This window comes from Diadema setosum, chromosome 7 (genome assembly GCF_964275005.1).
Source record: "Diadema setosum chromosome 7, eeDiaSeto1, whole genome shotgun sequence".
In the NCBI taxonomy this organism is placed as follows: Eukaryota; Metazoa; Echinodermata; class Echinoidea; order Diadematoida; family Diadematidae; genus Diadema; species Diadema setosum.
The window spans coordinates 21950251-22016093 of NC_092691.1; the positions used below are offsets into that span (position 1 = coordinate 21950251).

Sequence of the window (65843 nt, forward strand, 5' to 3'; positions counted from 1 at the left end):
CTTGAAATTCCAGTATCACTTTGGTATCAAGGGAATTCTGGTGAGCTAGGTATACAAAAGTCACTTCTACTGTGATGATTTTGTAGATATTAAATGTATTTGAAAATGTTAATAGATAGTGAAAAGGAACTGAAGTCTTGCCTTTCACTATCACATAACAATATGGTGTTAACAAACAATGTCACCTCCGAAACACAAGAAAAAGCAACCTACATGGAAAGCTGTGATTGGTAAATCTTCACAACTAAATTGCTTAAATTGGAAATCAAGTTTCTAAGATGAAAGCATCTATATGTTTACTTAACTAAAGCAGGAGAATTGATCTTGATTACAATATTATATATACAACAGATGGGTGTATTTTGTGCATTCTCTTTGTTAAAAAAGTGAAAAAATGTAAATTTGCACTAAAACGTACAGTATAGTAATAAAAATAAGAGTGAGAGTGTGTTAGTTGATTTCTCCACTTTGAGACTGATGTTACTAAAATAAATGAAACCATTGGTGTACATGATATGGTTTCTCTTCAATAGAAATGAGCAAAAACTCTTGTTAATAGTGTTTTGTCACCTCCGAAACAGTAATTCTTAGTTTTTATCAGATCTTTTATTAATCTCTAGAAAATTCTCACTTCCTGTTGCCATATTACTATTTTCATCTAAAAGAGATTCCTGTCAATTGGACAGAATCAAACAAAATTGCTTTGTCTTCGAGAAATTATCAAATATAATACGCTTGTTGTTTCGGAGGTGACGATTGTTTCGGAGGTGACAAGTGTTAACGGAAAATTGTAAATTGCTCCGAAATGAAAACAGGAGGCTACATTTCTACTACCTTCCTTCTGAGATAATGTGAGGGGATATTGTTACATTTTTGTAAATGTTATGTATAACTGATGTCAAGAATAAAAAAATCAAATACATACATCTGTTGTCTCGGAGGTGACAGAAAAGTTAACGGAAAAGTTGCATAAATTTATAAACACTCACCAAAAAATGATAAGCTATTTGAATCAAATAATCTTTGGATCGAAGTTAAGTCAGACTGATTACTATTCTGTTTTGATGGAAATTAGCAAAGTTGAATTTTATAATTGTGAGCAAGAGCTAACTCAAAAGAGGGGTTAACTGTTAACGGAAAATGTCACCTCCGAAACATAAAGTTTGGACAATTTCAGTCTTTAAAGAAGACAAAGCAGAACCTGGTAAACATAATAGTTCTTAAGTTTGGATACCTGTCTATCACCACAACAACAAAAATAATGAAAAGGAATAAACAATTTAATATGCTAGGTCTGACAAAAAAACCATGTCAGAGTGCATACACCAAAGGTGTTGGATTTCAAGCATGTAAATGCATGCCACATCTGAAAGAAAAAGAGAGGAAAGTTCATTAAGGTACCCAAGGTAGACACTGTGGGTGGTAAGTTTATGAGAAAAAATAATGCATATCTGTCTGTGTATAAGAAAGTTATACACCAATTAGTGCCAAAACCGTGTTTTACACCACTGATTGTAAAAATGGCCATATACGTTTGGAACATATATATATTTGCGTTATATGATATTATGATGTTTTCTATATTGCGGTGAGGGTGGAGTATTTTTGGCATATCCCACAGGGTTGCCGTTTAATGCGCACCCTCTTCACTGTATAGATCTTGTAAAGTTAAGTCTCTTCTATCATTTCCATTACTTCCCATCGATGAAAATTGTATTTGCTGTATTGCAGGGACTACTTTTACAACCATTCACGCTAGAACAATTACGGTATTTGCGTTGCTAATATATGTGTTCTGTAACAAGAGGGCGTAAGCTCAGGTGTAAATTTGGACACTTCCCAAAGGATTAATTTTGAATGTTCACCCTTTTGACAATATAGTTATTGTAGAGCAATGTCTCCTCTATTAAGTTGTATTTCTTGGAAACAAAAGTGCCTTTGCTGTACGGCACGATGGCATTTTGAAGACATACACGTTTGGAACATATTTATATTCGCATTATATGATTTTATATGTCTTATATACAGTATTGCCGTGAGGGTGGAATATTTTTTGGCACATACCACAGGGTTGCCATTTAATGTGCACCCTCTTCACTGCATAGATCTTGTAAAGTTAAGCCTCTTCTATCATTTCCATGACTTTGCATTGTTAAAAAGTGTATTTGCTATACTGCCAAAACTGCTTTTAAAACCATCCACGCTAGAACAACGGTGTTTACGTCGCTAATATCTATATTTTGTCTTAAGGGGGCTTGAGCGTAGGTGTACCTTTGGACAATTCCCATGGGGTTGTCTTTTAATGTTCACCCTCTTCTCGATATGGATATTGTAGAGCAATGTCTCCTCTATTAACTACAACATATTTTTGAAAACAAAAGTGCCCTTGATTTACGGCACGATCGAAGTTTGAAAACAGGTACGTTTGGAACATGTAGTGTATTCGCGTTAATAATATTCAATGTTTTCTATATTGCCATGAGGGTGGTGTACTTTGGGGGCACATCCCACAGGATTGGCATTTAATGTGCATCCTCCCACTAAATAGATATTTTGAAGCAATGCTTCTCCTATCATTTCCACGACATTCATTGATATAAAAGTGTGTAGCTGTATTGCTGCAACTACTTCCAAACCATGCACGAAAGAACGTCGGTATTTGCGTTCATAGTATCCGTGTGATGTAATTACGGGTCTTGAGCGGCGGTGTAATTTTGGACATTTTCCAAGGGATTGCTTTTGAATGTTCACCCTTTTGACAATGTAGTTAATGTAGAGCATTTTTCTTTTTGTAATTATATTGCATTTCTTACAAACAAAAGGGCAATTGCTGTACAACCGTAACGATCGGGACAATGTGAAGGCATTGAAAATTGAAACATATTTGTGCTATATGCTATAGTGCATATTGCCCTGGGGTTCGATGATTTTGAACACGTCCCACTCGGTCGCCGTTGAATGTGCACCCCTTTGACCATTATGATGATTGTAAAGCAGTGTCTCTACCATTTAAAAATCATGAAAAGTAAAGTGTCTTTATTTCCACTCGGCAAAACGACTTTACATGGCATGCATGTACAAGTGAGTTTGCTTTGGCATATAATGCATGTTTTGTTAATCTGTTTCGGGACCACGACGGTCAGGGTAGGGGTAATCTGGGCACTTCCCAAGGGCTTGACGATAGATATTGTAAAGCAACGTCTCCTATATCATCTTAATTGCATTTTAAGAAAATAAAAGCGTATGTGCTACACAGGCGGGAGAGCTTTTCAGAGGTATGTAACCATGGAACATTTTTCTCGGTTGTATACTGCATGTTTTTCATCGCCTTTAGGATGCATGGAGTTACTTTGAGCACCTCTCCCAGGGTGGTCTCTGCAAGTGAACCCTTTGGAATGCATAGATATTGTAGATCAATGTTGTTATTTTATCTCTACTCCGGCAATTTTTATAGAAAAAAAAAAGTGTCTTGATATGGCAGGAATCCAATTCAATCCAATTCAATTTCATTTTTATTTCATTTTTAACAAGAACAGATAGACATCACTTTCTTTGTAACAGAAAATGAGGTGCATAAAACTATGTTGAATGAAAAGAATTTACAATGATTATAGCACCATACAATAATTATACATAAACATAAAACTCAAGTGATAGTCATAAAACTCAAGGAACGACTTTTTTTCTGAGACATGCACTTTTGGAACGACTGTAATTGCGTTGATATTTGCGTTACAAAGGGTCATGTATAGAGGCAGTTAGTGCGGGTACTTCCTATATGATCCCTTCGAATGATAACCACTTTAACTATATGTCAGTGTATTAAAGTCAAAATTGCAGAGCAATATATCGTCTGTTGACTCCATTGAATTTCATTAAACAGGAGTTTCTTTGCTAGAGGACCAGAAGGACTGTTCAAAGGCATGTACCCATAGAACATAATTATGCATTTTTGCAGACATAGGTTTCAACATTTTCGGTGTTCCAATCTGAAACCTAGAAGCATTGTTTTCATGGAAACACTGTATTTTTATCATTATGGGAACTAATTTGCATACTATGCGAATGAGGCCCAGATTATGTACATGGAAATGTTTGCATCGCACTTACTGACATCGTAAACATAGATTTCAACACTTTTGGTCTTCCGGTCTCAATCCTAGAAGCATTGTTTTCATGGAAACACTTTATTTTCATCATTAGGCCTATGGGAGCTAATTTGCATATTATGCAAATGAGGCCCAGACTATGTACATGGTGAATGTTTGAATCGCACTAACTGACATTGTAAACATAGGTTTCAACACTTTCGGTGTTCCAATCTAAAACCTAGAAGTATAGTTTTCATGGAAACACTGTATTTTTTATCGTAATGGAGCTAATTTGCATATTATGGAAATTTAGCCACTTTGCCCCACTGGATTTCTTGGGACTTTGAGTAAGGTGTTTAGGAGCCCATAACAAGTAGCACTGCAGTGGAATTTCCTACTGCAATTAGTAGTGGGTGAAATCCTATTTTGACTGGACTAATGTGATCTATGACAAAATGTGTATCCAGTTTCTGTTAACAGTGCTTCATTTCTTTCAGAAGTACAGTATTTGTTGTAGTAGTCCATCGAGTATAATGAGCTTGCTTTGATATCGTACAGAGGTCCATGCAAGACCCGTTTCACCAACATTGATTTCAGTGACATCAGTGTCAATTAGTGTTTTCAGTTTCACTTAGCATGTCCTCGTGACTGAAACATACCAATCAGAAAGGTGAGATAGCGAGATTGAAACCAGTGAAGTGAAACTGAAACCAATGAGAAGTTTGGTGAAACACCCTACAGGACTGCAAGAAAGGAACAGCCATAAACTAACCATTTTTATTGGAAGTGGGGGCTGAGGTGGAGGAGGGTCTCATCTTATGAGAAATTGACTTAATCTATGTTCTATGCCTAATTGGCTTGAACGAAATGTCAGCTTGTCTTATGATTGTGCCAAATACAAAACGAAAAACAACAAAAAATCCAGCTACTGAGATGGAATATACATAATACACCACTAATAATGAAAATTGTGATATCTGGACAGCTGTGTTATAATGGCTACAGGCAAGTTTGAGTGTAACCATGGTAGCTATGGTCTCTCACAGGTTAGATCTCAACTCCAGTCAATTAAATTTACATACTTATATAAATTTAAAATGGTGTTTATCGTTGAGAGGGTGTTGCATTTTTTGTTTGAGAAAAAAAAAATTGTTTTCAGCATAAAGTTGCCATAGAAATGACCTAATTTTGGCTCAGATTTTTTGAAAAAGAGGTCACAAATGGGCCCAATTTTGCTTGAAGAAAGGCAGGAAATGAGAAATACATACACTGGCAACTTATCTCATGATTAATGTCAGCTGTATAATGAACACTTGAGATATCCTAAAATTCCCATTCATTTTTTCTGGTTTGGGGGTGGCCATATTGATGACGTCATTTGGGCATGTTCCGACGCAGAAATTCTGGGTAAATTTTACTGGTAAGTTTGTTAAGACATATACTTTCAAAAAATTACAAAATTTGTTTGTTCTACGATAGTTGCCAGTTGACCCCCAAATTCAGCCTCAATCTGCTGGCCTAAAAGTTGCGAGGGCATATGGCGATTCGAGCAGAAAACTGAATAACTGAAAGATGACTAGAATGCCTTCAAACAGAAAGTTGCAAAATACATGCATAAGTTTTGAAATTTAAACCCTAAAATAACAAACAAACAAAAATCTTAATGGTCTTATGACCCCTGTTTCCACCATATAAAATTTATACATATAAAAAAAATACAAAAGGATTTTCAGCCCCAGAATATATTTTAAATCATAAGATATCACTACTCTCCTTATCCTGACACTCGAGGTGTGAGTACACCGTACATGTATATACAACTGTATCTCATCATTTAATAAACACACAGAATTCCTGAAACGTCAAAGGCTCAACCATGTTTGTCATCTTAAACAAGTCAAATAATTCCAGAAAAAATAGTGATAGTTACCTTTGTACAATGGAATCTCATGACAAAAAAAAAAGAAGAAAAAAAAGACAACAAAAAGACAACAAAAATTTCTTATAAGATCACACTACTGAACCCAGGAATCTGCAATTCTCAGTATTCATTATCTGATACAATGAGAAGCCCAAGATTTGAAATGCCCACAAATGTTCAAAAACACTGCTTTTGTGCCGTGACAAAAATGTTCATTTTTCTGAAGAAATTAAATACTTATTCTCCTTGAACATAACAAAAAACAAACAAACAAACAAACAAACCTTGACTTCTTGCAAACAATGAGCAACAATTGTATTAAACTTGAAAAATTTGTACTGAAAAAAAAATCCTGACTTTTTATCATCATTTGAATTGTGTCCAAATAGAATGTGTGATAAATACCTGTTGTGTTTATCAAGAAAAAAAAATCCTTCAAGAAATAACAGTACTAGGTGCTCACTGGTCAACCTAGCATAAATGCTAATACGTGTTAATACAAGTATGATACCGGTATTGATCATTTTCTAAAATGATGAAAGCACACATATCCTAATCACAATGAACTGTCTTAATGACTGATTTAAATAGCAAGGTATATGAACCAATACAAGAACAATCAACATGGCGAGCGATGTGATAACCAACTTTCCAGAGAATATACCATAGTGTTAAAGATTATGCTGTGGTGATCTTTCCGTCTGGATTTCTAAAGCACAGCTTGTCAGGAAAAATAAAAAAGGGGCGCTTGCCCTCCTCCTTGAGCCGCTTGAATGCACCAGCCTTGGATTTTCGAAGTTGAAGAACATGTTGTGAGAGATCCTCTGCAAGTAAGTGCAACGAAAACTTTGTGATCCAGGTACAGCGATCTTGTAGCTTTCAGCTTGTTGATACAAGCCTTGTGGGCCCTTTCCTTTGCAGTAAAGGAACCAAAACCTATGTGGATCCTTCTTGGGTGATGTGGAGCATTCTCCTGTCCCTGAGGCCGAAATGATGGTGTTCGGTGACATCGCTGGATATCATTGATGTCTTCTTCGGGGACGTCTGCGAAGCGCAGGAAATCTTGCATAAGTTTCTTGCAGTCCTCCTTGTTGCCGGACTCCTGAATCCCAAAGACAACAAGATTATTCTGTCGTGAACGATTTTCAAGATCATCCAGTTTTCTCTCCAGCTTTCCATTGTCTGTCTGAAGCACCTGCACAGTATCTCTCAGGTTAGCGATATCAAAAGAGAGGCTCTTGATCTTCTCATCAAGCTCTGTGACTTTAGATGTGAGGTCGCCAAATTTTTTGTCAAGCAGTGACTCAATGTGAACATCCAGCCTATTTTCAAATTCAGTGAAAAACTGCACAAACCATTGTGGAAGTTGAGAGCTCGATAGGCCGGTGGCTGTTACAGCAGCGTAGCATGGCTTGCCCGTGGAAGATAAAAGCTCTCGTCTAGCAGGGGGGTCACGCGCTGGAACATCCCCGGCGGCTTCGGGAGACTCACGAGGAGGAGCTGTTGTGTCCGCATGATCATTGATCAACTTTGGTTTCTTTGCGTACGGCGAATTTTTCTCCATGATTGTGACCACAGTTGCATACGAAATCCACAATGAGTTTCACAAAAGTTACAGAAAAGTAAGAGGAAGAAAATTTACCACTTAAAAGTCACTCCTGGTCATATTCGTCACCGATAAAAGAAATCTGCTCTCACCGTGAAGTACTCACGTCCACATGCGAAGGGCGGCCATTTTTTCCACTATGAAGTGAGAATTGCCAAACATGACTTTGAAAGGAAACTTGCCCAGAACATAAACAAAGACTCCAAAAGTTTTTTATGCTTAAATGTGAAATCCAAGCAAAAGGTGAAAGATACCATTGGCCCTCTGAAAATGACTCTGGTGATACTATCCCACCTGGACAGGAAACTGCTAACACCCGTAATACGTTTTTTGCATTGGTGTTTACAGTGGAAGGAGATGAAACACCTAAACCTGAACAAATTTACAAAGGATCTGAGAATGAAAAATTAGTAGACTTAGTTGTTACAGAAGACAATGCGAAGAAAAAACTAGTGGAGCTTGATCCATCAAAATTGGCAGGACCTGATGGTATCCTAAAATCTCTAGCAGATGAACTGAGCAAACCAATTGCCTGGATCTGCAACAAGTCTCTTGCAGAAAAGAAGTACCTGTGGTACCTGAAGACTGGAGGGTCATTAAATCATACCCATCTTCAAGAAAGGATCAAAGGTCAGATCCTGGAAACAACAGACTTACTTCTGTGATTGGCAAAGTCTTTGAAAGCAATGTATAGTGGATATGATTCCTGTCTACCTCTCAAGAGGCAGGTCCTGAGTTCAAATCCCACACGAGTATGTGGGACCATGATTTTTCATCATGGGTATTACCTGGTATTTAGACACTGATTAATAGACAGTAGGTGTTTATTTTCATTGATGAAGGGCAATTCGTCAGTCAGTGGCAACTAATTACATGAAAAAAAAGTCTTGACACAAGAATGATTAATTTGCATAGATATGCAACTTGGCAATCAGTTGCAAAAACAACAAAAACAAAAGTCTTGATGCAAGAATCATTAATTTGTATACAGTGTACATGGCTGAATTTGTGTTCAAGATCGTGTGAGCACCAAAGGCAAGTTCACAGGACTCTCCTCAATGTATCTAACTTTCTTTTGCATTTTTTTTTTTATTTCATTGATTGCAGGTTAATGGATTCATAACATGCCTATTTGAATGGAAGAAACACAAATGAAATTTGATGCGCTTCCGGGGGAAGTTCCGGACTCTGCTGTCAGCCTGGACGACGATGTCCCCATTGCTGTAGGACAACCTCCTCAGGGGCATATCCATTCTGTGCCCTTGTGCGATGCTACAGATGCAAAAGATTCCAGAAATCGTCCCGATGTAGATGGCAATCAGTATTTGGAAGCCACGCAAGACTGCCACCATGAAGTACTTCCTTCATATTTGCCAGTAGGAGGTAGTGGTGATTCAGTTGATGTCAGTCCCGAAGAAAAGCTGTCTTCTCTTGAATCATCTCCCAGAAAGGTTGAAGGGATGGAAGCCAGACTTGCCTGCGTCAACTCCAGCGATGAAGAAGAGCTCGTAGTGGGTCACAAAAGAAATGGAGACGTGTCTCCCGCGAAGAGGTGGAATAAGACGAACAACAATGTTGAGCAGACAGGCATTAAGAGAAATGCTGCAACTGAGACCTCTACCATCTGCTCCGATGAGACAATTGAACATGGGCATCCTGTACAGTGCTCGGCAGGTCATCCTGATAATGTGAGTGATAGTGTTGCATCTCTTGATAACTACAATAGTCTTCCTCATAAACCAAACTTGAAAGAAAGCAGAGAGCATCCTGTTGATATGACAATGAATGTGGGGAGTGAGGCTGGCAATAAGAGTAGAACAATCTTACCAAAAGAGTCAGAAAGATGCAAAGACACAATCAATACTGCAGTGCCAGTAGCAAGCAGGAAATCCTCCCTTCGCTCAAGAAGGGGTCAGTGCGATAGAGCAGTGGTTGATGTTGATGGAAGTGCAGAAAAGAAATTGGGGGACACGTTTTCCCTCAGCTTTGCAGATAAGGAAAATGTTGAGGCACCTACAACAAAAATGACAGGGTCAAATTCTTTGCAACTCATACAGGATTTTAGTCAAAACAAAGAGCAGGATGCTTCAAAGCAAGGAGAAAAATCACCAAAACTTGTAGGAAACTCTAAAGCCTCGGAAGAGACGAACAAAGTGCCTGATTCTCCATCACACAATGGCAAGCCAAGCTTAGGTGAGCCAATGAGAGGTGGAAGTGAAAATTTGCAGTTAGAACAATCAAGGGCAGAATCTCCTGTATTACAGTGTCCCTCATTAACACACTTGCATCCTTTTGACTGCAAACAGGAGGGATTATCTGCAGGAAGTGAGTCTGAAAGGAATGCAATCTCACAGCAAAGAGAAAAGGCTGCTGGCAAGAGTGGCAGAAAGGGCAACCGTCAGCCCAAGAGAAAGGAGAATACTGCTGCTCTGGCAGCCAGCCCTGATGTTGCTTGCAACACATCACCCGACACTGGCACTGGAAGAGATCAAGTGCAGCAGGACCAAAGGGATTGTCAAATTGCTCACTCCGCGGGATGCGACAGGGGGCTGGAGCAAAAGATGAAGCGGAAAACGTGGCCTTACAGCGAGAGAAGAAAGAGGAAGCAATCAGTGACGACCAAAGTTGAGGCTAGGGCAAAGGAGGAGGAAGAAGAGAAGGAAGATGAGGATGAGGATCATCAGCCTCTTACAAAACCAACAGGATTTCCATCAGAGACTACATTAGGTAAACACATGCAATACACAATTTTGTTTGTTTTGGCAAATATCTCCGTGTTCGGATTCAGCATTTCTTCATACAGTTATCACTATGACTTTAGTGATTTTATACGGACAATTCATAATTAGGTCAAGACTCATTTCACCAATTAACCCGTTGAGGATGAGTAGTGAGTATACTTGGGCAAGTATCTGTGGGAAATATGTGTTGTACCAAAATCAGTCTGTCCTCAACGGGTTAATAAGTGGCATATTTTTGTCAATTCTCATTTCACCAATTTGTAAGTCAATGTAGTTTGAAACCCTAGAGGTCAATTATTTTGCTTGTGTGTTGGGAGTGATGTACACTATTATATTTGTGCAGAAACTGCAGTTTTTGAGACACAGACACTGGCATGCATATGATATCCTTGTAACTACTCCAGTATTACGCCAGTGCTTCAGACACCTCCATTAAATTACAAGTTCACCATAATATAGTAAGATGTAAAACAAATTATTAACATTTTGCTATTAACATTCTGCTCCTGCAGCCAGCTCAGAAGTTGCTTGCAACACATCACCCAACGCTGGCACTGGAAGAGATCAAGTGCAGCAGGACCAAAGGGATTGTCAAATTGCTCACTCCACGGGATGCGACAGGGGGCTGGTGCAAAAGATGAAGCGGAAAACGCGGCCTTACAGCGAGAGAAGAAAGAGGAAGCGATCAGTGACGACCAAAGTTGAGGCTAGGGCAAAGGAGGAGGAAGAAGAGAAGGAAGATGAGGATGAGGATCATCAGCCTCTTACAAAACCAACAGGATTTCCATCAGAGACTACATTAGGTAAACACATGCAATACACAATTCTGTTTGTTTTGACAAATATCTCCGTGTTAGGATTCAGCATTTCTTCATACAGTTGTCACTATGACTTTTGTGATTTAATACTGACAATTCATAATTAGGTCAAGACTCATTTCACCAATTAACCCGTTGAGGAAGAGTCATGAGTATACTCGGGCAAATGTCTATTGGAAATATAATAAATGTTGTACCAGAATCAGTCCCTCCTCAATGGGTTAATAAGTGGCATAATTTTGTCAATTCTCATTTTGCCAATTTGTAAGTCAATGTACTTTTAAATCCAAGTGGTCAATCATTTGGCGTGATGTACACTAACATTTGTGCAGAAACTGCCGTTTTTGAGACACAGACACTGGCATACATGATATCCTTGTTGCTAAACATTGTTTACACAAGTGCTCCAGACACTTCCATTAAAGGACAAGTTAACCGTGATATTGGTACAAAAATGATTCACATTTCATATGCATTCCTTTAGCACTATTGGCATTTCTTCCATCCTACACTGTATCTCCCTTTTTTTCTACATCACCTTATTATATATCAAAGCTTTTATTGAATTTCTTTCGCAGGAAATGCATCACCAGCACTGAATAGAAGATTTAGTAGGTAAGCAAAACAATGTTATAGACCTATTTGCTGATAGAATCATATTAAATAAAGGCGACTCCCGTTATATCAAAGTCCTGGGACCAGCAGTTTTCTTTCGTTGTATCAAAATTTTGTTACATACCAAATGGTAAAATATTGATATCAACGATAATTTTTGGACCTGAATCTTTACTATGTTGTAATGAGAATTTTGATTTATTTTAACCATTTTTGTTATAATGGGAGTGCATTGTACTTGTGTTTATAAAGCAAAAACTGTTCCTTATCAACAGGAAGCTTGCACGTAACTTGCCCATGTGACAACAACTGATGTTCTGGAAAAGTATCAAAAAGATGTTCTATTGAACAGATTCATTGAATACAATTGTAACATGTTACTGAGGCCCTATAAGCTATCCTTGGATTTTACCACATCAGTAACCTGACCTACAAATATACTGTTTTGTAAAATACATCAGTTGTATTTCATTGCCTAAGCTCTTTTCTTTTTTTTATCTCCTCCCCCCCCCAAAAAAAAAAAAAAGAAGAAAAAAACCAAAACCACACACACACACAGACAATGAATACAGTCAGGATGTGACGGATACTAGATTTGATTTGATATATTTATTCTCTGTGTGGCACATTATTACAGTTCCCCCCCCCCCCCCGGCAATGCCATCAAACATATGGTACTGCACACTATGGCTATTTTTTCCAATTTCAACAGTGTTCATTACACATACATCTGTGACATATACTGGTGTAACTACATGTGTTATAAATAACCACATATTGCTTATAAATGATGAGATTAGAGTATGATGACTGGAATTTCATGTGTGGGCTATTAAGAAAGAAAATATGAGACTTTGAATACCAATATTGTGTAAAGTGACATTCACAGTGTGATCATATAGCAAGTCATAAATCAATTGCTCCTAGTAGCATTTATCATCATCAGCAATTACCTTAAAATGCAAGGGTCTACGTTCATGTATGTGCATGTACTTTATGCCTCCCAGAATATTGGGCTGCCTGGTATCATGACTAGGGAATGACTTAGATTGAAGTGAAGCAAATTATTATTATTATTATTTTTTTTTTTTGTCTGATCTGTAGCTTTTGTGACGATGATGATGACGATGACGAGGAGCTAGTTGATCCTGTCCTAACGCCAAATTCAAAAACCAGAGGTGAGCATATGAATTAAGGGGAAATCCAGTCCAAATAAAAGTTAGTCTGATAAGAAAGAGTAAAGTACTACGAGTTCAACTGTACAATTTTGATCGAAATTGGATGAATAATAAGGAAGTTATATAACATTTTGAAATTTCGCTATTTTCGGGGGAAACAGTTCTTGAACAGCTAATATGCAAATGGCAAAGTGAGCATGTCCTCCCGTTACAACTTATGTACCATATAGTTTGTACATAAAATTTTAAGATTTCTAGTTTTTTCACTCAAATGCAATTTTGCCCGAGGCTTAAATCCTCGAATATCTAACTGATCACTATTCTGCAGTTTTTCAACTGGGAATAACATCATGTTTGAGACTTCAATGACAGAAACACTGAATTTTCATCATTTTGTTTGTATATGATCAGTGGAAAATTGTGAGGGTATGACATGGTTTGTTCAATCATTGGCATATTATTCATACCCACTGTACGAGAACTGTTTTGCAGAAATTAGCAAAAACATCAAAATGTCATAACTTACTTATTTTTCATCCAATTTAAGTCAGATTTTTACTGCTGTTTTTTTACTCGTAAGATTTTACTCTTTTTTTTTTTATCAGACTAACTTATATTTGGACTCGATTTCCCCTTTAAAGCATTTCATGCTTGCATTAGTAATGATGATGCAGATACGTGATGATAATAATGTTGTCTATATGGCATTCACTTGTGTGCATAGCACCTCTCCACCACATCGTTGTGTTGCATTTAATTGTGGTGTGCAGAATCAAACTCACACACACACAATTTCTTATGTGTACCAGTGCTCTGCTGTCAATGAACATTCCACCCTTGCTACAACTTTGTGGTACACACAAATTTAGCATTCTGCTTCCTTTTAGGTCCCTTTTCAGCTCCTGGGTAGGCAGGAGCATCATAGATGAAGGGTCTTAGAAATCAGTTACTAGTACTGTAGCAGGGCCTGAACCTGTGGCCACCTTGTGAAAAGGGAAGTGTGTGCCCCCATAGAGAATGACATACTGTATATCCAAGATGATGACAGTGGTTTACCTTATGATGATGATGATGAGTGTTGTGGTGGTGATGATAATATGTGGAAGTTCTTACAAGGATTATGCAAACTTAAGTTTTTATGCCTCCGCCCCAGAAGGGGGTTGGAGGCAATTCTGTATACGCCATATATTTAGCGAGTCTAAATTTTCGTGAATCGAGACTTCCTGATAATTTCGCGAGTGATTAAAAATCGTGATTGTGGAGTCCTGCACTGAACAGAGAAATGTGGATACGCATACGTCACATTCATATCGGGATCAGAGTCAATATTTTTGCGTGTTTTTAATTTTGCAAATAGCAGCTGACTTGTGAAATTTGCGAAAACAAAAACCTTGCGAAATATGTGCCGCATACAGTATTTCAAATTACTATCCTAATAAAAGCATTCTAGATCTGTTCATGGCACCTTGTTTGATGATTTTGTAATTGTAGAGCTCAATCCTGGCTAGCTGTTGGACAGCAGACACATGTGGTTCCTAAAGGGACAAACAGTATACAACTTTGCCAGTCGTTATGTGCAAACTGGTTTTACACATTGTTCCAACTTGACTTCATTGTGTTGCATAACAAGAAAAAAAGTGATACTCTTCCATATATTTCTAAGGATTTAATCAATTAATCAAGTAATCAATTGCAAACAGAAAATGTTTAGCTCCTTAGCACTCCTCTAAACCACTTTCAAGCCTTTTGAACAAGCTACATGGGAGCAGCCCTGAAGATTGTTTATATCCCAGTAGATACTCTAAATGACTAGACTTTGAAAGGAGTCATACTGTGATACTTGAGATCATAATTTTCTTTACTTTCTCTCAAAATAACAGACCTTCTTCCTGACATTGCCGTGGAAGATGTTGTGTGGGCTTTGAATCCAGGTGACCAAAGATACTGGCCTGCAGTGGTAAGCTGTAGTTTATAATTAATGTCTGGTTTAATTTCTGTAAGTGCCAGAAAATATCAGAATGCCCATGGGCCATGGAACTGTTTGGTGTTTGGTGTTTGGTGTTTGGTTTGCATTCCAAAAGATAAGATACTGTAAAACGAGGAATTTTCGTGTGCATTTCAATTTTGCGAATTTCGCGAGCGCCAAGATTCGCGAAATTGAAATGCACATGAAAGTTCTTGTCTACACTATATGCATTGAATGCAAGTGGCAATTTATGAAAATTTCATGCCGCAAAAAAGGCTGTCGGGTCCAATTCGCAAAAATTTCATGCTACGAATACTGTAAAAGTGGATATTTTCGCGTGACTAATTTTTCGCGCTTGGCCTGGTCGGAAGAGTTTCGCGTGTTTTTAATTCCGCGGAATCAAGACATCACACACAGGCACATATGGCAAGCAAAAATATTCGCGTGCTTTTATTTTCGCGCTAGTTTCTGGTTGCGCGAAATGCGCGAAAATTTGAACACCGCGAAAATTTCCACTTTTACAGTATATCATGTTTTACAGTATCCTTTAACAATCAAACATCTTTAGGGACAGAATTTCATTACATCATTTTAAGTTGCTATTCTTGACAAGCAATTGAAAAGAAAATTAAACAAACATGTAATCAAGGTAGCAAATCTTCTTTGAATAGGCTTGCTGTATGGTGAACAAAGAGTGACATTAAACACTGTAGGAGCCGTAATTGCTGCTTTCAAAAGCCTCTTGCCCCAAACAAAACTTCACGAATACATTCTGAGTCTGTGAATCTCCTTTCCATGTGCATAGCAAAATAAAATTGTTCAGGGCAGAGCCCAAGACTAAATGACTAATGGAACAACTGAAGAAAATGTAAATGAACCCCAGGGAAACTTGTTTTGCATGAAATTATCATAATTTCCCAAAATGTCCTGTTTATCTTCAAATTGCACCAATCTGCTGATTTAGTTTCCTGTTACATTCCAAATTTATTTTCTCACTCTGCCTTTCTTAAAGACTCATTTGATTAATCTTTAAACATTTGGAATTAGTTATATAAAGATATCCTGATTTGACAGAAACGTAGAGACTTTGCCTCAGAAAACTGTTTTAACCCATTGAATACGAGTCCCGAGTATACTCGGGCAGGTGTCTATGGGAAATGCGCTCTGTAGCAAAATCAGCCCGTCTTCAATGGGTTAAGTAGGTGTAAGTACCTTAAAGTAGGGTTTATTTTACATGAAGAAGTCATAAAGGATGTGTCTTGTGTCTGCCGAGAAATGTTTCACAATATGTTTTATACTTCTATTTATTGAAGGTGTCAAAGATTCCTGACAGTGACTCCAAGGTACAGATGTATCAGGTGGTCAGGGCTACTGACGACATGCTGCAAGATGAAGGGTGAGGGAGTTCAGCATAAATTTTATGCGAGTGTCTGTCTCTGTTTGCACATACAGTGCACACACTTGTCAGTTTGTTTGTTGAGATGAAGACTGCTCTGCTCCAGTATGTTGTTTATGGTTTTATTTGTTGTTGTTGTTAACGCCATCTATCAGCAGTGGTTATAGAACCGACTTGAGCTCGGTAATACAAAACTCGTGCTACTGAATGCCTTGAGTCTTTGGTTATTTTTTTTTTTTTTTCATTTAATGGCGCTTGTATGGAAGGAATTCCAGATGAGTGTTTGATCCTAGCATGTATATGTGAGCATATTAATGGTGATAAATTGTCTTAAAAAAAAGAAAATCAACAAAACAAAAACTTGTACTGGAGAAATGAAAATGAGAAAATGAGAGTGAAAAGTTGAAATAGAAATGTACTCAGTAAATGCTCAAATTTCAGGTTTTACTTGAAATCTCTTACTTGGAATATTTATTTGCTATAGATTACTAATGAGTGCATGATATATGATGCTGCATAACCATAACTTGATGATTTTTAATGCATAGAATGTCTGATTGTGATTTTGGGCATAATGATTATATTAGGTATTGAGCAAATGCTTTTACATAAGTCTTAAACTTGTGTATCATACATTTACAGGATTTGGAAGTGGAACTACTTTTTGCACAGTCGTCAGTTTTTTATTTGATAATGTAGATGATTGGTGGTAAACTTTTCTTTGGGGGGGGGGGGGGAGGAGTAAATTATTGTTATTATTCATCTATACATTTTTCCTTTTTTTTTAAAACTGCACTTACTGAAATTGGGCAGGATGCCATATGTATATTAATGCACACACTTGTTCATCTTTTTCAGGTTCTTATGCAGAGCAAGGAATGTTCGACCATATAACTGCAGAGAAAAAGCGAAATTCAAGGTAATATTTGTGAGGGATAGATGAGACATCTGGCTGTCTTGGACTCAATACCTCTGTCAAGACTTTCTGTTCAATGAAACAAAACAAGTAAATCATGAAGCAAAATAGATCGAATTAAAGGGATCATGTAGTTTTGGTTGAGACTTTATTTCATGTTTCTAACATTTTTTTGGTGAGATAGTGAGAAACCGCCAATAAAGTATGAAAGAGCATGTAATGTCAAGAGGAATTCAACATTTATTTGATGAAAATTGGTTTTGAAATGGCTGAGATATCCAAACCAGAGCAATCCTAATAAAATGTGGGACCCATCTTTTATTACGATCACTTTATTTTACTTTGTTTTTGGATGTGTCATTTATTCTAAAACTGATTTTCATCAAATAAACTTTGCATTTCTCTCAAAATGGTATGCTCTATGCTGTTTTCTTGGTATCTCGCAAAAAGTTGAAAGCCAAATTCTCATCTCCACCAATACTATACCGCACCTTTAAAGCAAAACATATATTTCAATGCAGCAACCATGGCAACAGCCGCAGTCATCTACTGTGGATTTGTATGTCATGATTATTAAATCACATGGTTTCTATTTAAAGTTATGGCCATGTTATTTCTTCAAAGGTAAATTTGCTTGCAGTATATTGATAGGGTCTACCAAGAAACTTGGCGATTTTGCCAGGATGATAGACATAAGTTATTTCTTAGTATTTTGAGATCAAAGTGTAGAGTAGTTTTGATCGTAGTAAACATCTTTAATTTCTGAATCCCCCTCCCCATTCAGTAGTACATAGGTAGTACCTTTATGCTTGATTATTGCTTGTACTCTAGCTGTTGTGTTTCCCACAAGCTGCATGCGATTTAGACCCCATTTACAGTGCGGGGCCGGCCGCGGCCGAGCCCAGCCTCAATTGCGAGGCCGGGCCCCGCAATTTTGTCCGTTTACACTGCCGGGCTCGGCCGCGCTTTTGATTCAAACCTTTCAATATTTTGTCGTAGTGGCGCTCTGCTTGTAAACAAATGCAATTTGGTATTGTCTGGTTTTCAGACCCTTTGCCAAATGAATTCCGTGGCGACGAAGTCGCCGTTCGGGCAAAGGCCTTTGCCGAAGGAAAGAATCCTTTGCAGGACAAAACCACCTTAAACTATACTAGTTTTCAACGTTGAGGGGGTTAATATCCTGAATAGCGAAAGATACAGGCAGAGGGTTTGGTAGCCAGACTAAAATTGGCCGCGCAATTGGCCGCGCATTTGGCCCAGTTTGCGTTTACACCAAGAAAAGGCCGGGCTCGGCCGCGGCTCGGCCGCGGCTCGGCCGCGGCCGAGACCACCTCCAGAGCGAGGCCAAATGCGAGGCCAATTTTGGCCTCGCATTTGGCCTTTTGCGCGTTTACACTGAAGCGGGGCTGGGCACAGCCGCGGCCGAGCCTCGCACTGTAAACGGGGTCATGCTCTTGCTCGGAAGATCAGTGGATATTGCTATGGCCTGATTTGTGGATAGCATAACTCTTTTATATGCCATGGTGGGAACCCCCTGTGTGCCACATTATTCTGAGACACCAACGTTGTCATGCTCTTGAGAAAACATTCTGCTTTTCAAATCAATGATACTTCTATAGATTTCTGTTAAGCTGGACATAAAGTGAGTAAAATTGTAGAGAAAATGTCAGGCTTATACTTTTATGTAAATTGTATGACAAACCTATTATTGAAGTTCTTTCAAATTACTAGTAGCTACATTACTGCAAAGGCATGACTTTTGCACACAAAACAGTGACAGAAACTTAGAATTAACAAGCAAATCCAGTACAGAACACCGCTTGTGAGTAGATCACAACATAAAATGCAAGCTATATGTGAGAGGAATGAGAGCGCGAGAGACGTTTTCATTGTACTGCGGCATTTGGCAATTTATCAATCGGTTTGGGTGGGTTTGTGTGTTTCAGCAGAATATGCGAAGTTGGCATGCCTCCAACTGAGTCGGACGTGCGAATGTGGCACATGAAGAGTTAATCAAATATAGAATATTACATAGCAACCATGATTGGATATGCTTTCAGATTGATATTTGCAATATGTGTGTATGTACTTGCGTGTATGTAAGCATTAATGTATTGTGTTCAATGATTTTTATGCCTCCGCCACGAAGTGGTGCCGGAGGCATTATGTTTTCGGGTTGTCCGTCCGTCCGTACGTACGTCCGTACGTCCGTCCGCTTTCGTTTACGCGATAACTGGAGTAATATTTACTGGAATTTTACCAAACTTGGTCCAAGTATGAAGTATGATGGGGCAACAATTTGATAAGATTTTGGGTGAAATCAGCTTAAGGTCAAAGGTCAAAGGTCAAAGGTCAAGGTCAAATCATGAAATTGTATCCGTTTACGCGATAACTCAAGACTGTATGGAGCAAATTTCACCAAACTTTGTTGGAGGATGATGTATGACGGGACAATTACTTGATTAGTTTTTCAGTGAAATCGGACAGAGGTCAAAGGTCAAAGATCAAGGTCAAATCCTAAAATTTATCTGTTTATGTGATAACTCAAAAGTGGATGAAGCAGCTTTCACCAAACTTGGTCCAAGGATGATGTATGATGGGACAATTAGTTGAGTAGATTCTAGTGACATTGACAAGAGGTCAAAGGTCAAAAGGTCAAGGTCAAATGCTAAAAATGTTGCTATTTCCCCCATATCTATGCAATGCCCGCAGTTATTTTCTTGAAACTTAGTGTAGACATGTACTACTGCGTAAGGATTCTCCAGAGAGAGTTTCATGTCATAAGGTCAAAGGTCAAAAGGTCAAAGGTTAGGTGAAAATGTTGCAATATCACTTTTCTCGCAAATGGTTCAATGTATCTTCATGGAACATGGTGCATATGCATGTACTGACTGGCAGGGATTATCTAGGGAATTTAGGGGTCATGGGTCAATAGTCAGGGTTTCAAAGGTCAAGGTCAACTCCTCAAAATGTTACTACTGTATTTCCCTCATACATGTATACTAGTATATGCAATGATTGCATTATTATTTTTAAAAGTGTTTAATATATGTACATGTATTACTTGATGGAGATTCTCTTGGAAATTTCCAGCCAGAAGGTCAAAGGTCAAAGGTTAAGGTCAAAGGTCAGGTTTAGATGAAAAAAAAAATTGTACTGTAATTACACTCTTTCTTCATACCTTGAAAATTATACTCAATGCATAAACTTATAACAAGATCGGTCAGAAGTCAAGTAAAAATTTTCAATTCCCCAAATATGTGTACCTGCACTCTTTAATAGACAATTATAGCAAACCCAGTTCGTGGAAAGTGAACATTCAAGATATTTCTGACAAACCTGTTATTTCGATATTTTGCCAGTTATGTGAAACTGTCATCACACATTGTCAAGACATTGTACTATACACCTATTGGGAGAATCATGCATTATGGCGGAGGCATCAGTTGCCGTAGCGACATTTCTAGTTTTTATTTTTTTTTCAGGAGCAAGGAGAGAAAGATGTGGAATTCAGGAAAGCAATGGAGCTAGCTGATAACTTCCTCTTAAAACTAGGTGAGCATACTTTCTTTTATTTATGTGTTGTGTGTATATGTTTACATTTTATCTACAGCATTCTGTTCAGGTGGTAAAGATCAAGAAACACTGAATACTTTTGTGCGAGAGGTAGAAAGTGCATGTTTGTAGGCTTACATGTATATTCCCTGATCTGTCGATCTCTGATCTTCTAAGGCATCCATATAATTGCATTTTTCCAGCTGATCTGCAACTTAATATGAAAATTTTTTATAGCAGTAATTCTACTTCTTTATTTGTGACTGCACACTATGGCAGAGCTGCCTCAACTTCCTGATTCTGCAGAAGGCTGCCTGAAAATTAATATGTCTCTTCATGTCCAGATAAGTGAATAATCAATATTAAAAGATCACTCTGACTCTGGACGTATACTTGTCAAGTGAGATGGCTGTAACACACATGTTTCTGCCTGATTGCTTTTTATAATCTCCCTGATGATGATGTGTGAATGTTGGCAGCCCTGTTTCACCCCCCCCCCCCCCAAAAAAAAAAAAAAGTAGCCAGACATTGATTTTTTTTTATTAGTTAATGGCAGATTCTGAAAGAGCAGACTGTAAGCTTTAGAATGACCTGTAACCCAATACAAATGGACTTTCTTAACCCATGCTAATAATGGAAAGAAGGTACACCCGCTAGTAAGTGTTTAGCCTATTGAGAAAAAAGATTTTAAAGTTCAGGATCTATCCAAGAGTGATCTGGCCAGATTGCGCTCAATGCAGAGAATGGGACAAAGAACTGACAATGAACAGGATGTAAAATTGCATAGCAACCACTCTGAAGGGATTATCAGATTACCGGTAGGTTGAAATTGCGCACACTCATTCAGTGCATTTTATTCATGACTGATTCAAACTGTCAAGGCAAGAAGCTGAAAAAGTGTACTAGATAAACGACAAAAACAACAATTTCTTATTTTTTTATGGTCTCAGATTTTAAGAGTATATAAAGGAAGAATTGCTCTTTCAGAAAAAAAAAACAAAAAAAAAACCTTGAGATTCTCAAGGTCCATCTCTGGTAGTTTATATATTGCAATGTTAAAAGCCTAACTTGTTTGTGCAGGTAATTTCATACATGATCTGTTTCAAATGTAGACACTTCCGTGTCTTGTGTTTTACTGAATGTGCAGCCCATGATGAGCAGAAAAAAAAAAAAAAAAAACCCTTCATGGCCAGATATTTGGGTGCAATATTTACTGAGATCACCAAGTTGACTCAATGACAATATAAATGTTAGATCTTTTGAGGGAAAGGTTTGTGGTAATGACTAAATCCAACTGCTTGTTCACTCGGTCATGTTCATATCATTCAATGAGTGTAGGTTCATATTCTTGTTTCATTTCATTCCCTATCTGTTCTAGGTCTTGGTAAAGTGAGCTCGCGTAAGGACTTCTTCCAGCAGAAATATGGTATGAATCATACAAAATTATCGCTCTAGTCATCCAAGAAATGCCAGTAAACACTGTAAACAATGGCATGATTCATGTCAAATACTGAAACCCTGATGATACCAGCTGAATGTTCCATGTGTACATCCAACTGACCTCCAAGATTCGTAGATTTAAAAACAACAAGCTGTATTCACAAAGGTGGTTTACATCAAATCCTTGGTTTTAGTATAGTCTATGGACTGTGTGTCAGTTTACCTTCATTATTGAATGTCTGTTGGCATATTATGGTGTGTCACACACATTTATGCATTGCCAATCAGAATTTCCACGATCCATGGACTAGATTTAAATTCTCTTTGTGAATTCTGGCCTCTAGCTTCAAATGCTGTACTTATACCAGGTGACAAGTATGCAGTATTGAAATCTTTTCACAGGGTGAACTGAATCCTGAATTTGAGAAATATGGGAGGAACTTTGTGAAAGTAAACAAGTGTTTCACACTATCTCCGTGTAGGTGATCAATAGTGCAAGGGGGGAGGGGTCAACTTGTGAAAGGCCTTTTTTGTCCATTTAATGCATGATTCTCCTTTGTATCATGTTTCCTGAATGAGAACTTCAATTCTCATTTTGTGGGAGGTAGATATTATACAACTTAAGCAAAATAATTTGATGGACAAATAAATTTCTATCATTTAATTTTTTTTTTTTTATACTGTACTATTTAGTTAGGTTTCTGTACCAGTCAGTTTGTAGTGGTGCACTTTATCCTTTACACTGTTTGTGTATGATTTCAATATTACATGCATAGACATAGTATACACAAATCCACATTAAAGGTACTAGCCCACATTTGCAAACCCACGAAAATCAAAACTGCATAAAACAGGTCCAATATGACTTCAAGTACAAGTTATAACAGTAACATACCTCACCTGTTGCTCTTTGTCTATACCATTCGATAAAAGAGAGAAAATCATCGTTTTAAAATCAATTTTCAAACCGGGTCAACCCGACCCAAAATCGAATTACGAGCGCGGGCTATAGCTACGTACATTGTACATGTAACACGTACGTGGACCAGAGCTAGCGAGCGTTATACGCATGCATACGGATTACGGTGCATTTTCATTTATTTTTATGAAAGTAATGGACTAATTGGAACGAAATTTTGCACAGGTGTTACTGCAATCATACCCAAACTCCATGCTAACTATGAGACCAATTGCTGCAGGTTTACAAATGTGGGCAAATACCTTTAACACATGATTGCAACAACCCGTAGATACATGCAAGCTATATTGCCATGTCAAAATCCAGTCTGCCCATGTTATTTAAAATTTGTATTGCCTAATGTATTTAGGCATGCTGATGATTCAAAATTTTATTTTGTTTGTCCCTATCAGGCGTAAACCATAAAACCTGTAGATACTTACTTGGTCCAGTTACATGTTTGTATGTAAATGTGAAATGTAAAACAATTTAATCTGTGAAAATCATGACATTCTGCTAAACTGTCTTTTATTAGATTTATCCTCCCCCCCCCCCCAAAAAAAAAAAAAAAAAAGAAAAAGAAAAAATAGATGTCAATAAAGGTAAAATCGCCATGTGTCGGTAGTGGGCATCTCATTTTGTTTGAGGTGTTACACATGCACTAGCTATATATACAATACTCTGAATGGGTCAGATGCCGAAGAGTGGCATTAGAGTTGTTCATGATTACGAATGTGGATTCACAAGATGTCTCATGTTTTTGTGCCTCCTCCACAAAAATTTTGCTTCTGAAATTAATGTTTGCTGATCAGATACTGAGTAGATAGAAAAATGGATATTGGAGATCCAATACTACAGTGTAGTATACAAATTGTGAATGGTCACGAGTGCGATGGTACAAGATTTTGCACAAGGTGAAAGATAGAGGCGCTCTATTCAACAAGGCGAAGTCGAGTTGAATAGTGTACCTCATCTTTCACTGAGTGCGAAATCTTGTTCCATTGCACGAGTAAAGACCATACACTATTTGCTTTACAATACCTTAAACGTCAACAGTTGTGGTCCACACAGATTCTTGAATTTAGCACAGAAATGGCCACCATTTTCCGTGAATGAGTAGCCAAATAGTCACAGTCAACAGATTGGTTGAAGTTGTTTACAAAAATGAGTAACAAAAGTACACGCTTGTAAGCACACTTGTAATTGTTGAGTGCGTGTGGCAAACCTTTGTTTATTGTGACATCAGAGCCATGCAATGGAACAAAAACTTTGAGTCAGTTGTGAGTTTAACATGGGATTCACTGGAAATGGGTGTTGTCAGCCAGGTACTTTCCATTTTTGCTCAAACAAAATTGCATGGCTGACAGCCATAGCGTGCGATGGAACTTTTTAACTGAATGTAACGTGATAGGCAGTCGACCAAACCGAGAGCCACATTCTTTTTAGGTTTTGTATAATTCTTGTTAATTCACACAAACCTGTGCAGCCTTCCTGGACTCACCGCCACACTCCCCAACCTCACCTGCTCTGATTGTGGGCCACTGCACCCCAGAGCTGTGCACTACTTCGCAGGATAATGCCAGGACTAATGTTGCAGACACAGGAGAGATTGAAGGGGAAGAGGAAGAGGAGGAAGAGGAGGAGGAGGAGGAAGGGGAGGAGATGAGAGATATCACATGGGAAGAACAAGAATTAGATAGCCCCACATTAGCAAGAAGAGAGAAAATGTAAGTATGCCCATGTGGGAATAAGTGCCTTTAATAGCAGATTGGTGCAAAGACATTGTGTGTCCAGCCATAACAAAATGCTCTGATACAAGTCTAAAACATTTGAGCTAGAAGACTGGTGTGAAGATATACTGTAAAAATAGGAAATATTTGCAGCGTTATAATTTTCGAGCATTTCACGCAACCAGAAACTAGCACAAAATAAAAACGCATGAATGCTTTTGCTCACCATGTGATGTCTTGATTCTGTGGCATAAAAAACAGTGGAAACTCTTATCGGGCTGAGCATGAAAAATTACTCATGCAAAAATATCCACTTTTACAGTAGTTTGTGTTCTGCCATGACAAAAGGAGCTGCAAGTGTGATATATTTGAGCCAAGGAAATGATACTTAAAGTCAGATTGTCAAAATTGGAGAAATTGAATGGTTTGGTACAATTTCTTGACAAATGAGCAATGGAGAGGCATTTTTCTGGGGCTAGGTTTCTTTTAGTGTATCAACAAGTCTGAAATAATTCTGAAGGTTTAGATTGAGCGATTGTAATAGACACTGCCCCTTGCGATTAGGGAGCAGTTTCATTGGTCGATCAGTCAGTTGCTGCTTTAAACAGAAGTGGAAAGCTTTATCAGTTGCATAAAAACATCTCAACAGAAGCATTTCATGAATATGAGTAATTACTCGGTACCCGCTGCATGCTATAAGGATTAGAAGCAACACATGCTGTCGTGCGGAAGCTCAGTGGTCTAGTGGAGATGACGCCTGTCTGGAGATCAGGAAGTCGTAGGTTTGAATCCTACATGAGTATGTACAACCATGATTTCTTTTATCATGGCTACTACTGAAACATTTATCAATTCAGTGCTTCAGTGCTTATTTATGTCGATGTAGGGCAATTTGTCAATCAGTGGCATAAAAACATCTTGACGGAAGAATTTCATTAATTTGAATAAAGCTTGCACAATGCCCAATGATAGATGGTGAGAATGTGCATGTGTACATGCTGTTGTGTCCCTGTGTAGGGCTCGATATATATAAGCGATTTTCCTGGTGGCCCGGGACCACAGAAATAGATGTCCGGCTAGCACTTTTACAGAAAAACATGTTTTGGTGGCCCGATCAGGCCACTAAATTTCATTATCGGGCCACCAAAAGTAAAAAGTTACTGTCGAGCCTGCTGTGGTTTGTCTGTGTTGTTTTTGTCATGTTGCTACTGAGCAACTACTTGTCATTAATTGTGTTCATAATAATGGGAAAACTGAAGATGGTGTTTTCAAAATGCTGATTCCAAATATCACCCTACATGTTTTCCTTCAACCCTCAGTATCTCTGCATTATTTGGGATTTTTTTCGAATTGCATTTTGCGACAAAGTAGAACAAAAGTATGGGAAAATGATATCTTGTCATTATTAGAGGTTTTAGCTCCTTTTGTTGTAGCAGTCACATTTTCCTTTCATCATAATAATTTGCTTGGTTTATAAACTTGATGATGTTTTTACTTTAAGCTTTATATGCTGTTCAGCATCTTGCTTGCAATGTGACAGTATGCAACATGTGATGCATACTATCTTTTGCCTGCCAGTTTTATATATACATGTGTATCCTCCCCTTCTGTCTGTCTCGCTCTCTCTGTTTCTACCTCTTCATCTAATGCTATATTTGTCTTTATCACTCTCTACTCTGCACAATTCATCATTTCATAAGATGATGAAGTATTGTGCTCGCAAATTTGGTATGGCATTATTTCTTGTCAACCTATCATATCCAGGTACTGGTAGTTTTTTTGAGTGTGTGATTATGATGGTCAGTGTATATTCCATCAATATACAGGAAGAAGAAATGGGCAAGGAAAGAAGATCTTGTCATCCAACATATCAAGAGTGAGAAGACAAAGGTGAGGCAGAAAATTACTCTATATTGTATGCCATATATTTCGCAGGGTTTTCATTGTCGCAAATTTCAGGAGTCGGGTGCTATTTGCAACATGCACACATACATTTCTCTGTTCTTTACAGTACTCGACAATCATGAATTTAACCACTTGCGAAGTTGTCAGGAAGTTACAATTCATGAAAGATTGGACTCGTCTAGATTATGGCACATACTGTACAGTGTGGTATAACTGTCAATATTAAACAGGTTCTAAACTCTACAATGTGTAGAGTCGGTGCACATTCACGTCACATAATTGTGTAATTAATGTTGTGCAACATGCACACCAACAGTGGACTCCCATTATAATTAAGTCCTCGGGACCAGCAGTTTTCTTTCGTTACATCAAAATTTCGTTATAACTGAACAAATAAACAATAAAAAACATAGAGGGGATGATGTTGAGACCTGAATTGTTACTTCGTTATAACCGGAATTTCGTAATAACCGTGTTGGTGTTCATCATAACGGGAGTGCACTGTATATGGTTGTTTTGCAAGATGCTCACATGTTGATTGTTGGAGCACTTGATGCTTTGTATTCTGCAGTGAAAGAATTGATCGCAGCATGTTGCATTTGTTCGACATTGTTAATATGTCCTTCATGCTAGCCAGCTGTAGAACAAACAAGAATGAGCAATGCTCACTGAGCAGCAGTCTGTTGATGTCAACAGTGACTGACATCATTTTTTTTTTTTTTTTTTAAATGATGCTACCCTCATATACCTGTAAGCAATCTTAAAGAAAAGGACTATAATCTTGGAGTAGGTTGATGTACGATGTCATTTATACACATGCATTATTGTATGTCCCCCAAAAAATTACAATCAGATTTTCGCATTAATCACACCCAATATGATGAAACTGTGTAAATGCTACTTCAGAGTCTTAAAATATAACATCTTAGTTCTGTTTTGCAGAAAACCCCATTCAATTTGGTTAAGCGGTCACAGAGAAATGTGGATTGTTGTAAAGCATGTCATGAGTCTAATTCTTCCAAGTTTAGCTCTTCGATGCTCTTGTGTGTGAATGCAGTGGATAGAACTTGGAGGGAAGAGATTTCTGACATCTTGTACAAAACTCCTCATTTCTCTTTGACCACTGAAGCAAATAGAATGGGGTTTTCTGTAAGATGTGGGCAATGAGTTATAGTTTCATACCCTGAATTTATATTTAGATTGATTCACTATTTTTAAAGATATCATTGCGGAGGTACCTGTTGTAATTTTTTTTTGGGGGGGACATACGGTACGTTGGCATCTAGCATAGAAGTTTGGATGTGGACTGGTAAAGACTTTTTTTTTTCCTTTTTTTTTTCTTACCCATGGTTCTGCAGGAACGCGTGATAAAGATAAGTTGTGGCGACATCCGAAGTGAACGACACCAGCTCTACATCAGTAACAAGCCCAAGGAGAGGGCACAGCTGAAGCGGTCATCCCTGGGAGCTCTCCATACGGATGAGAAAGTAAGCCCCTTCTGGAGCAAAATCTTGTCATTGCTGGCTGGGGTTGATGTGCTCTGCATAAGGCTGCGTTCACATAGAAGTATTCGGTATTCGGTATTCGCTATTCGGGCCCCGAATACACCATCACCCGCACCGTCAACTCACCATCCCATGCAGTGAGGATTTCTTCCTCCTACATCCTAGCAAATCTTATTAACAATTTCTAAACTGCATCAGAATGTCAGTCTACATGCTTATTTTTGCTAAAGGGCAAATCCAGACCAAAATTGTCATTATTTCATAAACGAGAGACGGTATACGCTGCAAGAAAATCGAACAAGTTCGATTCCCACTTTGCTATACTTTTCGCAGCTATTCGGTACTTTCGATTAGTGCCCTCCTATGTGAACCGGTGTGAGGAAATCCTATCGTTCGATTCAAGCTATTCGCGTGCCCTCGAAAAACGAGCCCGAATACCCAAATAGTATACTTCTATGTGAACGCAGCCTTACACATGGCACTAGATTGCAAAGAGTCACATGACAGTCACGTGACCATGGGAAAAATTCTTGTATGGTGTCTTCCTAAATGTACGTAAAGGAAACCAAAGCCCTTGTACAAATGTAAATTTAGTGAAAGCTGCAATATTAGTAAAACACATCAGTGAAAGTTTGAAGAAAATCAGACAATTAAGTTAAAAGGTATGAATTTTCAAAGTCTCGGTGCTGTCGTCGCTGGACAAGGAAACTGCTACACTTCATGATGTCATTATGGACAACAATATAAAGCAGATACAAAGAAAATTCAACATATTTTCACTTTTCCAGCATAATGAAAGAGCACTTGACTTATACCTCTTTCAGAAAGTAGGAGGAATGATATTACCTTTAAACATACCATGTATGTCATTAACAAGTCCGTGGTCATAATGCGAAAAAATACGATGGGGCCTGCGTAAAAGCAAGCTTGTACAGCCGCAGGTCCCGTGATAAATCAGATTAGAGGAACTATGAAATACAGATATTTTTTTAGACCATACTTTAACTGGGGGAACCAATTAAACAAACAAAAAATCCGATCATATAAGTGTTACTAAATAAAATACAGAAAGGCCACATGTTGCAACAATATTATAATCTACTACAAGTAAGGACATTGAGAGAACAACTTCTCAGATTGTGTAGATTCGTGTGGATGTGAAGATATAGATAATGGCGTAACAGTATGGCATAAGTATGTAAGTAGAATACTTAAAATACGTATGTATAGCAACATCTTCCCAAAGAAAGGTAACATTAATTTCCAGAATATCCAGAAACAGAACAGTGTAGTCCTCCAGGAAGTAAATTCAATTCAAGTGCAAATCGTCTTCCATCCATATTATCCCTCACAGCTCAATAAACTAATGGACTATCTGATGGAAATCCTTAAGGACAGCAAATTTGGAACAAATCGGTTCTACTTAATGGATGTTGCCTTTCCAGAGGTAAGCATATATATCTGAATATATGTGCTTTATTATATGGGTCGGCTATGAATTGGATTCCAAAATACCTCTTGGCAGTTATCACAATTAAGAATTTATTCACTGTCTTTGCTATTGTTTGTTTGTTAATTCACAAGAGAGCAGTGATCACTTGTTATGGTTATATGCACATCTGGCCCTGATGTAAAACAGCCGAGAAGAATGCCTTTATATGCAAGCTGTGTAGATTGTTAGCAATCAAAGGATCAAAGGCTAGGTCAGATCTACTCTAAGTTCACTTACAAATAAGAAAAAAAAAAGTCAAGTCGTTTCAGATGTAAGTCTGAAAGAGTTTGTGTGTAAAGATTATGGGGTAAAATATGATATGCATTCTTACGGCACAATATTCCTATGCATGAAACCATTATTTAACCTTGAAGAAGAAATCCAGTCCAAATATACATGTAAGTTAGTCTGATTAAAAAAAAGGAGTAAAATCATACAAGTTCAACTGTGAAAATATGACTGAAATCATATGAAAAATAAGGAAGTTATGACATTTTGAAGTTTTGCTAATTTCTGCAAAACAGTTCTTGTACATTGGATATGAATGTGCAAATGAGTGAGGTAATCATGTCATAACCTCACAATTTTCCATTGATTGTGTACAAAAAATGATGAAATTTCAATGTTTCTGTCATTGAATTCTGAAATATGACATTATTCCTGGCTGAATAACTTCAGAATAGTGATCAGTTAGATATACGAGGATTTGAGCCTCGGGCATAATAAGCCAGTTCGTAATTAGCTTATGTACACCTTGGTACAAATGACCTTTCTTTTTTCTCAGTTGGTTAGGCACTTCACTCGTTTTCAAAGCGGTATTATGCATAAGCTGCCCGACATAACAATTCATGGAATTCGTGTTCAAACAAAGTATGAACTTGTGTTTAGACCAGGTGACCAGAATAGTCCGTCAGTAATATGTTGACACTTTAGCAGGCATCTAATTAATTGTTTCGTATTGAATGCAATAACAACTTCTTTTTTTTTGTTGTTGATATTGCCCAATACCAGGCTTGCTGTCAGGTGGATGTGCTGGCAAGCAGTATTTAGATAAGGATCACATGAATAATCATCACATCACAGATGCTTATCTCGGCGAATTAATAAACCAAAATGCCGGTTGGTACAAATGACCTTTTTCTGCTCATGCGCAAAGTGGAAGTACGAACTGGTGTATTGCGTTTGAATGGAAAACTGGAAATTTCGAAATTGTATGTACAAACTATAATTATGGTAAATTGTGAGGGGATGACATGCTTACTTTGCCATTTGCGTATTCATATTGACTGTTCAAGAACCATTTCCCCCCAAAATAACGAAACTTCAAAATATCACAACTTCCTTATTTTTCATCCCATTTCTATCAAAATCATATGGTTGAACTCGTAATATTTTACTCTTTCTTATCAAACAAACTTATATTTGGACTGGATTTCACCTTTAAAAGAAGCTGGAAGTTGTCTGCCTCATTCACATACACCCTTTGATAGTCTGGACTTCTCCCTTGGTAGCCAAGGATTATATGCTGTGCAAGTAGAGTTCTTTTATGTGATGTGTACGTTCTTGTGTTGTTATTCCTTCCCTATTCAATGTTGAAACCCATTCTGCAGGCCCTAAACTTTGCCTACACGAGGCTGAAGCATGTTGGTAAAAAGAAGGCTGATGAGTTAATCCATCAAGACGGAAGGCAAGTGGTAGGTGATCTCGGCGTCAACGTGTAGCCACTGCTCGACTGTGAGAGTTTTCCCAGTTTGTGTCATCGTTCTGAAATATCTTCACAATTCCTTTTTGTCTCTATATGTAACATACCATGCTTTTTCATCAGCATGCAGTTCAGTTATTCCAGACTTGACCCAGTTTGTATAATTCATCTGCCCGCTCAGGCATGATATTGTGCATTAAAACAATAGAGATAAAGGGGAATAAGGAACTTTTACTCAGAAGAAGTTTTTTCAGCCATCCATGCCGATTGACGAGCATGCCGATTGACGAGTACAGTAATGTTATAAGATTTGATAAGAGAATGTCCATATATCTGTATCTATGCCTCATAGTATATAAAAGCAATGAAACCAAATTTTTGTTGTCTCTGCCCTGATGGGTTCCAGAGGCACTTGTATGGAGTACCAAAGTGTGATATCATAGCTATTTATCACCATGGAAACTGGTTCTAAACAACTTCACCTGGCTCGGTGGGTTGCTACCATGTTTGCACCTGGTTCCAAGTACTTCCAACCCAAGCTATAACAAGAGACTGTGACACCATCACTTGAATACTCTATTATGATGTCTTTTGTTTGTTTGCTTCTTGTTGTTTTGTTGTTCTCTGTCTAGCTGTCTACACCTTGAATTGGTCCAGATATCTTTGAACTGATTTTATAAAAGCCCTCAGCTGGATTTGTTGAAATATTGTCCAGGTGTTCAACAAGATGCATGGATGTGCTGGTGACAGGGAAAATGTTAAAGATCACTCAAATTTTGCTAAAACTCATTTTTTGAATAAAAATGTCTTACAGCCAGAAAAGTGTGGTGTTAATGTATTATCATGAGAAGAATAGAAATGAATTTGTGAAATATTTCCTTCATGCAGATGGGTTGAGAATGTACTGTAAAAGTGAAAATTTTCTCCTGGGTATTTTTTTTTTCCCTTGGCGGGGTAAGATGAATTTTGAGTGTTTGTAATTTTGTGGACAGTCACACTGACTGAGCAAGCACTTCACACAAGTCACCTGGCTTTGGTAACACATATTGTATAACTATGGACAGTAGCTGGTCCACATGGCAGCTAATTCACTCACACTACATGACTAGCAAGTATGAAAAAAATACTACAAATAACATAGCAGTTATATCTCTGCAACCTACCTTGAAATCAAAGACCTAAAACAATGTTACATATAGCAAGCCCCCAAATTGTACACATTTATTTTCTGTGCTGAGTAATAATGCTGCACGAAATGCACAAAAATGTCCACCCTTGGAAAATTTCCACTTTGTACAGTATTTTGACAGTTACAGGTCAAGAGAAAAATGTCATGTTGTCCTAAGTGAAGGGCCATAGGTGGTGGAGGCATCCCAATTGACTGCATGCTGCAAGGGAATTATTCTAGTTTTGAAATGACCTTGTATGTCTGGCAATTATATGTGATGACATCAGTGTTTTTCGTGTTGTGTGTATCAACAAGAAATGCCATGTTACTGTAGAGGCCAATGCTAACTAGATGGTTAGTGTTACACATATTTCATTTTTGTGTTGCTAATACCCCATTTTTACACTAAGTTGGGCCCAGGTATGCTCCTGAAGCACTTGTATAAATTTATGCCTCTCTGAGTCTATTCATACAGAGAATCACTGCTCTCTGAGACCAAATGTGAAGTGGCTGAGAGGGGCATAACAGTCACGGTGACCTTTGAGTGTGCAGGAACTTTTGACATATAGGCTGTGTGCACAGTGCGTCCTGCATTCAATGTCCGGAGCGTTCTAAACATTGATGACTGTTTATATAGAGTTAAGAGCGCTCTAAACATTGATGACTGTTTATATAGAGTTAAGAGCGCTTCAGGAGCATTTCTGAACCCAGCCTCGAGAGAGGCATAACTTTAGAACACTCTAGGGCACAATTGTCTGTTCATGCAGAGTTTAGATGGCTGCAGAAATGCTCCTGGAGCACTCTAAATGCCTTGTTTAAATGGGGTATAAAGCTGTCGTGGACATATTATTTTGATGAAGAAGTTTTTGTTACTCAGAGAAGAAGCTTTTTGAACTGTTTTCCTGTGATCCATCCTTGAAATTATTGCTATGCCTGCCATTTATTATTTGCCAAATGTATGGAATTGACAAAAGACTGATATTTTCCATTATTGATCGGTTACATAGAGAGAAAAAAATCAGTCTTTTAAAAAGAACTATTATGAATAATGTTGATTAGTCCATCCTTGAAATTATTTTTACAGCTGCCAGATGATGTTGGTCCATACATGCTGAATAGAAGTTGATTTCAATGATATGTAACAATTCAATGTCACCTTTGTCACAAGCTTGTTGATGTCGAGAGGAAGCCATTGTCAAATTTAGAAGATGCCATTTTAGATAATTTTGATTTCAGACCATCCCGGAAATAGATAGTAGTAGTTCATATCGTCAGATATAGCAGTTATATCCACAGAATGATCATATGGCTTGCGTGGAGAATATTTGCATGTTGGTTTATTGCATAATAAACCCTCACTTTCACCTGTTACATAATATTGTGATTATGTATTACGATTTGTTTATGTGGCCTTTGAGGAAGCAATGGTTGCTTGTAAGTAAGCAACCAGGGGACTGACAGGGCCCCTCCGAATGACTAGGCAAGGAGAAAGGAATATTTATGCTAGGGGCATCGACACTGCAGCTGGGAGACTCAAGTCGGGGAACTATAAATGATCGATATTCCATCTTTTTATCCACTGAGCCACGACAGCTCGATGAAAGACATCAAAGCAGGGTTAGAAAGCAATAGTTAAAGCAATTTTCTTCCAAATTTGGAGTAAGAGTCTTCTCAGCTACAAAATTTATCTGTGTTTTTGTTTTTGTTTTTGTTTTTGTTTTTATTCCTAATATTTGACGGTCACAATGTTACTGCAGCTTATATTTGTGTGTTGTAATGCATCTTGAGTACTGTAAAAGTGGAAATTTTCGCGGTGTTGAAATTTTCGCGCATTTCGCGCAACCAGAAACTAGCGCGAAAATAAAAACACGCGAATACTTTTGCTTGCCATACGTTCCTGTGCGTGATGTCTTGATTCCGCGGAATCAAAAGCACGCGAAATTCTTCTGACCCGGCCTAGCGCGAAAAATTAGTCGCGCGAAAATATCCACTTTTACAGTACATTTGTTCCTGATATATGTTTTCAGAGCTTTTATATTTTGTAGTGTGTTATATGGGTCTGGAATGCTTGTGTATTCAAAGGTTTCCTTACACTATCACAACTGGGTACTGTGATGGACTTGCAAACTTCTGTTAGTGCACCAAAGCAACATTAGAAAAATCCGAGTACTATTTTGTCCTGAGAAGATATGCAAATACATATTGATATATCCATATATTGTTTGCTCATATCATATATATATTACTTGACTGGGGATCTGTCCTATATGTACATTGTTATGGAAAATTAAGAAATATTCCACATGGTTTGATATACTGAGCAATAAGTTAGAAGGATATTCTAATGTAGGTATAGACTGTAGTTTGAATGAACAGCATTGAGATTTTCTGGCTCTCAGAAGATAATATTTCTTGAATTCTGTGCTTTGTGAAATAGCAATTTTAGTAAATAGTTCTGTCACAGTGTGTCAATTTTTCTATGATATTAATGCATGTGAAAATGTAAAGAGCATCACTGTGACACATACTTGAAAGTGTATATTACTGACCTTAGGCAAGCAAGATGTCTACATGCCTTATACTTTATAAAATGGGTTCAAGAATGTAGCCAATTGGAAGCGCTGAAATGAGTCTCGTGTGCGTGCATTAATTTCTTACTAACATGCACGCCGTAAAGTCACTGACGTCACAATGTTTACACTAGCAGTGCACGCTCAATCAGTTGTTACAAGTGCGTCGCGCGCTACTATACGCGCTGTCAATCCTGTAAACAACTTCTAGTTCGGGCTGCCAGCCGGCCTTTCTTGCTTGTGCGTACGTATGCTCTTATACATACAGTACTTATATGTGCGGGATTTCCGAGTGCGACGTGCGTAAATGTTTGGGACGAACATCTTCGGACGGACATCTTACTTTTGAGCGAGTGCTACATGTAGCTGACTGGTATTGACCCACAAAGGTAGGTGAAAATGCTGTTAGTTTTCAACCCATTTTATAAAGCAAATGATCCACAGGATTATTTTCATGGCGTTAGTGAAGGTGCGGTGCGCCTCATGCATGTTGCACCATTTTCAATACTCTCGAGTGCGCCGCACCTTCACTAACGCACTCTATCCTGTGCATAATTTGTATAACACAATTATGATGTCTCGCTTTCTTTCTCCTGCCTCACTTTACAGGGGGCACTTCATCAAGTGTTTTGTCAGGTATTTTTTTTGTGTGACAAATTTGCACTCAATCAGTCATATGCATGGATTTCAGGACCTTAAAACAGTTTGTCAGAAAAAATACATGTATCTGACAAAATGCTTGATGAAACGCCTCCAAGTATCTCATTTTGACAGGAAAAGAACCGAGGAAGGAAAGCAGAGGGGAATGTGAAAATAAATACACGCCATACTCACTTTAATTTTTTCAAAATAGAAATTTATAAAGCACTTCCATGACAACTGTTTGTTATCAACATACAAAGGGAACTAGTGTCGGGTAAAATCAGAGGAAGTGTTTCGCTTTCATTTTTAGTGGAGTGTAATGGCAAAATATTCAGCCAAAATTCAAAACAGATTTATGAAGAAAAGTGCAGAAAACTGAGTCTATAGGCCATTTAAATAATGTTTTATAAAATGGTGATATGGATCGTAATCAAATGATTGGCTGAGAGCAATCATGTGACCAGTCTTTCATTTTTGCCTTACATGCCCAGTAGGCATAAGTATTTGCTAATGACCAGTACTAATGACTAAAAACCACTCGGAGATATCATTGCTCAAGTACTTGTTCATTCAGTTGCGCTTGACATAATCCCGCTCTCTGACGTCACAGTTATGTGCTTTAACAGCATGCACTTTTGTAGCAAGTGTTACATGTACCTGACTGGTATTTACCCATAAGGGTACATCGAACCATTTTATGAGCCAGATAATGCACAGGTTTAAGTTCCTGACATTAGTGGAGGTACATTGTACAGCACACTGTCGGCCATTCACAAGGTTGTGACATGCACAAGGTGCAGCTGAGTGCATGTTACAACATTGTAAATGCCCTTGAATGCACCGCATGTCCACTAATGCACTCCCACCTACAATGTAGGGCCACTGCATTATTCGTGTACTACATGTATGAAGACCTAAAAAGAAGCTCCTTTTCATATAATGTCAAGACTACATTCCTTGTGGAAGAAATCCTCTTTTAAAGTTTGCTTGTTTTTTTGTTGTTGTTTTCCGTACACAAGACTGAAACTCATTTTCCTTTAATTTATGACAAGGAATCATTCTACTCTGTCCTGTAGCATATATATTGATGTGGTATCCTTTATCAATTTTATACACTTGATAAAAGAGTGGTAATAATGTTATATATTGACTATGCCCAAGTCTTTTACTGATCTGTCACTTTTCTTTTGCCACTGCCTTCATGCTGTGTACATACGTTTTTATGTCTGATTTGTTCATTCTCATGTAAGATATTAATCATAGGTGTGCCTTTTAATGATAGTAATTTGAAAAGGACCAAATTTATTGTGACTGTGTTGAGGGCTTGTCTCCATCTTTTCCACCCAACCATGGCTTTTGACTGTTATCAACTATGTGTTTGGAGATTCAGGTCTGAGGACGTTAGATATATGTATATTGTGAAGAAAAATTATGGAATTGAGAGAGTCCTTCTATGTGGCCAATATTTTATAGAATAAATGAAATATTTGAATAAGTCCTTGATTGAGGTCTTGTGATTTAATACCTCATGAATATAAGCTAATGTACTTTAAGTACCTTTTTCTCTTGACTTGGCACATTTGTATGGTGTGTGTAGTTGAAGCCAACATGTACATGTACATGTACTTTATAAAAAATTAGTACATTTGCCTATGTTGTAAAACATGTGCCAAATCCGTTCCAGCTTTAGTCTTCAAACACATTCTTTATTGGATGCTAGAATGTGCAAGTTACTATGAGTGCAAAAAATATTCTTTGTAAAATATGATCATTGCAGGTTTGTAACAGATGCTGATGTACTAATCAAGACAGTTGTCTTTCTTGAGTTATTATTCTGTTAAAATGTCTGGTATTGATTTGGACTGCACACCTGCTGCATAGTTCTGTATGATTATAAACTTTTTTACGAGATAACAAGTCCCAAATGTTTGTATATTTTTCTTTATACTTTATGCTATTTTGAATATCTAGGCAAACATTTTTTTTTTTTTTTTTTAAGAACAAGTCCACCTTCATATACATATGGATTGAGTGAATGCAACAATATTACTAGAACACATCAGTGAAAGTTTGGGGGAAAATCCGACAGTCCGTTCAGAAATTACGAATTTTTAAAGCATCTGCGCAATCACTGCTGAATGAGGAGACTACTACAGTGTATGATGTCACATGCGTACAACGGTATAAGGAAAATAAAAAGAGAATTTCACAAAACTTTGTTTTTTTAACAAAGTGCACATTTCTTCGACTCGTTACTGACATATGTTAAGGGAAATATTATTCCCCTTGCCTTCTGAAAGAGAGAAGTCGAGTGTTCTTTTGTTATGCGAGAAAAGTGAAAATATGTTGAATTTTCTTTATACTTTCTTTATATCGTTGTACTCATGTGACATCACAAGCTATAATAGTCTTCTCATCCAGCCGTGACTGAGCAGAAACTTCAAAAATTCATAACTTTTGAACGGATTGTCCAATTTTCCTCAAACTCTCAGTGATGTGCTCTACTAATATTGCTGCATTTACTCAACCCACATGTCTATGAAGGTGAACTTGTCCTTTAATCAAACACTAAAAATACTTCTTCTTTTTTTTTTTGTTCCTGTGCAAGTGCCTCTAATGCTGCAATGGAAGGAGGGGGGGGGAAGTGATGAACCAAGAGATTGAATTGCTTGGAAGCAGGTGAAAATTTACGATCAGAATTTTGTGTGATATTCCTTAAAATTTGATACATACGTATGATGAAAATCTATGCATGTTTCTTGAAATTCTTCCATTACTGTGACATCACAAGCTGTTGTAGCCGTCTTGCCAAGTGATGACAGCACATAGAGTAAACCAATTCTTCAAAAAGAAGATCATACCTTATGAACAGATTGTCGAATTTTCTTCCAACATTGTGATGGTTGTGTTCTGCATGAATTGAATCTACGTACTGGTATATCACTGTTGGGTAAATTCCCCCTTTAAATGACAACCAATTTGCATATGGTTAAACATAAATCAAGCATTGATAAGAAGCCAAGCAGCAGAGAACTTTACATTGCAGATTGTTAGAGAGCTAGTCCTTGGTAGAAAAAGTGGATAAAGAAGGCTTTTATGAGTTATTTGCTTTGGCATACTACTTAACAAATATTAACAGCAGTTTATGACTTAAAGGGTGTGTACAGTTCTGGTCGAGGTGAAAATTAATCTTTTAACGTTTTGTGAGATATTCAGAAACCACTCTATGAGATGTCAAAGAGCATGCAGTTCTACGGGGTATCAAAAGTTTATTCGATGAAAATCGGTTTTGAAATGGCTGAGATATCAAAAAACAAGGTGAAAGAAAGAGATACTAATAAAGTTGGGGCATGTCGCCTTTAATTATCAGCACTTTTTTGGATATCTCAGCCATTTGAAAACCAATTTTCATCAAATAAACGTTGAATCCTTCTTAAATTACATGCTCTTTCATTTTTCATAAGAGACTTTTCATTATCTCACTTAGGAATGTTCAAAACATGAATCCCTACCTCAACCAGTACTGTACAGTCCCTTTAAAATGGCATCGTTTTGCATTCTTGGGTTGTAATGACACGTAATGTGTAGTTTGTTTGGTATTGGAATAGAGGTACATTGTGATGGAAAAAAATTGTTTTGAAAGGCAATTGCAGGAAAACAGAATTTTGCATTCTACATGTAGCATTTTTTACCACTGGACAGCACAGAATTTTTTGAGATGTAGTGTAATGTTATTGCAACCTTCCAGGGCGAGAAATCATATGCAGTTACATTTTTTAGATTGGTGACAGTTCTCTGAAAATGGTCTTTTTGCTCGTAGATCTAGCTAAAACATTGAATTCAGTTTGGTCCCGTTGACCAGATCCAAGTCTCAGTGTTGTTCAGACAAAGGTCAGGAGGTGGTTTCACAACCTGATATGTTTCTGATTTCAGAAAACTTGATCCTGGCTCCTACATTCACACAAGCAGCACGAGATTACCAGTAATAGGAGACACTAATAAGTGAATTATTGCATGAGCCCTTTGTTAGGGGCATGTTTTCCTGACTAGGGACCCCTCTGTTTAAATAAAAAAGAAAAGAAAAGAAAAATCAAAATAATGAAATATTGAATAGTAATTGTGAACAGAAATAAAATTTCCACTCAATAAATTTGTATCATGTGTTTGTGTGTGTGTTGGTGTATGTGTAAAATTTTGATTTAAAATAAGCAGTAAGATTCCAGAGTATTATCACAACATCAAAAAGAGTCTCCTGCTCAGCTTTAAACCAAAGTTCAAGCAAATCACACTCTCTGCTCTGCATTTTCTTTTGTGTTTGTCACCTGATTTTACATGATATGATGTCCTATCTTTTCTCAGAGACATGTATTGAATGTTAACCACTCATATGTACCCAGACACACAAGCATGCATGTATGAACAGTGCACTCCCGTTATAATGAACACGGTTATAACAAAATTGCGGTTACAACAAAGTAAAAATACAGGCTGTAAAATTATCCGCTCAATGTGTTTTTATTGTTTAGCTGTACATTTATAACAAAATTTCAGTATAGTTAATTTAAGAAACCTGCCTGTCCCGAGGACTTCGTTATAACGGATTTCCACTGTAATATCAAAATATGGTTCTCTGCTATAAAAAAGTAATGAATTTTCTCCTATTATTGTCGAGCCCACCGGAGGTGAGGGGAGACTTAGGGGATCGCCTGCGGCGTTTTGTCCATGCGTTGTCCGTCTGTCCGTCATCTGTCTGTAACGCTACAAAAACTTCAATAACTCTTTACTCTGGGCTTCAATTGCAATCAAACTTCGAGGGAAGAGGGGTCATACAAATTTTCACATTTTACCATATATGAAGGTCACCTCAAGGTCAAAGCTCACAGGCAGGGGTCAATGAACTTTAGGGCCTAATGTTAAGTTTTTATGGCACGTTTCTATTATGGGTCATAACTTTTGATCCATAACTCCATTTGTGACCAAACTTGGATGGTAGATGTCCCTTGGGGAGTGGATGGTCACCACAAGGTCAATGGTCACAAGCATGGGTCAACAAACTTTTAGAGCCCAATGTTAAGTTTTTATGGCGCGTTTCTATTATGGGTCATAACTTTTGATCCATAGGTCCGTTTGTAACCAAACTTGGATGGTACATGTCCCTTGGGGAGTGGATGATCACCACAAGGTCAAAGGTCACAAGCAGGGGTCAACGAACTTTAAGGGCCCAATGTTGAGTCTTTATGGCACGTTTCTTTTTTGGCGTAAATTTTTACCCTTTTATATCTCTTTTTATCTGTTATATCTCTTTTTTTTGTCCCCGCCGAACGAGTTCGAGCAGGGGACTATGAAACGGGCTCCGTACGTGTGTGTGTCCGTGTGTCCGTGTGTCCGTCCGTGTGTCCGTCCGTGCGTCCGTCCGTGCGTCCGTGTGTGATCAAAATGTTCAAAATGCTACTCCTTCGCCATTTCTAACCCGATTTTGATTCTGTTTGCTTTATATGATAGCACTACATGGGAGCTTTGAAACTTCTATAAAGAATTTCAGTTGTGACCTTTGACCTTGACCTATATTGTACATTTTGCTTCAAAATGCTACTCCTTCGCCATTTCTAACCCGATTTTGATTCCGTTTGCTTTATATGATGGCACTAGGTGAGGGCTTCAAAACTTGTACACAGAATTTTGACCTTTGACTTCTTTGACCTTTGACCTTGATTTTTTGCCTATATTGTACATTGGCTACAAAATGCTACTCCTTCGCCATTTCTAACCCGATTTCGATTCCGTTTGCTTTATATGATGGCACTAGGTGAGGGCTTCAAAACTTCTACACAGAATTTTGACCTTTGACATCTTTGACCTTTGACCTTGATTTTTGACCTAAATTGTACATTTTGCTACAAAATGCTACTCCTTCGCCATTTGTAACCCGATTTCAATTCCGTTTGCTTTAAGTGATGGCACTTGGTGAGGGCTTCAAAACTTCTACACAGAATTTTGACCTTTGACTTCTTTGACCTCTGACCTTGATTTTTGACCTGTATTGTACATTTTGCTATTAAATGCTACTCCTTCGCCATTTCTAACCCGATTTCGATTCCGTTTGCTTTATGTGATGGCACTAGGTGAGGGCTTCAAAACTTCTACACAGAATTTTGTCCTTTGACTTCTTTGACCTTTGACCTTGATTTTTTACCTATATTGTACATTGGCTACAAAATGCTACTCCTTCGCCATTTCTAACCCGATTTCGATTCCGTTTGCTTTATGTGATGGCACTAGGTGAGGGCTTCAAAACTTCTACATAGAATTTTGACCTTTGACTTCTTTGACCTTTGACCTTGATCTTTTTACCTATATTGTACATTTTGCTACTAAATGCTACTTCCGGCGGGGACATATATTACGCACCGCGTAATTTCTACTTTTCCTTGTTTTGTTTTTTTTACCGATGTGTTGGCTCAGTGAGTAGAGCGGCTGCCCTCACAATCGGGAGGTCGTGGGTTCAAACCCCGGCCGCGTCATACCAAAAGACGTTAAAAGATGGGAGTTGCTGCTACCTTGTTTGCCGTTCAACAGTTGAAAAGGTTAGAGCAATGTCGATCTGGCGCTGCTCAGTGGCTGCCGGGCCCACGATCAATTGGGCAAAAAGAATTTTCATTCTTGGACAATAAAATTTGAAGTTTATATCCAAAACAATTATTATTATTATTATCTGTTATATCCCATTCGCGTACAATTTCTTGTACGCGAATGGGCGAGACACATTATGGCACTTGCCTTGTGATTATAAAACAATTGAAGACTTTGTTTGCAAAAACCGATAAGTCCACATCTGTCAAATGAAGATATTTGCGATTAAAGGTCAAGAAAAATAAAGAGAATAATAAGAAAATTTTTGCTTCTTTTTACCATAACTTTAAAAATATACCATTATATAAAGTGACCAATATATCATTTAAGGTATTATTTTGAACTCTGTGACAGAGATCGCACTTCAAAATCTTCAAAAATGGACTTATCGGTTTTTGCAAACAAACCCTTCAACTGTATATCCATCTTTCTCTCTCCATCTCTCTCTGCTCGTCCCCCCCTCCTTTCCCTTTCTCTGTCTTTCTGTCTCTGTCTGTCTGTCTGTATGTCTCACTCTCTTTATACATATATGTACTATAGAACGCTGAGAATTGCATTTTGTTCAACTTCAGAAGAAGAAAAGTCAATTGCATGGGAAACCGTAGGATTCATAGTTGCAAATACAGTACTTCTCACACAAATATTCAACCTAAGCGCAAGACTTTTGTACTCTGCCTATTAGGAAAAGCAAGCACACACACACAACACAACACAACACAATTAAAGAAAACCACTACAGTTACCAAAGCAACAATCCAAACTGGATTGTTTGCATTCAAGTTTGATTGCCAAGGCAATTGTAAATTTTGTTAGTTGTAAATAATTATTGATTACTTGATATACAATGCGAGCACTGCAGGAAGAAATACATGCACCTGAAGCTTAATGTGACACATTGTCGATTCTCCATGTCACTACTTCCTTAATACTTGAAATAATCTATCATTAAAAACAATGAGTTCATAATTGTGATAATGCTGATAACAAACTTGTTGTTTTGCACTGTTGCATTCTCTGTGTTTTGTAAATGCTGTAACATGTTTGAACTTCTTATCAACACTTTGATAGCTTGGAATGGTTTACTCACTTGTGTAGCATGTGTGAAGCCTCCCAGTATAACCAGGTATCATGTGAGTTCTGCTTCTTACAACTGCCCTAGATAAACCCTGTTGTGAAGAGAATCGTGAGGGTATCTTCACAGGTATGTTATCAAGAGTTGATAATGTTACAGGTTTGCAGGTGTGTATTGACTGATTGAATTGTGTACTCGGCAGTCCCCCTGTGGTGCTGTGGAATTTGATTTCATTGGTAAGGCCTACAGTTTGATTCTGAATCAACTCATTCACCAATCTCCCCTCTCCTGCATGACTTCTAGCCCACTGATCTCTTTACTTGATGTAACCTGCAACACATCTCCAAGTTAGCATCATCCTTTTGAAAGGGATGCTGGATTGTAAAGGATGACTTAAGAAATGTCACTCCTCAAAATCAAGCTAGTACACTATGCCATCACATTAACAGAAAACCATCGACTGAGAAAACTGTGTTCATGATTGCCACGATCCTGGTAGAAGTGGGATCATTAACAGCCATCATCATTACTATCAATTTCACCAATTGCCATCACCACTGGCAACTGCTAAAATTATAGCCATCACTATCACCATCACCTCAATAGCAGATTAGCCTTTAAATGAGTTTGCCATCACTAGAACTGTCGCCACCAACATCTGATTAAGCAGTAGCAAACGTTGTCATCACCACCTTCACTACGTACCATCACTACCCCCAACACTATCGATAGCACTGTCATCATGCTACCACCATGAGCACCATTAATACTATAGTTACTACCACCACTATCACCATCACTACCACCACCATTACCATCGACACTATGTACTAGATCACTACCCCTACCACCACCATCGCTACCACCATCAGTAGTACCAACACCGTCACAACACCACCATTACTATCACCAATACCACCACCATCATCAGGTACCACCAACGCCATCATCAGTCTGAAGTCACGACTCCACAATCACCATCACATTCATCAATGAAGTTGCCATCTGCACCATACAACAGAACAGTGTCACAATCTTATCATCGTCATCAATGAACTTGAAAATCATAGCCACAATCCCTTCGTCAACAGCAGCAGCAACAAACTATGCTCTAAAATATCGGAGAGATGCATGACTCGTGAATTCCCGATCACCCCACGTTGAAACTGAATTGAATAGAATTACGATTTGGTTTACATGGTTGCTCTTGCTAGCAAGCAGCCACATGACCAGCAGCTTTACATCTTCCAGTTTGTCACCTTCCTCACTGGAACTGGAAAGCAAGTTATGAATAACTTATGCTCGTAATTTGGACACCACCCCCCCCCCAAAAAAAAAAAATTCTTGAGATAATTTCCCTCATATACTCTGTAAAACATGATATATTCGCGGCATGAAATTTTCGCCAATTGGAGCCGACGGCATTTTTCGTGGCATGAAATTTTCGCGAAGTGCCACTGGTGTTCAATGCATACAGTGCAGACAAGAACTTTCGCGTGCATTTTATTTTGGCGAATCTTGGCGCTCTCAAAATGTGCGAAATTGAAATGCATGCAAACATTCCTCGATTTACAGCATTCTACCATCATGCCATGAATATGGAAATTATCATACAGTCAAACCTGTCTCAGCGACCACCTGTCTATAGCAGCCACCTGCCATATACCTGTACGACCACTAAAAACAATTCCCTTTGAGAGAAAAAGCATGTTAAAGAACCTGTGTATAGGGACCAGATGTCTATAATCGTCACCTTTTTTTTTTGTCTCCCTGGGGTGGCCGCTATAGACAGGTTTGACTGAAAAAGGAAATAAATTGCCTACTTGAGTTGGACAGGAAAGCCACAGAGAGTCAGAGATAGTAATTATGGTATATTAGTGTCAGAGTTCTCTTTAATAATATTCCTCACTTCAGTGACATGTGCAAATGGTTAAAGTTGGATACATACAAGTACAACATCAAATACGAAGATACAATTAGAAGATTAGAAGTGTCTGATTGTACACAACATTTGTGATACAGCTGTGGAAGCATCAAATACCTTACAATGTCCAGTACATTTGTTTTGTATAATCACGCAGACTTCTCACAGTATAAAAGTGTACTTATACATGCAGGCACATATGAAGTGGTTTGCTATCTGCGTTCATGTTGATACACGTTCCTTTGGCACATAGCCATGGAAACTAACTTCACATTCACTTCCGCAGTCTGTCCTTGTGACACGTACATGTGACTTTTACACAAAACAACATGTGAAACATTGCCACAACTGACCTTTCCTTTGTCAATTGTTCTACAGAAGTTTTGAACATGGACAAACAGCTAGTGCTTGACCTCAAACTCAGAATGCAAGTAGTAAGATTACACTGTAAAGGCTTAAGGGTACAGACTAGAGAAGTTGTCTTTCTGAGGATTGTCTCACATCCATGGGTACATTTTCTGAAGTAGTCTACAATTATATTTAAGGTATAATAATTGTTGTTGCAATATTGTACAATGGTAACAATGGCAACACACATAACTGATTGCTCTCTGTATATGCCATATATTTCGCGAGTGTAAAACTCCAACAGTAATATGGAATTTGCAAGCGGTTCATTCACAATCAAGAACCACTATGACAAAATGAAAAATATGCACCATCGCTGTATTATCCCCTGGGGGGGGGGGGGGGGAAGGAGCAAGTACATCTTGGAAATAATATTGTATACTGCATTTGTGTTATGGGTGGCAACATTTTTGCGAATATAAGTTGGCATTGAAATATACAACAAACCCTGCAACCAATAAAGTAGATTTCACATGCATTTTGCAATTCAATGACCTGCATTGCACCAGTTAGACTTGTAAGTGTTGATTTACAGAACAGATTCTTGATGTGTTTTTAATGCATCACACAGCTCAAAGGTCCGAGTATGGTTTGGGGTTAGGAAAAAACCAAACAATATCAGTGAAAGGTGTTTGCTTTATTTCAGAATTCACACAATTCAAATATAAAGGGTATTATAAATAGTACAGGCATAACTTCCTCTTTACAAAAATTAACATGTAAACATTTGCAGGATGTGTATGAACTTGCAGTAGCATCATTGATAGCATATATTATCTTCAGCAGTCTTGGGCAAAATGGGTTTTTCAAAAGAATTGGGACATTTTCTACAAATACAGTAAAAACCCATCATTACAATAACTCAAAATCAAATGGTATAATCTCTTTCAGTATTTGTCTGATATCCTAGATTTCTGACTTGTATTCCCTTCACTCTTCTCCTACCCAAAAACTCTGTTGCCACGGTACATTCTCCTATAAACGAGTAAGTGCCAGTAATACCCGTGTAAAGAGACCACATTTGTAGGTATGGATTGGTGAATGAGGAACAACTGTACGTGCCTTCAAAAATGAGATACATGTATAAGCACAAGTCCCACATGACATTCCAGTGATGCAAATGTTTGAAATATGGGGGTCGTAGTAGGGGCATTTAAGTCTTTACAAGAAGATACAAAATAAGATTACAAAAGGTAACATACACAAGCAAAGGAATGCATCATAACAACAATGTGTGACCAATTACCATAACTTTACATCACACCAACAACTAAGGCAAACATACAATTGAACCAAACCCTCCCTTCCAAACAATGAAACAACAATGCACAATATAAACACCTTAATTTCTCTAAAATACAGCAACTACATTGAACAACTTTTTTAAACTGGAATGAAATGTTACAGGGGACTGCCATCACTTGCAAAAGAAGAATCATTGCATTACATCATGAAAGAAATAGTAAGTTAAGCCTAAAAAGACTGGGCTATTTTGATGCCTTGCAGGATTGGGGGGGGGGGGGCTCATTGGCCCCCCCCCCCTTAAGATCTTGGCCATTGACCGCGTGATCGCAAGGAAAATTGGCACGCGCGTCACCAACAAGGTAATCTACAAAACTGAATGGGTAATTACAAACGTGTATTTCACAATCATTCAAATTTATTTTTCATAAATTATGCTAATCTATGCATGAAATTTAAAAAAAATGGCTGTAAATCTGTAATTAAAGGTCGAAAACTGCTAATTTTTGGTCTAGGTACTCTTTGTAGCATTCTTATTGAATGTACATAAAAAAAGGGCGGTATCAAATTTTATTCAATGTATTTTATTGTTTTTATATTTCTTATGTATTTCATTGTTTTTTTTCTTTTAAAAAAAAAATGAAAATCATAGGCGACACTATTCCGATCATAAACAACATGAAATTAATTGATTTTGATCAGCAAAAGAAAAAATAATGATACATCTATGAATTTTGGTCAGAAACGGAATTTGCATTGGATTTGTACATATGAAATCACGTTTTTGAGCAATATCGGGTCTGACGTGCACTTACAAAATAGTGCGTAACTTCAGAACCGCATACCAGGGCTCACGAATTTGGTCTCAAAAGTTGCGCAAGACTTCAAAGAAAAGAAAGCTAAACCTTGGGCAGTACCAGGCTGATGACTCTTTATACCTGCAAAATGAAAGTATTCATGGTTGCTCATTCTGTGTTCTGTACCTTGTACAATACTGTACTGTGCTTTTTAATAGTTGCAGAGTAACACCTGTACATTTCTGAGCTCCTTTTTCCCCTTTAAACACACCAACTGGCATACTTGTCCTGAAACCATCCCTCAAGATTATTGAATAGCCAAATCTCAAGCATATATATATATATATATATAATGTAACATATAAAAGAAAACTGACTGAATGTTGGTACACGCTGTGTATCATGTAACACACTATTTTTAACATCAAGGATGGGCATCTGAATTGAATCATTAGTTGTTTGCCTACTTGTATTAAATCACCTAGGAATGAATCCTCCCTCCAAAGCAACCACGTGTACCTGGTTCTTCATTACAACTTCAAAGAAGAGAGAGAAAAGCTACTACACTCTTTCTCTTTAGAAAGAGTTATTCTTTTCTCCTATCTGATACCATCATTCATCATACAGTGTAATTCAGACAAATATAAAGTAAGGCCTTCTTGGTAGCTTCCATCTTCTATAATCATTCTATTTTCACAGTAGCATGAACTGGTTTACAAGTTTATCCTGAAGACACAATAAAATGTTGGGGCTCAATGAGTCTATAAAAAAAAAAAATCAAATATTAATTTTACAAATGTATTTAAAAAAAATCAAGGTAAAATGGTAAGAGCTTTATAAAATAATTTCAGGTTTATTGGTAAATGGCAGGTGCCAAGTAATGTTAACCAACTGAAGACTAGTTCCAGGTATACTCAGACAGCTGTCCCTAACCAGGTATACTCAGACAGCTGTCCCTGGGAAACGAGTGATAGAAGCAAAATCAGCTCGTCCTCAGTAGGTTAATTCAAAATGTATTACATTATCGATAAACTGAGGAAGTAACGAAGCACAGTAAAAAGCACTGAGACTATCAACATTTTATGATTATGTAGCACAATGTATCACACATGACATTTAAGAATTGCTGTGAACCTTGAAAAAACACGAAAGTAACAACAATAACATGACATTTAAGAATTGCTGTGAACCTTGAAAAAACACGAAAGTAACAACAACAACAACAGAAAAAGGCAACTACGTCTGTACTCGCTTTCAAATTACAGTATTTACTTACATAACTCAAATCAATCATCAACCCCAACAACGATAGATCATTAATAGTTACATGCTTGCAACAGATTTCTGTACACAAATGGAAGCATATATTCATACACATATATAAATTGCACAAATCAAAGTTTTTGATGAGAAAGAAAGAGCAAAAGAAAGCAGCTACTTTACATTACGTGGTTGCCATCATGGTACGTAGCATCTAGTCACTACCAATCTCACAAGAAGAAGAAGAGGAGTACCAGCAGAATGTGAAAACACTGAACCATTTCTAGTCTAGCTGTTTCTATCCACTTTTTTCCTTTTCTGAACACTTGTGTCTACTATACTACACACTTATTGAAAGATGGAAAGCTAAAACAAAATTTACCTTCACCTCAATGTCTGAGCTATCAAAGTTTGACTAACATCAGACAGGATATTTAGTTTTCATTAAAAAAAAAGTTTTCAAACAAAGGCAAGAACAGATATGACCTTCTAGATGTGAATTTGTACAGTGACTTTCTTTGGGATACTTTCACATATAATATGGAATGATCAATGCATTTAATTACAATCACAGTTTGTACATGTCAATAAATGAAAAAAACAAAAAACAAACCAACAATGTTACTCATAAATTTTAGAATGCTGCAGTGTAGGGAAATGAAACTATGCTTGTTCACTGTAATGTGGAGCATGTATTCCTGTCTGCTTCTCCATGACGGAAAGGAGACAGTGTAATGTTGTTAGTACAATGTGTACACTACATTAAACGAAAAATGCATGCAATTAATTTTATAATCTAGTATGCTATCTTCAAATTCAGCTCATGGTCATTATGTCATATTTCATTGATAATTCAGTAGTGTACAGCTTTAATCTAAAGAAAACTGGAAGACATCTTCAACATTCAATGAAAACAACACAATATTCAATAGAGAGCTTTCTTCTCAGAGTTAGTCTAGGGGTCAGGAGGAGGTGAAAATTCAAACATGTCATTCTGATAAACCAAAATAAACTACATGGAAAATAAAAAACAGCAGCCTGATAAAGAGCTTCTATACCTTTAGATATTACAGGCTATGAGATGAGTCATGCATTGTAGAGGGTATAAATACAGTATGCTTCTTCAAAGATTACTTCATGCATTCAGCTCTAAGCTTCCCAGAGCTATAAACAATACTGCCTAATCTTGCAAGAAATCTACATTTACATGCAAGAAAGCACAAGTTGCATGAACATAAGAATCAACAGAACCGAACAACTGTTACACAGAGACCTCATTAATGTGTATTTGGATGTTGATTCTCAGTACACTTGATTTGTCAGTAACTATTTAACCTTTTTTTTTCTCTCTCTCTCATTTTTGATCAACCCATAATAAGGCTGACCATCTTATGTTAGAATGACAAGCTGAAAATTTCAAGAAAAGCTTTCTACAACTGGTTTGGGTTACCATAGAAAAACAGGGAAGTGTGTTGACAGCATATTGCAATGAATTACAAATTTATGTGCCTGCACTGAAGATTTCCAGGTGGCTGATATTACCAAGGCTGGCCCATACATACAATGTCAAGACTCTGAAGAAATTAAGAAGAGGAATTTGGATTGGCAACTGCTATAATCATTTAGGAAAGAAAAATTATCACTGCATGCCCAAGTTTCTCACTAGTACCATAGATAGGAAAACTGCTTCTGATTACCAAGAAGTGCCACAGAATGCATCACATTTAAAATTCAAATGATGCTGAAATTCACATCCACACTGTGAGTGAAAAGAAGACAAACTGCATGCATACACAAATACTGATTAGAACAACATGTATGTAGGCCTACATCCTCATGACATAACAGCAACTTTTACCCTTGTAAAAAGTGAATTCAAAATACAATAAACTTTGCAGTAACAGGACCTGGACCCCTTAAATTTACTTTATAAAATACCACATGCATACATTTGTACGAGTGTGTTTTGTGTGTTATACAAATCAGACTCGGTACAGTATAACATCAATCAAAACATATTTCATTAGTTGTGCATGTAACAGATTTTTCTTTTTTGTTCGAAGTACATAACATTACTGAATGGACATTGTTGACCTTTTGACAAGATTGCAAACTGATCATTTTGTTTTATGAGCATCTGTGAACTAGCAAATGGGAGTTGCTATTTAAAGCAGATTTAAATCATAAGCATGCATGCTGCTCTGTATGTAGATTGTACACTATTTTTTACATTTCGTCCGAGCGAAACAGCACGAGGGCCTTTTGAGATATGCTTCAACATTATTATTCATGACACATGAACCCTACTGAATAGTCATATTGAACGGAATCCGGTTGACCAATGGAATGGCGCGCTCCCCACATCCTCTGTGTTGGCGTTGTCCGGCCTATTTGCATGCATCACCGACCACCAGTGGAGGTCTGTGGCATGCATCACTGTATGCAAATCAGGCTCGGGCAGACAGACACACAGATTGGTCAATTTTTGCTTCCTAACAATTAGGGTGTCAAGCAAAAGTCACTAATTCAAAGGGATAACATAAGGATGTGAATCAGACTTCAAAAGGCCCTCGCATGGTCCGACTCAGCTGAGCTCGCATTCTTTAAATTCTTTAAATACATTCTTTAAATATGTCTACAACAGACTTAGTAGCATGCCTTCACACTACAGCACACATTGCATCTACAAACATGAACAGGAATGCTATGTGTACAGTGGACTCCCATTATAACGAAGTCCTCGGGACCGGCAGTTTTCTTTCGTTATAACGAAATTTCGTTATAACCGAATGAATAAACAATAAAAATACATAGAGTTGATAATGTTGCGGCCCTAAATTTTATTTCGTTGTAACCGGAATTTCGTTATAACCGTGTTCGTTATAACGGGAGTGCACTGTACTTGTGCTCTAATTTTGCTGAACTTAGAAAAGCACAACACAACAACATTCAACATGGCACTCTGCTGAATTCACATGCTCAAAAGCCACAGGCTGAAGACTTCCACATGTCATTTAACAGATTACATTGTTACATTTGATACTAGTACACTCTAGACTTTGTACACAGATGATTCCGATACTTGAAATGAAAATTCTTTTGGATAAAGATGTTTATGCCAATGAGGCAAGAACCCATTAATTAATTCAAGCTCTTGACAGTGAATGTTAATTCACTTCTCTTTTTCAAACTACGTAGGTTGAAAGAGAGGCTGACATGTTTATTCATTACTCTAGTATCCATTCACTAGATAAGGGTGTAATTGACGGGGGATATAAATTTCATGTGTTGTAACTAACAACTCCCACTTATGAATTGGACTGCACTCCTATTCAATCCAGATGGCATTCACTATATAGTCAATGTGACACATTACCAAAGTTTACGAAGAGAATCTGCAATCTGATGTACATCGTGTATGGTACCAGTACTTACAAATGTTTTACACCAGTACATAAATCATTTCATAAATTCTGGTCCAATACATTGTAGATACTGGCAACACATATTTATGGAACTGGACATTCAAATAACTCACTGAAACAGAGAGCTGTCCAAATGAATAATAAAACCCTTTCCAATAAATTGTAATCCAACTTAAAGAAAGAACAATGCCCCTACATACAGTATGTAGTTTTCACATGGAAGGAGCAGTGTGCAAGAAAAAGTACCAGTAGTCCATCACTGAAGTTTGAAACAAACACGAGATAGAAAACAGAATACCTACCGGTTATTAACAGCATACCTTTACCAATACAAAGTGATAACATATAGGCCACAAACTAAGAAACGTGTGTTTTCTTAGTGCTACTTTGAGTTCACATCAAACACTGTCATATCTTCCTCATCGTCTTCTTGGTCCAGGGGCCTAAGTTCCATGTCTGCTGAACGTGTTGCCAGGACACCATACTTTTTAGTCTTTCTCCTTGAGTGTGATCTGCGAGATGGAACAAAAAGGAAAAAGAAAGCGATCAAACCTTCATTTTCACAGATGAAGACGTTCACATGACATTAAGAGTATTGATGCATTGAATGGGCTCAGAATTTGCTCTGTGAAGCGGTGCTACACGTAAGTGTGCAAACTCTATTCCTATGCACAGTACAAGTGCGTGATAGCATGTTCACATTGTCTTTCACCGGTGATCGAAATGATTTTATATGGAACATTGCAGTAAAAGTTGATGCAAAGCTCTCGACCACCGAGACTGCAGAATTTTCTCGGAACAAGTTTTATGATAAGATATGATACATGTATCAGAAATACAAAATGTTCTGAATGAAATATGTAACAAATTACTTTGGTAGGTCGGCAATACTGCAAGTCGATTCTACTGTACTTGGTACATATGGTACCTGCTTTTCACCTAAGCATGTACCTGCTTTTCACCTAAGATAGTGAAATTCTAAGAAGTTGAAGAAGAAGTATTTAGATTCTCTGAAGTGGTGGTATTCACCTTTTTTAGCTTGTTTTTTAATGTCTTTTTTTTTCCTTTAAAAATCTGTAAAATACCAAGGTGGGCAATTCCGCAGTTAGGAAGACATGACATTGATAAAAGAAATGTGCCTCTTTATCTTAATACCAAGGTAGGCCTACAGTATGATTTAGGTATCAACTAATGCCATGGATGTTCAGAAATCATAAAGATATTTCAAATTCAGTTGATTTTACTTTTTCTCTTCACTGATTTTGCAAGATCTCAAACCATCACTTAAAATGTACACGTGGGACTGGGGACAATTAAATCACTTAAATGCAAATTATAGTGGGTTCCTTTGATATTTTTTCTTCCAAGTTTTGCTAAAGGGAAAAAATGAATACATTTTAAAATTCCAGAGGTATTGTGATATTTCATCAATTACAAAAGGGTTGAAATGATCTGCAGAATTACTCTGGACAAATGCTGTTACTAACTGTAACATTACTAACCATACTTTTGGAGGTCTAGCTAAAAAATTATCGGTTGAAATGCTAAAACTGTTTGTGGGAACATTTGACATGATGCATAACTTCAAATTAAGGCAACACTTTGTTTGCAGTAACTTACATTTTTGCATACTTTTTGTCGCAAGACATTGATTTTTTTTTTATTGGTAACATTACTATAAAACCAACCCTTCCAAGCTGCGATGACAACTCTAATATTTGCTGAATTCTTGTATTCATTCTTTTCTACATCATAAACCTAGGAAGGATGAACACATTTTAAACATGATTTTGACTTGAAATGAATAAATGGTGATTTAGTAGTAAACATAAAAATGTAGCTTAAATGTAACGTTACTAACCGTGGAATTGCCCAGTATGCCTAACCAACCTAACCTTAAGTCCTCTGGACTTTCAGTAAATAATTCTTTAGGATTGCAGTATTACTATTGGTATTTAATGCATAAGCTCGCTAATTGCGATCAGCCTGAAGTGTTCAGGCCGTGAAGGATTGCATTTAGAATCTCTGAAGAGGTGGTATTTTGGCATGAAATCAAGCTTTAGAAATTGAATTACAATAATCTGAATACAGCTGCAGGTCAATCATTAATAACTCACTAGACCATGGGTAAAATTTGGTTCCTCAAATACTCCTTAACTTCCCAAATTGATGATTATTCTTGACTCTGTAAATCGATTAGAACCCATCTACGATGTAAACGCTACACTTCGATTGCATGAATACAAGTTGGCACTTTTAAAAAACGCATGTGCTTTCCATCACTTCAGGCCCTGTATACAAAATCAAGACATCTACAAATTCCTTACAACCGCAGGAAGAGGATGAACACAGAAAAACGTCGACCATTGGAACAGTCTGGATACGTGCAAGTTTACTGGGAGGTCTAATGTAGGTAAAAGCTAAAAGTTAGATACATACAAACATTAATATAGGCTGCATAGACTAGCTGTTAGCTGTTTGAAGATTAAATGAGATTAAGATCATAAGAAGAAGGAGAAGGAAACAGTTATCTGCGTTATTATAGTTTAAATGCACTACGAGACGATATAATTTAATATTAAGCTTCAAATCAAGTAGAATCCTTAGTTGTTATGATGAAATAGAATCAAGCAGTAGTGAGACCCCGGCCCTGGGCGCTGCCCTACACACCTGAACCATTTGTAAGCGAAGCAAATGACTACCAGTGCAGTAGCCCCGATGAGCACGAAGAAAATCCTTCTCAACATTCCAGAATCATACAGACTTTTGCCTGGATATTTGGTAAAACCGTCATCTTCGACTACGTCTCCTCCACTTGAAGAAGGCCCAGATGTATCGTTCTTGGGCAAGTTCTGCTGTGCTGGTTTAGCTGTTGTTGCTGCTGTCGTTGTTGCGTGTACTGTTGATGGATGAACGGCTAACAGAATATCCAGCTGCCAGGCGAAAAAAACTAAACAAAATATACGCAAACGTGCGACAGAATCTAGAAACATCCATTCTGAAAGCAGATGGTGACAGGCTGAGCATGCTTTAGAAACTCGTCATAAACATAAATTGTTAGCAGCAGTCAGTAGTCTTTTCCTCCTTATTATCAACAATGCAAGTTGAGATGAGATACAGTATTGTACAACAGGTACCACCACCACCGCCGGGAAGGCTCTGCGTACAGTTTATACGTACCGTACGTACACACACATCACATCCACACACACACATCCACGTCATAAGAGCGTGGTTAACGGTTGCGCTGTACACGTCGTCCGCGTCCGGGGTACGATACGTGTGTGTGCGCGTTCGACCGGATAGTACTGGACTATTTTGATATTGGTGATGAATTTCATTATTTGTTTGTATGCCCCTTCTTTATGAAAGAACGTAAAAGATTTCTCGAAAAGTATTATAGGAAGTATCCTAACACATTTAAATATGATCAATTGTTTAATTCCACTAAGAAAAAGACTTTGACAAACATTTCGAGGTTTTGTAAGGTAATAATGTCCTTTTTTAGTTAGTTACTGCACTTTATTATTTCGTTGGATTTAGTTTATTTTATATACCCTTTGCGTGATTATTTGCATCAGGCAGTGCCTACATTGTGCGTAATTCATGTGATAGTTTTACATTTTATTTTGTATAGTATATTATTTATAACATACTTTTATGCAAATTTTATTTGAAAAGTATGTTGATATCTTGTATATATTTGTATTATATTTGTATATATGTTCATTCTTGTTTGAAATTTTCTATTTTGTGTATTTTCAATTGACATTGTACTCCCATACCCCGTGAGGATCGTTGAGTAATAAATCAAACTTCAAACTTCAAACTTCAAACTTCATAGCAGTCCTGAGACTTGAATACAGGGACAAACTAGCGCACGCAATTGATACGCGCGGTGTATTCATAACAGCATTGTTCCCCCCCCCCCCCAAAAAAAAAAAAGAGTTTCGGGGGAATTCCCGTTCTTGCGCGACTTCGACTGCAAAGGGGTACAAGAACTTCGAGAGAGGGAGAGAGAGAGAGATGAATACTAGTTACAAGTAGTCGATCCTAAACCATCCAGTGATATATTACCGCCTTGGAAAAGAAATAAAGGAAATTCACAGTTGAGTATGAGGGACAGCTGTTTTGTCATCAATGGCCGACTCTAGATTCAATGTTCATGTAAAATAGGTCATTTCTTCTCCTTGAAAAAAAAAAAAGAAATCAGTTGAGATTCAAGTGCAAACCCATGAACGTGAGATTTGTGAGGCTGGTGATGAAAACAGTCACCCTATTTATCATGACGATTGTATGATGTATGTGTTTATATTAATTTCACTTGGCCACAAGAGAATCACATACGTGCTTACGAGCACGCAAGCTCTGGACAGAAAGTGTCGTGTGACGAGATCGGTCGCATGCATTGTGTGCTGAAAAACAAACAAACAAACAAACAAACAAACAGAACTATGAGAAGTCAAAATTACATATTACGTTTTAAAATATTTAGTCTCTGAAAAGTCAATTTGAATATGGGATTGAGTTTCACTTTTAGGAATCAATCTGTTTGTTGAACACATCAAAAAATAAAAATAAAAGATAAAACAGAATGATTGGCATCGTTACAATTCAAAACCTGGAAAATAAATGAGAAAAATGCAATATGAAGGACAAGACTGCAGTGTACTTTCTGAAACTTCGAGTGTGAGTAAATGTTTGAACAATATTATTTCATGACATAATACTTTGTATTATGTTTTGATTTTCGTTGATTGGTAATAAACTATGATTGAATTGAATTGAATTGAATTGAATTGAGTATACATAGATAGGTCTATACGGACCAGGGGCGGGGAATGATGAGGATTTTGCGGTCCAGAGAGACGAACACACTTTGATCAAACAACCACACGCAAACAACCACACACTCACAAACATACGTGCACACACACACACACACACACACACACACACACACACGCACACACGCACAGACATGTGCAGTCACACACAGCCACACAAACAGGACAAAGAAACAAATTGCTCTTTTTGCAATGAACATCCTGAAACCTTGGACCATTTTTTTTTTGTCAATTTTCATACTGAAAGTTAAACCACTCTGGCACAAATTGTTTTTTGAATTTATGAATGAGGATTTTTCATCATTTCATCTAATGTTTGGTATTGATGGAGAAACAAAACATAAAACATGTATCAATTTTCTGTTTTTATGCTTGAAGTATATAATATTATGTATGGCAAATTTCAAGATCACCATCCAACTTTTTAGGCATTTCTGGTTTATGCAAAAATGAAACAAAATATTGAAAAGAGAAATGCAGAGAAGAACAGGCCCCTGGGAGCAACTTTTTTCACAGGGGTGCTGAACCCCAGACCCACCCATTCGGTTGCCGGACCATAATGCTTATTAACAGCGTTTCAGTATTTGAGGGGGGGGGGGGATGCATAGGCCATACAAGCACTGTCGACAATTCTATTTTTTTTTGGGGGGGGGGCAGGGGGAGGTGAAGGGAGGGGATGGGGGCATTGAAACGAGTATGAGAAAGCCCTCTGCCACACAAGGAAACTTTGGAATTTTTAGTGAAATTCTACAATCTTGTGCACACTTTATGTGGTAAATTTTTACAATCTTCAATCAAAACAGAAAGAAAAGTGAAATGCTCATGAACTATATGTTCATGGATGTGGAAGTGGTATCTGTTATCTGTTGCTCATTGTGTGTGGGCCTTTACTTTGTATTTGTAAGTCCATGGAAGGGGACCTAAAGGGGAAGGGTGTGGGGAGGGGGTATCCCCCTCCCACACGAGGGAGATTTTGGATTTTCAGACCTGAAATTCAGCGATCTGGTACACACTTTTGGTGATTTTTTTTTTAAAGTATGAAAAATTAATATTCACAGAAATGTGAATGACCATTAAATCTGTGTATAAGCAGCTCTTGTTCCGCGTGTGCGTCGTCACTGTGTAATAACTGTATAGAAGTTAATGAGGCGGGGATGGGAGGGGTATAGCCCCCTCCACACTACGAAACTTTTGCATTTTTAGAATTAAGATACAATGATCTGATGCACACTCTTGTTTGAATATCCCTAATTTTGTATCAGAGAAATGTATGTGGGTCTTCACTTTATATAAGTCCATGAAAGGGGATCTAAAGGGGGAGGGTGTGGGAGGGGGTATCCCCCTCCCACACGGGGGAGATTTTGAATTTTCAGACCTGAAATTCAGCGATCTGGCGCACACTTTTGGTGATTTTTTTTTTTCAAAGTATGAAGAATTAGATATTCACAGAAATGTGAACGACCATTAAATCTGGGTGTTAGCAGCTCTTGTTCTGCATCATCACTGTGTGATAACTATATGGAAGTTGATGAGGCAGGGATGCACACTCTTGGTGGGATATTACTTAGTGTAGTAAGTCATCTATGTAGGGAGACCAAGCGGGGGAAGGATGTGATGGGAGGATGTATCCCCCTCCTACATGAGTGAGCTTTTGCATCTTTATTATTGCAATTCAACGATCTGGAATTTCTGGCGCACACTTTAGGTGGAATAATTTTTATGTAATGTAATGTTGCCATAATCAATGCATGGGGTGGAGGCTAAAACAGCAAGGGGGAGGATTTTGGAAGGGGGTGTCCCCTAACTCCTCTCATTCGAGAGAGCCTTTGTGTTTTAAGGATTGAAATGAAAATACAATGTCTATACACAATTACAGTCATTTATTTATGATGGAATATTTGAAAAAACTGTCAAACAAAGAAGCATAAGCCTAATGTAGTGGGGGAATAAAGGTAAACTGAAAGAGGATATCACCTTCCCACATGAAGGAAATTTGGAATTTATTTGAATTGAAGTGACAGATCTGATGGCATTTTTGATGAAATATTCCGAAAGTGCTGATCTCAAAAGTCTACTAAGTGTATGGAAGTTGGCCTAACGGGGAGGGTGTGGGAGGGGTATCCCTCCCAAGCTAGGGACATTTTCCATTTTCAGAATTGACATTAAACAATCTGGTGCACTTTTGGTGAAATATCTGGACAGTTTCTATCAAAAACAAGCAAGAAAATTTTCCGCATCGTGGGGAGGATTTATTATTATTTTTTGAGGGGGGAGGGGGAATGGGGAGGGTAGGGGTAAAGTGATGTGTTTGCATAGCCCCCCACCCAATATTTTTATTCCAGGATTGACGCCATTTAATACGAGGAAAATGTGGCATTTTTAGAATCCATGCAGTTGACATTATCTCGTAAACACATTTTTGATGGAATTTGGGAAATTACCAATCCCCGAAGTGTATTGTGGAGGGGAACTAAGTGGGGAAATGGTTAGGGCCTATATGAAAGGTGGATTTTTTCCCACACGAGGGAACTTTTGCATTTATAGAACTGAAATGACAGATCTTTTGATGAAATAATCATTTAGAATTGATATGTTTATGTACTAAATGTATGGGAAAGTAAGAAAGGGGGAGTGGGTATCCCCCTCCCACGTGAGAGAGGTATTGTATTTTCAGAATTTCTTGCACAGTTTCCATTAGTTTCGGTAAAATATTTGGACAGTTTTCCATCAAAAAACCCCCAAGAAAATCTCCGACATCCCGAAAATTATTGAGAGGGGGTAATATCATGGTAACTGCCCCGCACCCATGCATGTTATACGAGGGAGCTTTTGCAATACTCTAGAATAGAAAGGGAAATATCGTGGGAGGGGGTATTTCCCTCCAACACGATGCAGATATTTCCAGAATTGACTGGTGCACACTTTGGGTGAAAGATTGGGACAGTTTCGAATAAAAAAAAAAAATCACATCTTGGAAATTACTGTGTGTGTGTGGGTAGGGGGCAAAATGATATGTTTGCTCCCCTCCCCCTCCATCGACGCTCCCCTGGAGGGGGTACCCCCACCCCTAATGAGGGAACTTCTGCATTTTTAGAATTGAAATTCAGCAATCTAGTGAGCCCTTCATGCAGGTAGCATATATTTGAAACATTTTTCAATAAAAAGTAGAAAAGGTAAATATCCTGCTATGGGACAATGGAAATGCTTAAAGAGTGATATCTGCACTTATAAGCTTGTTCTGTGTGGGAGGGGGACACACCTCCCACACTGCGGAGATTTTGCATTTTCAGAAGTGAAATTCAGCGATTTGATGCACACTTTGGGTGGGGTATTTGGACAATTTTCTATTAAAAAAATTATTTTCCCTGTAAAAAGATAAAAATCAAAAATTAAAAAAAAAAACTTTTTATTGGATGTTAAGCCAACAGGTAAACAAACATATTTACAGAAGGTACACATAAAGTCAACATCAGCAAGGTCAACATATCACATGGTAAGTACAGATCAATTATACAGAAGTTTCAACTGTCAATATCTTGTGGGAATTGGTTGTTCAACTTATCAAATATTACAATATATCATCTCATGAAACGGGCACACAATTTAAGAGCTATATTATAGAGAGTTAAGTTGGATTGTCCATTTATTCAAATGGTTCGGTAAATTGTCTTTCTTTTCCAAGCCCCTGGGAGCTGGGGGTGCTGCAGCACCCCTGACTTTTCGGAGCAAGGGGGCATAGCACCCCTATGAAAAATAAAAGTTTTCAGGACGGGGAGGGGGGGGGGGGTAGGGGCAAAATACTTCGGACTATATGATGTGAGGGAGCGGAACAGCAGACCGGGGAAGGGGGGGGGGGGTCAATTGCATTTTCAGAATTAAAATTGAGCGATCTTATGGGGCACACTTTTGGTGAAATGTTTGGATTTTTCCTTTGAAAAAATGGTAAGATAAATAGGTAGTCAAAGGGAATGTGAAGGGCATTCTACCACCTCTTCTGAGTGTGCGTGATCACTTTACATACAACGGAATTCTGACATTTTAGAACACTTTCCACAGAAAAGAATTTTGAAATTTGTTAGGGGGGCCTACCTCCCCCCCCCCCTCAAAAAAAAAAAGAAAAAAAGAAAAAAAGAAAGTGTACCAAGTCAATAATTGACTCCCGGCGGAGCAGAGCAAGGGGAGGGTGTGGTGCCCTTCCACACGCCTGGATGGAGATTTTGCATTTCTAAAATTCAAATTCAATGCAACGATCTGGCGCAAACTGTTTGTTTTGTTGTGTGGAATCTGGACATCTTAGAATCAAAACAGTGCACTAATTAAGTCTATAAAGGGTGACCGAGCGGGGAAACGGATGTGTCAAGGTTCAACGCAGAATATTTGTGTATAAGACACTATCGCCAAAAGAACAGTCATTTTCGCCGTAAGCGAAGGCGATTTGGTCTTTAGACGTAAGATTTTGGCCAACATTTGAGATTGACATCCAACTTTTCTCTTCAAAATTCCACATTTTGTAGGTTGTATTTCGAAATGTTGTTGATATCAGTCAGAAACTAGAAAATTTCCCCTACAACCTGATACCAAAATGTCAATTTGGTCCCTGAGGTAGGTCATTTTTTGACCTTTTTCGGGATGTGGCGCGAAATCACATTTGCCGAGAAGTTTCAGGTTTTGCCCGAGCGGGACTCAAATAGCCGTATACGGCAAATCAGCTCATACACATTAGGTGACGTCGCTCAAATCCGATGTTTCTTGTAGCTCTTGTAGCGAATGGAATTGGGTGCTTTTTCAATCTCAAAAACAGTTTGGGGGTAAAGTTACATCGTCTAAAAGATATCCAGTTTTGTTAACTAGCTTCTTAGCTTTCCGTAGATATCAAACTTGTAATATTTCTAGATTCTCTATAAATTTCTGCTTTAAGAGAGGATATCCAGCATGCACGCACAACGAGCACAACTTTGGGTGATTGTTTCAGGACTACAAGGCATATTGGATATGTATAGACCTAGGCCTACACACACACACACACACACAAATATATATATATATATATATATAATTATATAGGCCTTGTTAGCTGATGAAACCCGGAAGTGGCACTAGAAGTCTGAAGTGGGCCCCACTTTTGAAAACGTGGCGCCGGCCATGCTGAGATGCATGCAAAATGCGAGTTCTAACGAAGCACTTGTGCAATAAAATAATAGGACACACTGGGCAGCATGCTACCAAAAAGTTGTTAAAAGCAGGCTTATTCGTAGAATTTTGTTTTCAAATGCTTTAGGATACTTTCAACCATCGATGATTAGTGTCGCCTTTTGGTGTTCTAGCTCCCACAGATCCTACGAATGGCTTTAGCACGTGAAAAAAGAAACTGATATCAGCGGTAGATGTAAACTTGTTAGGGGCCCATAAACTGGGTACGTACATTGTATGTGGTTTTTTGTATCCTTTGTAAGCGCCAATGACCTTCACTTCGGAGGAACGTTTCATGAAACATTCTGTCAGTGATTTTCACTGACAAATGTACTATCAGCGAATCAGATGCAAGGATTTCAGTAGCTTTTAACAGTTGTCAGTGAAAATCAGTGACAAAACAGGGGCGGATCTAGCTTTTTATAAAGGGGGGGGGGAGGGTGTGGGAGGGGGGTGTCCCCCCTCCCAGAGTAGGGAGAATTTTTGAAAATCTGTGTGTGAAAATGGCGTTTTCTTCCATCTAAAACACCACTATTTTTGGTATAGAGGTCGAGAAATAATAATAATAATAATAATAATAATTAAATAAAATAAATACATAAATAGAAAAAAATACAATTACAAGTTTTAAAAAAAAGATAAGATTAAAAAAAAAATGGTCCCCGGATTTTTTTTTTTTTTTTTTTTGGGGGGGGGGGTTGGGGTTGCAACCCCCCACCCCCTCTAGATCCGCTTCTGCAAAATGTTTCATGAAACGGTCCCCAGGTGAGGCAAAGCCAAGGCCGCGTAACTTTCGGAACGTATGGATCTATATACCATGCAAGCAAGGCCCAATGGCCCAATGCTATTTAAAAAGTCCTCTCTCTCTCTCATTACATTGTACTGTAATTTTCCGCATTTTTACCTCCGCCAAGGGAGGAGGTTATGTTTTCGTTACCGTTGGTTAGTAAGTTAGTTAGTTAGTTAGTTAGCTGGTTAGTTAGTTTGTTTGTCCGGTGCAAAATAACTCAAAAAGTTGTGCACGGATTTGGATGAAACTTGCAGGAAAGCTTGAGAATGACACATTACAAGGATCACAGATGAAATAAATGACTGAACAAGCCGTGCGTGTGGTGTAGGTAGCGCGCATCCCGGCGGCCGAGGCGCGGCCCCTGCATAAAAAATGCATCAAATGCAGACGACACGCGTTGCATGCTTATGCATGGTGCACGTGTTATACGTATGCCTTTAATACACACGTAACTACAGCATGTATGCAGAGTGTGTGTTTTTTTCTCAATTAATATGGAGGACATGGTGTGCAACTACCGAAAATGTCGGAAGACAATAAATTCGAACGCCTGGGTGACATCCTGCTCACGTATCCTTGCTTGAGCTTTTGAGGCTTGACCGACCTCCATTCGTTGTAAATCATAGAATCTAATGTCAGGGACCAGTGTGCATTTATCGATATCGCGCACACCAGTAAACTGCGATTCGATCAGCCCGAACACGAAGCGTAAACCAGTGTCTAGCGTTAGTGTCTAACGTAGCATACTTAAAGTGAAATACAATTATCGTGCTAGTGGTAGTACAAACTACAGTACCAGCTACCAGGGCCTAGAGCCATTTATATGTCTATTTCTACTGTATCGTTAGGTCCCTATCTAGAACCTATAGAAAGAATAGTCTAGAGGCTAGACTGCATGCACAGGGTAGTAGCAGAGCGCAGGAGGGATCGATGATTGATGGAGCCGCAGAACGTTTTTTTTTTTTTTTTTTTTTGGGGGGGGGGGGGAGGACTGTGCTGCGGGACGCAAGGGGGTAACCCCTTCCCCCTCTCCCTCTTCGTTTGTGTTTGTTTGTGTGTGTGTGTGTGTGTGTGTTTAATCAACAGAACACCCAGATTACATACAAATACTAAGTAAAAGTCTGGTCTGTCTTAATTTTGACCACTTTGTTAATGTTGGGTTTATCAGGAGAACTTGGTTCTATCTAACGTTAACGTTAGAACTTAATTCGTAAAATCTTATATTTCTAACCGATACGGCGATAGAAGTACTAGCAGAAAAATAGAAGGAAGTAAAGTATCTAGAAAAGTGTCAAACATAAGACTTTCTAATTGTTATACTGTTAGCTGATGTGCTTATAGAACTAATTATGTCTCTATTTCTGTTGCAGTGTTGGTTAGAGACATAGAGTTCTAACGTTAGGTCTAACGTTAGGTCTAGGGGGTGTAGATCACCCTATACATTTCTATCAAATATAGCAACGAGAAAGGCAGGCTTTCCAGAAACATTATTCCCTTAACTCTTACAAAACTTCTATTTTTTTTTTTTTTTTAATGATGTCAGATATATTTTGCGACGAGCATGGATCCCAAGAATTCAACAAGAAAACTGTTTGTCCAGCTTGTAAGTGCTGCTGACTTGGTTTAATGTCACAAATTTGTGGATCCCTGTATCTTATCAATATTATCACTAACGTGATTTGTATACATATGCCAGGTACAATGCACAACTTCTGCATGGGTACTGCCTTTGTCTTTATCAGAATTGTATAGCACTATCATACCATTATGTCAAATACGTTCATGATTAAAGTCATGAAAGTATGATTGATTATTCATGAACCAATGTAGCTACTTACATGTGGTGACATACTGCAGTCATATAAATCTTTGAATGTGTCCTGGTGTTCAAAACTTTCATACTAGTATTTGTCCAACTTTCCCCTAATTCATTGCTTCAATATACTGCATATCTAATTTTTTTCTCTTTCTTTCTTTCTTGCTAAATTGTTTGCTTGTTTGCTGCGTGTCTTCATCTTCGTAAGTGACTGTTGAAACATTAAAAATCTTTTATGTTTTTGCATCATCAAATTCAATTACAAAATGTATCTTGTTGCTGTGATAAGGAATGAAATGTTGGCTGCCAGTGAATTCTTGGAACAATGACAAAAGTGTAGACCTGCCATTCGTGGCAAAGTAATGCAGTTGACACAGTATGCTTTCTTTACATGGGTAGGTATGGAGACAGATAGATTGCTAGAAAATCTATGAAAGATAATCGTATGCATTTTTAGTTCTATGACACTGTGAAAGACTCCCATTGCCTTCCATGGCTAATCCCCACCAAGCAGAAATTATTGTTAC

At 37.9% G+C, this 65843-nt stretch overlaps 2 protein-coding genes across 3 annotated transcripts in view; both read left to right on the plus strand.

Annotated features, from left to right (window-relative positions):
- The first annotated feature begins 213 nt into the window (after window positions 1–213).
- LOC140230996 (uncharacterized) lies at window positions 214–31681 on the plus strand. Its single transcript, XM_072311143.1, has 16 exons — window positions 214–223; window positions 8798–9306; window positions 9925–10345; window positions 10857–11162; window positions 11756–11792; window positions 12897–12970; window positions 14851–14927; window positions 16250–16332; window positions 17191–17251; window positions 20734–20803; window positions 22182–22229; window positions 24688–24928; window positions 26758–26821; window positions 28195–28323; window positions 29696–29788; window positions 31444–31681. Exons 1-16 carry the CDS (start codon window positions 214–216, stop codon window positions 31552–31554), a joined length of 2334 nt encoding a protein of 777 aa, XP_072167244.1. The 3' UTR covers window positions 31555–31681.
- A 32219-nt stretch (window positions 31682–63900) lies between these two features.
- Window positions 63901–65843, plus strand: part of LOC140231003 (E3 ubiquitin-protein ligase CCNB1IP1-like) — a 36254-nt gene continuing 34311 nt past the window's right edge. For both annotated transcript variants that reach the window (XM_072311153.1, XM_072311154.1), the window contains exons 1-2: window positions 63901–64070; window positions 65044–65103. In XM_072311153.1, the coding sequence (XP_072167254.1) occupies window positions 63995–64070; window positions 65044–65103 (136 nt within the window). In that variant the 5' untranslated portion in view covers window positions 63901–63994. The remainder of the gene's footprint in view (window positions 64071–65043; window positions 65104–65843) is intronic.

Coding starts and splice junctions, on each gene's coding strand:
- LOC140230996 (XM_072311143.1), top strand. Junction 16,333..17,190: donor GACATGCTGCAAGATGAAGG/GTGAGGGAGTTC, acceptor CATCTTTTTCAG/GTTCTTATGCAGAGCAAGGA. Junction 17,252..20,733: donor GAGAAAAAGCGAAATTCAAG/GTAATATTTGTG, acceptor TTTTTTTTTCAG/GAGCAAGGAGAGAAAGATGT.